At 59.9% G+C, this 60,948-nt stretch overlaps 1 protein-coding gene and 1 long non-coding RNA gene across 3 annotated transcripts; both read right to left on the reverse strand.

The window, feature by feature from the left end:
* Nucleotides 1-21,946: 21,946 nt before the first annotated feature.
* LOC114220217 (uncharacterized) lies at nt 21,947-29,156 on the reverse strand. The gene is made up of 3 exons (XR_003611532.2): nt 24,315-29,156; nt 23,302-23,523; nt 21,947-22,865 (listed from the first exon to the last, which is right to left on the reverse strand). It is a non-coding gene; the product is annotated as an uncharacterized LOC114220217 (long non-coding RNA).
* Nucleotides 29,157-31,200: 2,044 nt separating this feature from the next.
* Nucleotides 31,201-59,107, reverse strand: TPCN2 (two pore segment channel 2). 2 transcript variants are annotated; one of them, XM_028117913.2, is made up of 25 exons: nt 58,921-59,107; nt 54,816-54,880; nt 54,022-54,098; nt 53,467-53,644; nt 51,759-51,875; nt 47,925-48,031; nt 47,278-47,350; nt 45,972-46,071; nt 44,922-44,987; nt 44,039-44,103; nt 43,467-43,567; nt 42,757-42,838; nt 42,457-42,543; nt 41,533-41,652; nt 41,324-41,383; nt 39,578-39,706; nt 38,753-38,802; nt 37,309-37,408; nt 35,447-35,518; nt 34,070-34,143; nt 33,501-33,582; nt 33,329-33,411; nt 32,807-32,888; nt 32,360-32,454; nt 31,201-31,778 (listed from the first exon to the last, which is right to left on the reverse strand). In XM_028117913.2, exons 1-25 carry the CDS (start codon nt 59,030-59,032, stop codon nt 31,700-31,702), a joined length of 2,256 nt encoding a protein of 751 aa, XP_027973714.1. In that variant the 5' UTR covers nt 59,033-59,107; the 3' UTR covers nt 31,201-31,699. The 2 variants fall into 2 exon arrangements, with proteins under 2 accessions (XP_027973714.1, XP_027973713.1); XM_028117912.2 differs by having other exon boundaries at nt 45,972-46,074.
* Between the last annotated feature and the right edge of the window lie 1,841 nt (nt 59,108-60,948).

Raw genomic sequence — 60,948 nt, forward strand, 5'->3', positions numbered from 1 at the left:
ATGTAAAGTGGTTTTCTGTTTAACATAACTTTATTGCCGTGGCAGGACATGGAACCTTTAGGGTCTGACTTGAGATGTGCTTGTCAGTATATAAATAACACCACAGATTTCGGAGAATTAAGTCCATGCAAAAGAATGTAAAATATCTTGTTAATAATTTTGATCTGACTACATGCTGAAATAATATTTTGGATATCTGGAGTTAAATAAAATGTGATTAAAATCCATTTTACCTGTTTCTTTTTACTTTTCGAAGGTGGTTACTAAAAGCAACGTATATCCCCGCACAAGTTCGTATTATATTTGTAGGACCTGCAGCCCAGCAGGCTTTGCATACGAAGGCAGGGAGCTGATGGTCCTGGCACCCGCACCAGGCTCCAGCCACTCAGCCACTTTCCACCCTGGATTTTCAGGCCACCATCTGTACCTATCTCAGTTCCCCAAACCCATAGCAAACCCCAACCCAGCAGAGTCTCTTCGGGCCACTCTCCACGGAGCACAGGAGTCCCGCAGTGGGACAAAGGGGCCCCTGGGGTCCCTTGGGACGGGGAGAAAGCGAAGGGAGGGGTGGGTGATAGGGGAGCTGACTGCGGAAGTGAGCGGAGGGAGGGCAAGTGGCTGCAGAGGGAGCCAGGAGCTCGGCTCTACCACGGGAAAGGAGAGCGGGCAGGAGGACAATCAAGGACCCCACACGTGCTCCCTCACTCAGCAAAGGATTCTCAAGAGCCTTGCGCGCACCAGGTTCTGTGCTTGTGTGGGCAGCCTCATCCCCAGCCCCACAGAGCCGGCTTCCAGCAGAGGGCACAGGGGCCAAACCCTCAGGTCTCAGGTGGAACGCTTGCAGAGTCTGGGGCCCTGATGGCCAGGGTTCAAATCCCCACTGAGGCCCAACCTTGACATAGGGCTAGCTAGAGTGGGGTGCAGCAGATCCACACGGGAGATGACCCTGAAGATTATGCGGGCTCTGGGGGTGACTACCCACTGGTGGCAATCCAAGAGCCCCAGCAGGATGGGAGTTCAAACGCCAACTCTGGTGTCCAGCCCCTCCAAAGTCAACCAGAGCATCCCTCTTCCACCCACCTAGATGGGGGCCACACAGAAGAGGTCAGCAGCAACAGGGCTCTGTGGCCACTGTTTGTAAACCACTGGTTTCTCTCCCAGGGAGGTGGCTTGATTCGCCCCAGGTCCTGAGCCAATAGGAGCAGGTCAGGGGTGGGACCCAGGTGTTCTGGGTCCCTCTCTCCCACCCCACCGTGGGTCTGGATAAGAGTGAAGGAGAACTTCCACAGGAGACCCAGAGGCACACCCCACGGTGAGGTCACAGATATGGGAGCACACCGTCACCAGGGAGAGGCACATGGAGGATAGCGGGCGTTTCTTGGGGGACCCAAACACGTGCTCCTTGGAGCACAGAGCAGGGCTCTGCATTGCCAACACGGAGCGCCCTGCTGCAGGGTGAGGGTTCGGAGTGTTTGCAGGACACATAGCAGAGCTGTGAGTCAGCTAAGCAGAGAGGAGGCGGGCTCAGCTGTGCTGCAGGGTGGGGAGCGGGCGTGAGGTCAAACCCTCCATGCAGAACCGGGGTAAACAGCAGCCTGGAACCGGCCCTCAGGCACCATCGTCTAGAGCCCAGCCAGGTCCCGTCGGAGCAGTGCCCAGAGGAGGATGCGCACACGCCAGGAGGGGAAGGCACTCACAGGCCCAAGGTCACTCGGGGACTCAGGGTGGGACTCTGGGCTCCTCACACAGTGCTCTCCCTCAGCCACCTAGCACTGCCCAGGCATGGCCATCTTTGTATGTAAACTGAACTTTGTACATTAAACAGCATTTTTACTGCCCGGGAGGGCTGGGCTGGCTGCTATGAGGCAGTGTCTTGCCGTGGAACACCGCATGCCAGATGTGGGGGCAGATAAACCTGGTTCCAGGCCTGGCTCTGACTCAAACCGGCTGTGTGACCTGGGGCGGACAGGTGCCCAGGCCCACCGTGTCGGAGACCCTTCCGCCGCTGCCGGGCTCTGAAAGGCCTCCAGGATCACGAGTCTATCCAAACCCACCTCTGGGCTCCCTGGTGAACTCCTGCGTAATTCTCAAGGCCTCAAAGCCACCTCTTCCTGGGAGCCTTCCCTGATCTCCTGCTACCATCTCAAGCCCGGACAGAAGCAGGGCCTGCGTCCTCTGGTGTCCCGGGCATGTTGCACTTGACTGCAAATTCTCCCGCCACTCGGAATCATCCTCTTCCGTAACGATCCAAGGACTAGCCCAGCTGCCCTCAGAGCCCTCCCCAGGGTCTGCAGGGATGCGGTTGAGATGGATGGGTGGGGGGCTCACTTCCCACCAGCTACTTCTTGGCTCCTGCCATGGCCACGCCTCTCTCAGCCCACCTTGCCCCAACCTGGACAAAGGCCAAGAGCAGCAAAGGGCAAAGGGCAAGGGCAGAGGGCAGAGGGCAGACCACACCCAAGGACACAGAGAGAAGCTGTAGGGAACGGGGGGCTGGGAAAAACCAGGGCATGGGGACCCGAGACAAGGATGTCCCTAAATGTCTCCAAGAGGACAGAGATGTGACTGTGAGGTTCAGGCCGGTGGAGATGGGCCAAGTGCAGGAGGCCCCACCAGTTTGGAGGGCAGGCGAGGGCAGCAGACCTGGGGAGGGCCTGCTGGCGAGGACAAGGGGTGTCTAGGGCACGGAGGGCTCTGGGACCCAGGCCACGCCACAGGGCCATCTGCGGAGACAGGCAAGGGCCACATGACTCACCCAAGGGCCCTTTCTGCTTCTTCCCTTCAAGGACGATGAGGCCGCTGTCGGGGAGGACAACCACCCCTCCTCTGGGGAGAAGCCCAGGGGTGGCCACTCCTCGGGAGACACGCTGGGCCCAACCAAGATGGGCAGGACCCGGAGGCAGGGTAGGACTGCCACCAACTGCAGGGTAGGGTAGAGGGGATGGTGGACCGGCCACTGCACCTGTCCAGACCTGGGTCTCCCTGCCCGCTAAGCCATGGGAAGAGTGGGGCCCCTGCCACCCAGAGTGTCCTTTTGAGGGTCAAGATAATAAATGTAGCATAATCCTGCGCGGGGTCAAAGCCCACGCAATCACGTGGGTTCGGGTGACTCCAGGTACATCCTCGTCACTCGCCACTGTCAGCCACCTGAGGACAGGCCCCGTTCTCAGGCCTGTGTAGATCACCCCATCCACTCCTGGGAGGCTGCACTGTGACTCACCTGGCAGACAAGGAAACTGAGGCAAAGGGAGGTAGGTAACTTGTCATCCATACGTTCACACAGAGCCAGCAAGCGGCCGGTCAGGACTGGAGCCTGGAGTCTTGGCGGCTGAGGCCGCACCTGGACCTTGACGCACTCCCAGCCTGCGGGCGGGTCCTGCTCCGCTCAGCGCTCTGACCCCCGGGGGGTCCCCGGGCTTGTCCGGCGCACAGCAGGGGCTCACGGGATATCTGGTGAGGCAGCGAGCCGAGGGGAGAAGAGACAGGTGGCAGAGTTTGAGAGTCCCCCGCCACTAGCTTCAGTCTCTCTGCTTCCCCGAGCGGGACCCGTGTCCCCAGAGAGGGCTCGCACTCCCTCCCAAGTGGGTGGGGGCCTCCCACACCGTGTTGGGAGAGCAAGTGTCTCCCCGTCCACAGCCTGACACCTTCTCCCCGCCTAGGGCATGTTATGGGCTGAACTGTGTCTCCCCAAATATTCAATAAGCCCTTACCCCTCGTGCCTCTAATGAGACACAGTCTTTAGAAAGGAAGTTAAGTTACAGTGAGGTCACGGGGTGGGGGGGCCCTTAATCCTTATGACAAGAGATCAGGACACAGACACACACGGAGGGACGACCCCGTGAGGACCCAGGGAGAGCACGCCGTCCACACACAAGGAGCGAGGCCTCACGGGGACCCCGCCCCGCCCGCGCCTGCATCTCGGGCTTCGGCCTCCAGGACCCAGGGACCGGGCATCCTGTTGTGTGAGCCCCCGGGTCTGGGGAGGTTGTTACAGCCGCCCGAGCTGACTGCCACAGGGCACGTGAGGCAAGCGCCCCTCAGAGCTGCTAAGGCAGCCAGATGAGGACTCCTGGTGGCAGCCCCGTGCCCACAGCCCCACGCAGCGCCCACGAGGTATTGGCTGGAGAACGAGCTGCCGCAGGGGAGCGGCCCCAGCATGACATTCTGAACGTGGGACAGACAGCCATATCCTCTCACCAGCCCCCCGGTCGGGGCACCAGGGTCCCCGCTTTACAGATGAGACCCCGAGTCCGGAGCACGCTGGCTCGACATTATGCAACCAACAAGTTGCAGCCACTCGTGCACACGCTGCCCCTGGAAGGAAGACCCCCAGGCCTCGCCCAGCACGGCCTCTGGGCCGGGGTCACATCCCCAAGGGGCTGAGGTGGCTTGTGAGGGCCAGCGGCTGAGTGACGTGTCCCTGAGCCCACGAGCCTGGAGCAGCAAGCACAGGAAGTCTGCTCCACTCGGGCTGTCCCCGGCACTGGGGGCAGGGCCTGGCCCAGGGGAGACATCCAGAAAGTGTCGAATGAATGAGTGAGCGCGTGGGTGAGTAAATGAATGAAGGAGTGAATGACCAAGAGGTACAAATGACAGGCTGGTCCCCTGGCCCCAGATGCAACCCACACCGGGTCTGTACTTTTGAACTTGGCTCCGTGGCTGGATGGCCTGATTTGCACAGGCCTCGGCTCCTCCCGCCGTAGAGCAAGGACGTGGCAGAGCTGCCGCGTGGTGTTAGATGGGCAGGACCCGCGCTGCCGCAGGGCTGCTGGCTCCGCCTGCACCACTGGCTCTCCGGCCCTCAAAGCCCGTCCTCCCTCAGTCCTGCCCCTAGCACCGAAGCCCAGGGGCACCCCGACTGCTGGCCCCAAGAAGCCTGGGCCCCTTAGAGGCATGAAATGTGACCACATGTGACTTTGATGTAGGACAAGTGCAAGGTTAGGCAGTCCAAGGCTCGGAGGAGTTAGCCAGATCCCAGCCTCCTTTCAACTTGCTGACTCACCGGCCCTAGGGTGTGGCTCTCATCCTCAGTCCAAGATGGCTGCAGGAGCTCCAGCCCTCACATCCACATTCCAAGCAGCAGGATGGAAGAAGGGAGGAAAGGGAGATCCCTTTAACAACACATCCTGGAAGACCTACTCTGCTTAGACCTCCTTGGCCAAAACTGAGGCACACGCTCAGTGGTAGACCATGGCAATAGTGATTCCAAATTTGTTCATGCTTCCCTATACGCACGCCCCTGTATGCATATAACAATTTGACCTTGTCGTTCCACCCCGCAAGGGGTGAGGTCTATTTCTCCACCCCTGAATCTGGGCTCAGCCCTGTAACCCGCCTTGTGCTTTATCCGTGGACAGAAGGAGGGATGCAAGCAGAGGTTTGAAAAGAGCTTATTCATTCAGCCTTGCTCTCGGCGCTGGGACCCCTCTGCCGGCATGGGAACAAGCCCGGGCTCGTCTTCCAGGAGGTGAGAGCACAGGGAGAGACGCATCAGCCGGCTCCAGCATCCCAGCCATCCCCACTGAGGCCCCCGAAATGGGAGTGAGGCCATTCCGGATCACACAGCCCCAGCCAGGCCAGCTCAGATCCGAGCCACACAGAATCACAAGAAATCATAAATCCTTGCTGTGTTAAGGCACACAATTTGGGGCGCTTCGTTACACAGCCAAAGCAAGCTGATACACTCTCCCAGCTGAGGGAGGCTGGGAAATAGAGCTTATGAACTGGACCACAAAGTAACCTGTAAGGTTTCTGTGTCTAAAAGGAAGGAGAGAGTGAACGTGGGGAAGAGGAGAGACCACGAGCAGATGGTGCAGGGACCGCAGGGGTGAGGCCACCACCGGGAGCTGGAAGAGGCTGGAGGATCCCCCGCACCCACCCACCCAGAGCCTTCAGGGAGAGCACGGCCCTGCCAGCCCCTCGAGCTCTGGCCTGTGGCCTCCAGAACTGGGAGAGACGGATTTCTGTTGTTCTAAGCTGCCCCGTTTGTGGTCCTTTGTTACAGCCACCCCGGGACACTGATACCTGTCCCCACACATACATGCTGGCTCATTTCTTGTACGATTCCTAAAGGAACCAACGTGCACACATCGGTGGGGCCAGGACTCCAGACCACGGCGCCTAGGAAACCGTGTGATGCTGGGGCGTCATGCGATCCCCAAAGCCTCACGCTGCCCCTTCGCTAACATGGAGCTGGCGGGTGGCGGCGCCCCCTCTGCAGGGCAGCCTCAAGGCCGCTGGAGGCGACCCCGCCGTGGAAACTGTGAAGAGCCTCTCCCGGCTAAATGGTGGGAGTTACCAAAAGCCACTTGGGAGCCCATGTCTTGGATGTGCTGGAGCTCATGCATTCCCTCCTCACGCCGCCTCCCCCAGCTCCCGGGACCAGAAACGGCAAGTATGGGCCCAGAGGCCAGGCCCAGAAGGTTCAGCAGACTCGGGCACCCCTCGGGCTGCCCCGACCGTCACATGTCCAAGGTGCCAAGCTGGTGAAAGGCCCCCACCCCCGCCCCTGGCACCACCGCCCGCTGCAAACACCCAGCCTGAGTTCCTGCTAGCAGTTTTCAGGGCTGTCATGTGCCCGCGCGGCTGGCGGCCGGCCGGTCCAGGAGCCCTGCCCTCCCTCCCTGCTTGGCACACCTCTGATTCAGAGGAATGTGTGTGTGTATGTGCTTTTGATTCCTTCAAGGGGAAAAAGCTCTCTCTAGGCAGAATTCCTCCTGAGACCCCGGCTGCTGGCCGCCAGGGAGGGATCCTGGGACCTGGGGGCCCTCTGCAGGGACCCCTGTCTCCCCCCGGCCTTCCCCCAGCACTCCCTGAAACCACGAGCACCCTCGGAGGCATCTCCTGGCTGGGGCAGGTGTGAGGGTCAGGGGCACGGGCCGGCTGGAGAGTCAGCCCCAGCCGGCCTCAGACCCCACCCCTAGCCATCAGCTGCTGACCTGGGGCAAGCACTCTTCCTCTGAGCCTCAGACTGCTCATTCACAAAATGGGAATGTTCCAAAGGGCTCTGCCGAGGCTTGCACACAAGGAAACCATGTTCTTCCTCATCTAAATAGGGACACTCTGTTCACTTTTCAGGGGGACAGCTAACAGTGACACCAGGACGGTGGGTGTCGCTGGGACTTTCGGGCAGGCTCTACTTAGATAAGACTGTTCTTGGCTCGGGTCTCCAGGGATAAAGCCTCGATAAGCAAGCCCCAGCTCTCTGGTTTTCTCCGAACCATGGCTGTGTGCCCAGCGACCCCACGGCCCAGTCAAACTGAGCTGGTCACAGCCTCCGCCCGCGTCACATGGAGGTGGGCCCTCGCAGAGTCGGGGTCCGGGGAAGGAAGGGCAGCTTCGTTCATTCACCATGGAGCAATCCTGCCTTGGGGCCCTTTTGTTTCTAGCACTTTCTCTCCTACCCCGAGTCTGCTGCCAGTGGAAGGAAATCATGCTTCTTCAGAAGCCCCTCTTGGCACCAGGCCGAGGGGCTTCTGAAATGGGGCCAGCGTTCCAGGGGAGCTGGAGGTCACAAAGTGGCTGAGACCCCAGAAACCCCACCGTGTCACCACAGGCAGCTCTGAGGGAGCCCCCAAAGGAATGGAAGCAGTCCCCTATTTGAAAAGTGAGGATAGAGGCCCAGAGAGGCCAGTTTCTGGCTCCAAGTCACCCAGCAAGAGGGGGGCAGAGCTGAACGGGAATACAGTGCCTGACTCAGCCCCCCCCATCCTATGTGAGGGCTGAAGAGCAATGAAACAGCATCTCCCCACAACACCTCTCCTAGCGCCAGGTTTGTCTTTTTATTCCCAAGCTGGGTTCTGGGCCCCACCCGCCAACCCCCCACCACCACGTTGAAAACTTAGTCACTGAGCACTCGCTAGGTGGGGGCGGGCCAGCAGCTTGCCGGGCCCTCTGCAAATGCTATCGCGTCTCCTGTTTCCATGACTAGGAAGTCAGGTTCAGAGAGGTTAGGTAACTTGTTCAAGCTCACACAGCTGGTGGCACAGGCCCAGGCCCAGGTCTGGCTGCTCCCCTGGCCTTGCTCTCATGCCTCTGCCCAAGCACCCTTGGCTCCCGCTGCGGGCTGCCTTCGGATCCATCTTCCCGTGGGAGGTGGCACGTGTGAGCCTGAGTGGGAGTGTCTGCACACCGCCATGCACGCACCCTCCCGTTCGTCCTCAACTGCAGCGCCCAGAGCCACACACAAGTAGAAGGACACCCGGGAGTGCCCATACAACAGGGAAGACAGGTCCCTGGGAGGAGAGGGATGCGTGAGGACCCATCGTCGGAGCCGGCTTCCCGAAGAGGGGGTGTCCAGGCTGCGCCGGCCAGTAGGAACGGCAGGTGTGGACCAGGGATGGTGACGCCATGCCCGGGGGCTGTCCTCGGGGCCACCTCGACATGGAGGCAGGGAAAGGAGGGGGGCAGGCTGTGTAGGACCTTTGAGGATCAGACCAGGGATTGGAGCTTTTCTCTTGGATTTTCATCTTGAGGAGCTATAGAAAGTTCTAAGGCCCTGGTGAGGGATCAGATTTGCCATCTGGAAGTTTCCCCTGGAGACCACGGTGCCTGGGAAGGATCAGAGGTGGGGGGCGAGGGTGTCTGAGGCCGGGCAGGGAGGCAGAGTAGCCAGCTGAGTGAGGGGCCGTGGGCCGGAGAGGCGCTTGTCTTTCGGAGGTAGGGGTGGAGGACCGAGCCGGGAATATGGTCTGGGGAGCACGTTTTTTTAACACCTTGCAATTGCCTTTGGATTCTGCAGGAAAAGGACATTTCTGGAAGCTTGGTAGAAAATGCAGTGAATGCAAAAAATGAGCATCTCATTGCAAGTGTGGCCGCCCAAATCCCACCTCGGCCGAAGGGCCCGACGCTTCGTGTGCGAGTTGGGGAGACTTTCAACCCGGCCAAAAGCTGCACTTGGGCCGGAATCTTCCATAGGGAGAGAAAGCTAAAACCCTGGCTGCAGGGAAGGCCGCGGAGGAGAGGGGGCCCAGCCCGGGGGTTGCCCAGCTCGTGGCATGTGGGAGCGGGGATGGCCCGGACCTGTGCGCGCGGCCCTGGGAAGACCGTGGGGATGGGGACTCGAGGGGCACAGGGGCCACTGAGAGGATGGGTGAGCGTCCCCCGGGCCCCAGCCCCTGGCCTCAGGGGAGCACCCCGCCCACCGCAGGAAGCAGGCCCGCCCAGCCGTGGCCCAGTGGGTGGGCGGACTCGGCACACTGCACGGAGCTCTCTTGGGCCAGAATTCGGAATGCCACACGTAGCAAACAGTTAATGATCAACCGGCCACCCCTATCCAGAAGCCCGAGGACTAATAGCGCTATAAAATGTGTCAAATATCTGCCCCCGACCAGACCAGACATGACAGCCAGGGAGGGAACATTTCTGGGTTTCCCCTTTCGATAACCTTGTTCTACAAGGCAGGCCTGTGGGAGAAGTTTCCTTCAGCAAGCCATCTCTGGAAAAGATTCCCACATACTCGGTCACACCTCCTGCCTCACGGCCGAGCCCCCTCTCCCCTGGAGGCCATCGCTGAGGGGTCACGTACACCTTCCCCAGTTGCATATTCTGGGAGCGAGCCTAGAAGTTTTTAAACAGAGCTTGTCTTTGCCCCTTGAAGGAGAACAGGAGGAGCGGCCGATTCATTCTCACGCAACCCCCCCCCACACACACACACACCACCCGCTCCCTCCATCCTGCCCTGACACCCGGGGAAAGCGCCTTCTCCAGAGCTGCTGACTTTTGCCAATTTATATGCTAATTCCAGAAATGATTCTTCCTACATTAAATAAAAGCTGAGGAATGTTCCAAAGGTCCGAACAGATTGTACCATTAACAGACAGGGAAAAGCCGCGCAGATCCTGCCCACAGGAGCTCTAAGCGTGTGAACTCGCTTCCAGCACACACACTCGCCTAATTTTAGGCCCACGTGCTCCTTCAGCTGACTTGGTCAAAGTAAAACTGCTTCGGCATCTAAAGCTTCCAAGTGCCCATCTTGACCTTGAGGTCTCCTTTCAGAGTAACCTTCTGGAGAAAGCAAACTGTGCAGAAGAAAGTGGAGGGGTTCACACCGAGCCCCCGGAGTGATTGACTGACTCGGACGATGTCAGCATCATCAGAAGATCGTCCCCTGACCCAAGACCTAGGCTCCCGGACCCCTGGACAGCCTCCTCATGGCCCCCCACTGTCCCCACAAACACACCGGCTTTCTGGACGTTCCTCCCACCTCACCAAGACCTTCCTGCTTCAGAGGCCTATGCACATTCTGTTCCCTCTGCCAGGATCGCTCTTCTCCACTCCCTTGACCAGGTTACGCCAACTCATCTCAGCTGAGAGAAGCCCACCATGACCATCCGATGAGGCGAAACCACAGCTATCCACCCAGTGGGCACTGTGTTTTCCTTCTTGGTGCTCCTCACAATTCTAGTGGAATTAGCTGCATAATCATTTGTTCGGTGTCTGTGGCTACCATTCAATGGTGAGAACAGAAACCAGGTCTACCCTGTATCCCCAGTCTAAAAGAATGCTTGCCTCAGAATGCAGGGATGGAGCACACATGGAAGGAGAGAGGGATATTGGATGGATGGATGGATGGATGGATGGATGGATGGATGGAAGGATGGATGGATGGAAGGATGGATGGATGGATGGAAGGATGGATGGATGGATGGAAGGATGGATGGATGGATGGATGGATGGAAGGATGGATGGATGGATGGAAGGATGGATGGATGGATGGATGGATGGATGGATGGATGGATGGATGGAAGGATGGATGGATGGATGGATGGATGATGGAAGGATGGATGGATGGATGATGGATGGAAGGATGGATGGATGGATGGATGATGGAAGGATGGATGGATGGATGATGGAAGGATGGATGGATGGATGGATGGATGGATGGATGGATGGATGGAAGGATGGATGGATGGATGGATGGAAGGATGGATGGATGGATGGATGGAAGGATGGATGGATGGATGGATGATGGATGGATGGATGGATGGATGGATGGATGGAAGGATGGATGGATGGATGGATGATGGAAGGATGGATGGATGGATGATGGATGGAAGGATGGATGGATGGATGGATGATGGAAGGATGGATGGATGGATGATGGAAGGATGGATGGATGGATGATGGAAGGATGGATGGATGGATGATGGATGGATGGATGGATGGAAGATGGATGGAAGGATGGATGGATGGATGATGGATGGATGGATGGATGATGGATGGGAGAATGGATGGTAGATGATGGACAGAAGGGTGAATAGATGATGGATGAATGAATAGAAAGATGGATGGATGGATGGATAAGGGGCACCTGGGTGGCTCAGTCGGTGAAGCGTCTGCCTTCGGCTCAGGTCATGGTCCCAGGGTCCTAGGATCGAGCCCCACGTCAGGCTCCCTGCTCAGCGGGGCGCCTGCTTCTCCCTCTCCTCCCCACTCGTGCTCTCTCTCTCTCTCACTGTCTCTGTTGCTATTTCTGTCTCTCTCTCTCTCAGATAAATAAATAAAATCTTAAAAAAAAGAATGAATGGATGGATGATAGATGAGGTTGGAAGGATGGGTGGCGGGAGAGAGGGAGGGATGACAGAGGATGGACGGGTAAGTAGACGGATGTTTGGATGAAGAGAGAGGAAAGGGAAGGAGGGAAGGACAAAGGAAGGATGAGAGCTCGGGTGGGCGAGCGGGTGGATGGGCAGATGGATGGGTGACAGTCGTTCTCCGAGCGGGTGGATGGGCAGATGGATGGGTGACAGTCGTTCTCCTCCAAAAAGACAATTGTCTTGGTAGAATAATTTGCATTTTCTAGAGCCAAGCAAGTACCTCAGTTCAGCTGGCCCCGCTAGGCACTGCCTCCCTCTCCTCGCCTCGGGGCCTCCCAGCAGGCCACCCTCCTGGCATCCATTCTCCACCGCTGGGCACTGCTCACATAGCTCCCCCCTTAGAAGGCCTGTACCTCCATTTCCCACATCCAAACCCCACCTCCAGCTTAAAGCCCTCTTGCCCAGGGACCCTAATCTCCTCCCCCACCCCCAGAGCAGAGGCTGGGGTGCCCCGGCCTCTCATCCGTCCCTTCAGCGTCAGGTGCACTGAGTGGGGAGGAGGTGTGCGGAGACAGGCCACAGCTCTGTCCTTGGGCGCATGCAGGCCCAGGTTCCTGGCTCTGCCACTCCCCAGCACAGGGACCCAGAGGCAGAACTTTCCTGAGCCTGTTTCCTGATATCTCCCAGAAATTCCTGCAAACTCAGAAACATTTTGGAGCCCAAGGCCGGAGTGGCTCCTGGGAGTGCTCATTTCCAGACTGTCCAGCTCAAAGGCCACGGATGCCACAGCCATCAGGGCAAGCCTTAGTAATAGGCCTTAGTAATGGACATCTTCTTTCATCCTGCCTCTGCTCAAACCTGCAGGGGTTCGACTCATTCACACACAAGCGAAGTCCCTACACTGGTTTATGAGGCCCAGAGGGCCTGACCACGTGCCCCCCTGCCCCTAGCCCCTTGCTCCATGGTGCGGCCTCCTGTGCAAGCCTCAGCACCTGCACCAGGCTCTCCTTAGGGCCTTTGCACAAGCTTCTCGTTCTGCCCAGAAGGCATTTTGCCCAGATCGCCACATGGCTTCCCCATCCCTTCCTTCCTACAGGTCTCTGCTGAAATGGCCCTTCATCCAATATGCCTTCCCTGACCCACCAGAAATAGGGCAGCACCCCTGGCCCAACCCGAACCCCCCACTGCACACCACCACCTTCTTGCACAGCACACGCTCCCTGGTTATCACCACTTCCCCCAACTGGGCTCTGTTCTCTTGTTCTTGGCGCCCAGTTAGTGGTGATTGAGTGGATGGATGGATAAGATGGATGGATGATGGATGGATGGATGGATGGAAGATGGATGGATGGATGGATGGAAGATGGATGGATGGATGATGGATGGATGGAAGGATGGATGGATGGATGGATGGATGACGGATGGATGGATGGATGGAAGATGGATGGATGATGGATGGATGGATGGATGGACGGAAGGATGGATGGATGGATGGATGGATGATGGATGGATGGATGGATGGAAGATGGATGGATGGATGATGGATGGATGGATGGAAAATGGATGGATGGATGATGGATGGACGGAAGGATGGATGGATGGATGGATGGATGACGGATGGATGGATGGATGGAAGATGGATGGATGATGGATGGATGGATGGATGGACGGAAGGATGGATGGATGGATGGATGGATGATGGATGGATGGAAGGATGGATGGATGGATGGATGATGGATGGATGGATGGATGGATGGATGGATGACGGATGGATGGATGGATGATGGATGGATGGATGGATGGAAGATGGATGGATGGATGGATGATGGATGGATGGATGGATGGAAGACGGATGGATGGATGATGGATGGACAGAAGGATGGATGATGGATGGATGGATGATGGATGGACGGAAGGATGGATGGATGGATGGATGATGGATGGATGGATGGATGGATGATGGATGGATGGATGGATGGATGATGGATGGATGGAAGGATGGATGGATGGATGACGGATGGATGGATGGATGATGGATGGATGGATGGAAGATGGATGGATGGATGGATGATGGATGGATGGATGGATGGAAGATGGATGGATGGATGATGGATGGACAGAAGGATGGATGATGGATGGATGGATGACGGATGGATGGATGGATGATGGATGGATGATGGATGGATGGATGGAGGATGGATGGATGGATGGATGAGGAGGTATCCATTCACTTAATGGTAATAATAATAATTAACAGTAATCATAGTGACCAATAAGTGACTACGCATTGATCATTAATGGATCAATAAGTGCATGGTTGTGGGTGGCAGTGGAGCTCCTAAAGGGACAGGAGCAGGCACTCTGATGGGCATTAGGGGCTCCTCTGAGGAAGCTAAGCTGTCACCTGAAAGATGCAAGAGGGTGGGGAGTGTGCCAGGCAGAAAGAATGTGTGCAAACATCCTGGGGCAGCGGTAACAAAAGACCACAGGTTGGGCGACTCAGAACAACAGAAATGTAGTCTCTCCCAGTGTGGAGGCCAGAAGTCCGAAATCCAGGTGTGGGCAGGGCCACACTCCCTCTGGAGGCGCTGGGGGAGGGTCCTTCCTGCTCTTCCAGTCCCTGGGCGTCTGGACGCACCCCTCCAGCCCCCACCTCCATGGTCACGTGGCTCCTCCTCACTATATGTATCTTATAAGGACACTGGTCACTGGACTTAGGGCTCACACGGATCTTCGAAGATGGTCACAACTTGCGATCCTTTACCTTGATTACATCTGCAAAGACCCTCTTTCCTAAATAAGGTTACATTCACAGGGTCTGGGGTTTGGGACTTGGACAGATCTTTTTGGAGCCACGACAAATGTCCTGGGCAAAGCCCCGATGAGGAAGGTGGGTGTGTCCTGGTATAACCATCCCATGGCCCTGAGGAGTGGGCCATAGGTACCCCACCTCACAGATGTGGGCTGAGATGGAAGAGGCTGAGTGACCTGGGGCAGCATTCAGGCAGGGGCTGCACCCGCCATGCTCACCACATATCCCTGGGCCAGTGAGGTGCTCAGCAAACCCTGGTGCTCAGCAAACACAGTGGCATAAATGGTAGGGCCTTCCTCAGTGTTCCTCAGCACAAAAACAGTATCCCAGGCCCTGAGGTATACTCCGTGAGAGACCTGAGGACCCTCCCCAAATGGGCCCAGGGAGCCACTCCCTGTATAACCCAGGCTGCTCCTTGCCTTGATGGGTCTTAGCTTCCCCAAGACAAGGGGGTCCGATGTAAAAGCCTCCACAGGCCTTTCCTGTAGAAAGTTCTCCATTTCCAAAAACATGAGGGACTTCCCGTCCTAGAACATACCTGCTCGACGCCTGACCCACTTGTTCATTTGCTCACTGGGCAGCAGGTGCCCCGGGCCTGCCCACCCCTCCCCAGGCATCAGCCCACCACGCCCTCTCCACGTCACCACCCCAACCACACACACACCAGACCCCCCTTCTTCTTCTCTGCCTGGACATCCATGCTCCAGACCCCCTTTCTTCCACCCTAAGGTTGTGATCCCTGAAAACCCCAAAGCTGCCATTTGCTGTCCCTGTTCTATGGCCAGGTCCCCACCCTGACAACTCGGCAGAGGGCTGGCCCAAGGGCCGTGGCCTCCTAGTGTCCCCAAGCGGGAAGATGGTGAGAAGGAGGCCAGTCCCCACTGCGGGCAGGAAGCTATGACAGACTCAGAGAATCGCCCAGAGGCACCTTCCCACAAACGCCTCCCTAGGCAGACAGGCCCGGGAGGCAGGGCCAGCAGGCCTCAGGGGAACTGGGCAGTTGGTTTTGCATCATGGATCTGGATGAACTGGAAATGCAAAGGCCTGCACTGGGCGTACCGAGCTGGGCAAACTGGAAGTGCTTCAAAGAGCCGGGCACACGGCCGGGCTGCCCTTTCACACGGCCGTGGCCAAGCCCAGCATGGTCGCCCACGCCACCCACCCCCCACAAGGGCCGGGCACCCGCCCCGCCACCAGCCGCAGGCCCCCAGGCCCCCAGACCCCGCACGCAGAGCAGGGCCTCTGACCGCCGGGCCCTCGGCAGCGGGAAGCCCCCGCCAGCCAAGCACAGGCCTCTTGCTACGTCAGATATTAATCAAACGCATCCTGATAATGATCAATGGAGGCGGCTTGGCAGCGCGGGCCTGGCGGGCCTCCAGGCCCACCTCCAACTACAGGAAAGACGAGGATGGCAAAAGTGATCCTTGGCAAGGGACAGCACATTGTCCCACAGCTGTGGGAAAGTGCTCAGTGCGCAAACATTTCCTTAAAACGAGCTTACAAGGAAATGTTCGCGGTGGCCTTATTAAAGACCATCGGCCTGGCTGAGCAGGACGAAGATAACTTCAGGCCCCAGCCGCAGCCCCGACTCCGAGAGCCGCGTCAGAGGCCGGTGGAGCGTCAGGTCCGGGGGGGCCCCGGGGCACTTTGCGCGGCCGTGACTGCTTGCACACGCCTCCAAGTGTAGGAGCCCTCCCACCCCCTCCCACCGCAAGTGCACCGGGCTGGCAGAGATGGGGAGTGGGCTGTGGCTGCGGGGGGCCTCCGGGCCGCCACGCAGGAATGTCGGGGCCTGGCTCACGTTCTGAACCTGCCATATGGCCCTGCGTCCTGGGACCCAGGCTGGTAGCCAAGGAGGAGCCCTGTGGCTGGGTCCCCGGCACTCCAGGCCGCCGCGTGAAGCCATTTGTCAAAGGTGTTTCCCAAAAGCTTCTCTGGAAGGAGCTGCCCTTCGCGAAGCTGGCTTGGGCTTGAGCCAGGCAGGGACATCTGGGGGCTCTTGGCAAAAGTGCCAGCGCTCCCGAGATCAAAAGTCCCTCTCCTGGTTACCCTTGCTTCTGTGAGCCAGGTGAGCGCACCGCGGGGGCCCCCGGCGGCTGGGTGAGGCAGGGGCTGCTCACCCAGACGACGGCCCAGCAGTGGGGGGCCGACCACAGGCATGCCCCCGCTGAGCCCCTCATCACAAAGGATCCGTGGCAGGGCCCCTTCCAACAGGAGCTCCCCCAGGACACTGATGTTTGTTCAGGGATCATTAGCTGTTTGACAGAGAGGCCAGAGCGAGGACGCGTAGAGCCAGAGGGACCGGAGGCCCTGTCAGCTGACATGGCGTCGGCATCTAGAAGGAAATCTGGCCCGTGCGGGTACAAGGGGTTCCCATGGAAAAATGAAGTTACAAGCGAAAAGACAAGAAGTTAATACCCCTCCCTGGGACCCGCTTTCTGGAACGAGGAGCACTGTCCCAAGTAAGTGGGTGCTTTTCGCTGTGCGGTGCAGGCAGGATAGCCCGGCTGTCACACTGCAGACAAGTCTGCTGGTGGCTCTGTGGCCGTGGATGTCGCGTGGCCCAGCATCCAAGAGGAAGGCTCCGGGATGTTGCCTGTGCCGCGGAGTCCAGCCTCCAGACTAAGCCACAGCCCGTCTATGGCCAATCTCATCTCCAGATGTGGCTGATAATCAGAATCGTCCCCCAGGTTTGTCTTGATGGCACTGGCCACGAACAATGCCAACAAAACCTGTGTTGGGGACGAAGTCGGCAGGTGAACAGAGGGAACAGAATCTGCAAGACTCTCCTTGAGCATCTCCAAGGGGGGCCCAGGGCCACACACCAGGCGGGGCTGAGCTGGGCGGACGGTTAGCCCCGCGTGCACCTCTCACCTTTACTCACCGCATGCCGGCCAGGTAGGGACGACCCCCTTCTGCAGAGAGAGCAACCAAGGTTTTATGCCGGGTTTATGCAGCCAGTGGGCGGCAGCTGTTCCCAAAGACCCTGCTCCCGGTCTCACGCAAAGGATCTCATCTCTGTCCTTCCCATTTGCTTCAGAGAATCGGCAAGTGACACCAGTCCGGTGGGGAGGAGCAACAGACCCATTTCACAGACGCAGACCCCGAGGCCCAAGTGGGTTCAGTAACTCACCTGAGGCCAAACAGCTACCAACTGGCAAGACCAGGATTAGAACCCAAACGGGACACCATAGCGCACCCCTGCTGCCGTCCCCTGGTTCCCGCACCCCTTCTGCTCTCTGTCCTCCTAATGTCCGGGACAGGGCCACTGGAGACATGCCTGGCTTGAGGCACCCACCATGAGAAGTCAGGAAAAGAGCTGCTGCTGGTGCATGCTCATCCGAGAAAAAAAACCCCTCTGCGGGGTTGAATTGTGTCCCCCCCACATTCACATCCACCTGGAACCTGAGTGTGAGCTTCTGTGGAAGTAGGGTCTTCACACTGGAGGAGGGTGGGCCCTTAATCCAATAACCGGTGTTCTTATAAGAAGAAGAAAGACACGCGCAGGGGAGGGGGCCACGTGGCCACGTGGCCACGGGGGTGGGGGTTGCCGGGACAGGGCCCTCCGAGGCTGGAAGAGGCAGGAAGAACCCTCCCCTAGAGCCTCCAGAGGGAGGCGGCCCTACTGACACCGAGATCTCGGATTTCTCTCTGGCCTCCAGACCAGGGGAGACCAAATTTCTGTTGTTTGAAGTCGCCCCATCGGTGGCACCTTGTCACGGCCGCCCCAGGAAGTTAGTACGACACCCCAGGCCCCTGTGTCTGGGGGAGGGGCCATGCCGGTCACTCCCCTGCCCCAACACGTGTACATCCTGTTCCTGCCACGTTATCTATAAACTGGGGATGTGGCTGAATTTTGTTCTGGGGGAAAAAAGAGAAAAATGGGTGCCAGAAGGCTCCACCGAGGAGCGCAGATCCCAGAGCCTTGAAGGAGGGCCGCTCTGGGGCATGCTCCCTGCTCGCAGCCAGCCGAGCGTGGCCCTCCCGCCAGGAGGGACCCTTCTCTCCTCCCGCACCCCCGCCCCCCGTGTCCGGCCTGGAGTTCCCCTCCCCTGTGTGTTGTCCGCCGCCGCCAGGCCGGAGCAGAGAGCCAGCGCGTCCTGCATACCTTCACTGCCATGTGGTCAAGCAGAGTCACTGCCTTTTAGTTATGCGGCAAAACTATGTGCCCGGTGGAAAGCAAGACCATCGGGTCCCCAGACACATTCTTTGCATCTCAAAAAAATGCCAAAGCCATCTGATCAGAGTAAGATTGTTTCCCAGAGCAGGGGCCTGCAAGGCCTTCCTCGAGCCCGAGAGCTGGCCTCATGTCGGGCCGGTCCCCTGCCTGTGGCCAGCCCGCCTGGGGCTCTGGAGTGAGAATCCGCCCGTTTTCCACAAGCCCATCGCCACACACCGCCTTCGGACACTCCGATGGCGACAAGATGCCCCTGGTTCTGAGCTAATACTGGTCTCCCTGTCCTCACTGGGGTGGCTCTTAGCCCCGGGCAGACCCTGAAATAACCGTAATTCCTTTGGTCCTTTACGGCGGCCAGCACTTGGGTTTCTGGAAGCAGGCAGCCCAGACATGCATGGGGGCCGGGGCAGGAGGGGGCTATTCCAGAATGTTCTGAGCCTCAGTTGCCCCCTGTGAAGCAGAGATGAGAATGCATGGGCGTGCATGGCCCACTGCCCCACAGAGGGAGCGGAAGCCAGGGGTCCCTCAGGGTCTGCTCTGAGGCTGACCCAGCACCCAGAGGCTTACTTGGTCATTTTTTCCAAGGATGTGGCTCTAGGCCCCCTCCACTCCCCTCCTTGTCATTGTCCCCGCAGCACCTGGCCGCAGGAGGGGCCGGCTGTGGACGGAAAAGAGAGGGGATCTGTCCCCTTGTTTCCTCAGGGCCTGTTGTCCTAGCTATGTCTTAGGTACCCCTGAGCCGACTCCTCCAGGGCCTGGGTGCGCCCCTTCCCACCCACAGGAGCTGAGCCAGCCGGACTGTCGTCGGGCCCCCCCAGGGTCTCCTGGACCGCCTGTTGTCCGGCACCCCGGGGACCGGAGTAGCCACACTCACCGCTCAGCCCCGTCCCTCTGCTAACCAGGCATGATGGTGCCTGAGCCCCAGGCCCAGCTGACAACAAGCCGGGGGGCCCTCCATGCCGGAGCCCAGAGTTCAGCAAATGTCTGTGCGGACTCAGCAGGCCCAGGACACTGGCGGCACACAGGTCACTTAAAATAGTGATGAGAGCACCCTGCGGAGGCAGCCGAGGCTGGGGCAGCCAGAGGACGTCCCCAGCACGGGCCTGGGGCGTCGAGGAGGTCTGTGGCAGGAGGACACACCTTTGCAGAGAAGGGAGGGAGGTTCGAGACGGGGTAAGTGCCCCCGTGCCCCCCCCCCCCCCCCCCCCCCCCCGGCCTGGGTTGGAGTTAGGGAGGGAGGGTCGGTCCAGGCCGGGCCTGAGGGGACACCGGCTGCTGGAGCTCTGGTGCCCCCTGCTGGCCAGCTCCGGTACTGCGTGTGCACCCGGCGGCCTCCCTCCAGGTGTGTGCGTCCTACCTGGCCCTGCCTTTGGGCACCCAGGGCCTCGGTCCTGGGCCCTCACCTGTATGCAAATCACCTCTGGGGCCCCCAGCCCACTGCCAGCAGGGGCAGCATGAAGAACCCGCATTTCCTGTCACTGAAGCTGGCTCGCAGGTGTCCGGGGTACTGACAGCCAGGACCACAGGAAGCCCTTCCCCAGCTGGGGCATCGAAGCCCATCCTCGGGTGATGGGTCTGCAGGCAGGTGCTGCCTCTCTGTGCACATCTCCTCCAGGGGGGTGGGGGGTGCTGCTTGGTCCCATCTAGAGGCTTCCCTCCTTCTCCTTCCCTGACCTCTCTGAGTCCCACAGCCCCTCGAGGCTACTTCCACCCCAGGTCAGGGGCCACCACAGAGTGGGTTTCCGCAGAGCTGGGGCCAAGCCCTGTGACCTCCAAGCCCGCTGCCCACCTACGACAGCAGTTCTCTGCTGTCGATCAGAACACCTGTCAGTGTGGAGCAACCCCCCCCCCCTCAGGACACTTTGGCTTACGGGTAGCCACTCCGAGATGGCTGGTGGCCCCTTGGGTGGCTGGATCACTCCCCACCATGTGGCCGCATGCCTCCCCACGGACCCCCGCCTTGGGCTGTTAGGATCGTGCCATGGCCCCGAGGAAAGTCACCAGAGCACAGCCCCCGCCCAGCTGGCCTCCCCAGCCAGGCCTCGCTTGGAGCCTCCACTTCCAAACAAGCCCAAGGAGATGCCCTCTCTGGCAGTCCCTGGACCGAAGCCCTAACGAGAGCCCTGGACCCGGGCAGTGCGGCCCTAGGTGTGTTCTCGAAGTTGCTCTGGGTCTCCTCCTGGAGAAGAGCGGGAAGCCGGAGCAGGACATCGCTCACGTTGCTTCTTCCCTTGAGCACTGGTCCCCTTAGACAGGTCTGGAGCTCGTCACCTGAGGCCTCGTGGAGCTCAGCAAAAACAAGAAACTTCACTAATTAGCACTCGTCAGGGGCTGTGCGAGTGTCCTGGGGCTGCTGTGACAAATGACTGCAAACAACAAATGGATTCCCCCCCACTTCTGGCCAGAAGTCAGAAATCAAAGTGTGGGCAGGGCGCTGTCTCTGGAGGCTCTGGGGCAGGGTCCCTCCTGCCCCAGCATCTGGAGCCTCCAGGTGTCCCTGGACTTGTGGCCCCATCCCACCCACCACTGCGTCCGTGGTCACGTGGGCCCTCCCACATCTGTGCTCTCTCCTTACATGGACACCTGTCATTCTATCTAGAGCCCACTCCAAAGACAGCAGGATCTCATCTCAAGATCTTTAGCATAATTACACCTGCCAAACCCTCTTTCCATGTAAGCTCACATTCACAGGCACGGGGGTTGGACTTGGACTTTGGGGGGCTTCCACTGATCCCCACGGTACAGGGGGAGGGGCACCCCCAATGAGAGCCTACCCCTAGCCAGCAGTGTGAGCATCACCTGGGAACAGGCTACAAATGCACGTTCCCAGGCTGGCCTCCCCAGGCTTGCTGTATCAGACCCTCCAGTGGAGCCCAGCGATCTGGGTTCCACAGGCCTCCTGGGGGTTCTGATGCAGCCCACGTTTGGGAGCCACTGAAATGAAACCACAAAACGTCCCTTCTTGACTCACAGATCCATTTGCGCTACAGTCTCAGTTTGGGTTTCATGTCCGTTGGGGTTTGTTTCATTTGTTGGGATGGACGAGGCTTGAGACCCTCAAGGACCCTGGGTGCTCACAGGCCCCCAGCCACTTGTGACATGGGTGGGATCAGTGCTGGAACAGACAGAAAACATGGCGGGAGTTGGAGGCGGTTCCTTCTGGTGGGGGCGCCAGGGAGGCCTCCTGGCCGCGGGGAGGGGCCGCCAGCCCCAGCCTTGGCCGAAACCAGAACTAAGTTACTTGTGCCCCCATAACTCAGGGCAGGTGGGAGTGGGGGAGTCCCAGCAGGAAATCAACAGGGACCTCCGTGGTTCTGGGGGCCTGGGCACTTGGGCGGGAAAACCAAACCACAGCACGGACCAGGCCACGAACCGGGCATCGAGGAGACCTCCTGCCCTTCCTGAGCAGAAATCACAGCTGCCTTCCTATCACGTGGCCACCTGTGCCCACATCTCAAAATGTTGCTTTAAACTGGGGGCAGGTTGTGGATCTCCTCTGTCCCACATTTGGATTTATTAATATTGTGTTAGCAGTTTTTCAGTATAATTATTCTCCTTGTATTTCCACATGTTTTAGGTTACAGCTCGAAGACCTTTCTCTAAGAAGGGGCCACAGATTCGGCAGCTGCCCGAGGACCCCTGGCATCACAAGGGTGACAAATGTCAACCGTCTGTCCAATCAAGAACTTTCCGGGTTATTTTAAAGCAGCTCGTGCCAACTTTTCCCACAATCCACTTCCTGCCAGGGCATGGGGGCACATGGTAGACGTCCTGTTCTTCCCTTAAACACCTTTCTCAGTGTAGAAGTCATTGCAGGAGAGTCTGAAATACCGCAACGCAGTCAAAGGGACAAACCACCCACGCTGGCGCCATCGAGAGGAAAGATCAACAGGTTCGAGCAAACACACGGCAGCGGGATGCTACCAGCGACCTTCCGCCTGAACACAAGAGGCGTGACATCCCAAGACGGAGCCCTTCCGACGTGAAGAGAAGTGACCAAGGAAATGGATAAAAACCAGCCCCCCACGCGGAAGCCCTCTCGCTCCCAGGAGACGGAAAGTGCCCAGAGGGGGAAGGGGTAGGGCTTTCACCACCGTGGTGCACCGCCCCCCAGCTGCCAGCATGACGTGCCGTGCCGGGCTCGGGGTCACCTCGAGGGCTGCTGGGGACAGTGACCGAGGCCAGCCCAGCAGGGCAGCAACCCCAGCTTCCAGTCCATGGGGCAAGGGCCGCCGGAGGCTTCCTGGGACCGGAGGCGGGTCACGCCGGGGGCGAGAGGACACTGTGATGGAGCCGTGTGGAGACGGGTCTGAAGGGTCTCCAGCAGCAAGGGTCATACCTGCAGACAGGCACAGCCCCTGTCACTGGAGGTGCTGGGCCAGTGGGGGGGACCCAGCAGACGAGCGGCCAAGAAACCCAGAGAGAACCCGGAGCCGGCTCTGAACATGGTCCCCTCCTGGGAAACTGCGCCTTTTGCCCCAGATCTCCTCTCCCCAGGGTCCCGCTGTGGGGGCCGAGCCTCGGTGGGCCAGACGGGAAGCAAGAGGCCCGGGGGCGGGGGGAAGCGTGACTGCAACCCCGAGCCGCCCCCAGGACCCCGCAGGGCGCCATCCTTTGCTGGGACCGCCCTCTTCTTCCCACCCCGCTCAGTTCTGCACACCATCGGGGGACACCACCCGCCACCTCGACCCGAAGGCCCTTGGGCTGCCCTCACACATCTTCCTTCCTTCCCCGCACGGGAGTGGTGGGACACGGGGGAGGACTTCCAGACTGACCAGCAGAGTACGCTGTGCTTCCATGTTCCGAACTGGGGCAGCCGTGAAAGCCGGGGAGCCGGACTGGACCGCGCGTGCTGTGTGCTGAGCAAGGTGCGCGTCGGCCCTGTCAGATAAAAACCAAGGTTCTGTCGAGCCTGGCACAACAGAAGGGCTGAGGGAACCTGCTTTCATGACAGCTTTGGGTGCACACTCCGCCTTGCCGCCTGTCGGCACGGGCTCCTAAAAGAAAAAAGAAATAAAAAAAAAAAAAATCATCTTGTGCCTCAGTTTCCCCACCTACAAGGAGCTCTGAGATGGAACCACAGGTCTGAAGTTTGAAAAGGCACCAGGGTCAGCACATCAGCTCCCTCGGGGCCAGCAGCCCCCCACCTCCTTTGCCATCGAGGGAGCTGGTGCTTGGGAAGGCTAACCGCACGTCAAGGTCACGGCGTGTGGCAGGTGGAGCCCAGAACGGGTGCCCAGAGCCTCTTTGGGTAGTGGTTAAGTGGGGAGAAAGCCACGAGGAGCCCAGCCCGCCCCCCGAAGCAGCCTGGTCATGCCTGTCACTTCCCACGTCCCGTGGGGACTGTCCCACTCCCCGTGTGCAGGGAAGGACCATCTGACACTGCGGTGGTGACTACAAATATTACAGACATTTGTCTCAGGCACGCGGCACTCACGTCCCCCACTGATGGGCCAGGCGGGGGGGTGCAGGAGACACAGAGAAGAGGTCGGGCCACGGGGAGGCAATGCCATGAGCAGCCAGGTGGCCTCAGCCTCTCTGTGCCTCGGTTTCCCCATCTGTCAGTGCCGCCCTAGCCCGTGACTCCATGGGATGAAACAAGCCAACACCCTGCCTCGTAAAGTGCTCAGAAAAGCACGTGGGGAGCCAGCACTCAAATGGTGGCTCTTCGTCATCTTAATTACCACTGCTGCTTTGGCCTCTCGAGAATGCTTTACATGTTTGCTGCTTTCACAAAAGTGGGGAAAGAAAAAACCTGATTGTCTTGTGCCTCAGTTTCCCCACCTACAAGGAGCTCCGAGATGGAACCACAGGTCTGAGGGTCAAAAAGGCACTGGGGTCAGCACATCAGCTCCCTCGGGGCCAGCAGCCGCCCACCTCCTTTCCAATCGTGGGGCCCCCACAACGAGACCTGGAAACAAGATGACAACAGCGAGGCTGTGGGTCCCAGCCCCACCCAGCCGGGCCCCCCACCAACCAGCGGCCCGGGGCCTCCTCTGGCCGAAACCTGTTCCCTTTGTCCTAAAGGCTGCCGGGGAGCCCCGTGCTGGCCGGCAGCAGGAATGGGTCCTCCCTGGGCATACGTGCAGCCTCTCCCTCCTGCTCCTGGCCCCAGCCTTCTCTGTTTTCATCTCACTTTACATCCGTGCCTGGCAGAGGAAGGAACGAAAACACCCACTGCCCCACCAGGCGAGGAAACAGCAAGGAGAGCGAGTGTAGGGTCATGTTGCTAGGGGAGGGTGGTGGGACCCCCACGGAGGCAGGACCAGGGCCCTTGTTGGCGTCCCTGCCCGCCGCACCCGCTCCCCCGAGCCTGCGCGGGGCTCTCATCTGGCTTGGGGTCCAGCCAGGTTCTCCATGTCCAGTTGTGCAGTTTGCGCACAGACCCAGAACCCATGCAACAGAAAAGGGGGTGGGACGGCAGGGAGGACAACTGCTGCCTGGAGTCTGCCTGCCTGGAGAGAAGCCAGCAACTTTCCTGACTCCTCTGCCCAGAAGGGACCGCTCAGAAAGGGGTCCTTTCTATAACTGCCCCCACCAAGTAGTGTGCAATTCACCAACAGCAACCATGGGGAAAGCAAGCAAACAGGAGGGAGAAAAGCTAACTCTGCCTGAGCCGTCTGTTCTCCAGCCCTGGTCTCTGGACCCACAGCAGCATCCCCTAGGAACGTGTCAGAACGGCAGGGTCGTAGCCCCCCCGCCACCCCAAGTCACCCAAATCAGATCGCCTGGGCTGTGTCCCACGCTATTAGAACAAGCCTCCTCCAGGGGATTCTGAGAGCTGCTGGCCCCATGCCTCCAGCTACGGGATGGTCTCTTCCGCCACCGAGCCCAGGGCTAGTGGGCCCCCGTCCACCTGCCCATTAGCTGAGAGGGAAAAGGAAAGGCCAGGGAGGCAGGTAAGGCGGGTCTGGCTCACCTGGCGACAGGTGTTGCCGGGGCCCAGATGCGGATTAGCCAACTGCTGTCAAACCCAGAGCAACAGCCAAGCTGCCCAGGTCCCTGAAAGGTGTGGGCCTGCCGCCCTGGTGCGGCTCCAATTGTGTTACCAGAATGGCTGGGGCCCCCGGTGTGATCAGCGGGCTGGGGTTGGGCTGCCCGCACCCTGCCCGTGGCGTCTGCTTGCCACTTTGATGTGAGGGGCATTGTGGAGCCCCACGCCCCCTTCTTCAATTTTTAAGAGCAGTGCGGTGTGCCTGCCTTCCACTTTTTTTTTTTTTTTTAGAAAAACAATGAATTGTTCTAACCTTTTAGTAGTAAGAACCACCAATTATCTCTGAGGCAGAAAACCAAACCCGGCTATTTAGGTGAAAGACAAGATTCCTCCCTGCTGTGCTAAGCGGACGAGACCACATGAAAGGCCCCAAACCGCTCGCTGAGACCCCACTCCCAGGTCCCGGCGACAGACCCGGCCCAGGTCCTGGACCCCATCCAGCTGCCAGCTCGGCCACGGCCACCACGGCTCTGCACCTGCCGGGCGCCCGGCAGAGAGTCCACGCGGACGCTGACCGAGGCCCCTCTGGCCCCCAGGGGTGCACGGGGCCTCCCAGCTGCCCCAGCCCCTCGCTGCTGGCATTTCTGCGCTCTTCATTCCATCCCTCCATTGGCCCCTGCACCGGGGTCAGGCCGTCCTGGTCACCGTAGCTTCACCGTGAGTCCAGAACGCCGGCAGAACGCAGTCCTCAACCATAGTGTCCTATAGAAGTGACACGGCTATCTTTGCATGTAAGCTTCATGTAAATTCTTCAATCAGCTGATCAAACTTTGTCGAAGAAATCAGCATTATGTTAGAATTTTAACAGATCTATGGACTAATTGGGAGAAGACGGACATGTTTACACTATAAACTTTCTGGCCATGACCCAGCACAACCGTGGTAGGCAGAATTCTGAGATGACCCCCAGTGACCCTCACCCTTGTATACACTCCTCCCACCGGGTGTGGGTGGACCCATGACTATGATGCCACAGTCACTCCTGGGGTTGGGTGCCAATCGACGACACAGCTGACTTCAAGAAAGGGTGAGTGTCCTGGTGGGCCTGACCTAACCAGGTGAGTGTAAGCGGTCAGGGCTCGTCCTGGGGATCTGCAGCAGGTCCTCCGTTGCTGACTGAGGATTGGGGGCCGCGTGGCAGGGAACACAGGCAGCCTCCAGTTCCTAAGAGCCGCCCTCCGTGGACAGTCCACAAGGACATGGGGTCACGTCAAGTGCTATTACCTACAGCCTCAGCCCTTTCGCCTCGGAAATAGAATTCGGCTGATGACGTGAATAAGCATAGGCGAGGGCTCTTCCCAGAGAACCCAGGTGGAGCAAGCCCCAGCCCTGCCGTGAAGAGGGCCCAGCGAAGCCAGGCCTACAGAGCCACGAGCGGGTAAGCACAGAGTGTCCGAGGCCACCATGCGGTAACTGGATACCCAGCATGCTCCCCTCAAGTCCACAATCCTGGACTTGAATGACATTTTAGTTTTCTGTATATTGGCCTTGAACATCTCTTGCTCAATGTATCTTTAAGGACCTTGAAGATTTTACTCTCATGCAAATAGTACTTTTTTTGGTATCTTTTAAAAGAAACTTATCAGACTTTGCTGCTCATGTTTAGAAAAGCGATTGATTTCAGTGTATTAATCTTATAGCAAGCCATTTTGCTGAATTCTTACTGTTTAATAATTTTAGCCTTTCTATATGGACAATCATGTTATTTGTGAATAAAGAGAAACATTTCTTCTAATGTTTACTTTTTTTAACTTATTTGGTTGTAATGAGCTGGCCAGGTTCCAATTTTGCTATTCCTAATTTTAAAGGGCTGACAGTACCATCTCTCCACCTAGAAAGCTCTTTCCTGGAGGTTTGCAGTTGGAAGGCATCCAAAGGGCGCCCTTGCGGGGTAAGAAGGGCATCTCTGTCGGGAGGGGGTGGCAACGGCGATGGGAGAGGAGTATTTACAAGAAAACTAATCAAGTGAGAGCACAGACGAAGGAGAATGGGAACCATTCAGAAAAAAAGGGCTTACAACCACACAGAGAGAAAACCAGATGTGCCCTGTGGTGTTGGTTTGAAAACAGAGGTAGGACTGTGATCTCATAGTTGTCAACAGATTGGATGGGTGGATGGACAGGCCAATGGACAGATGGACAGATGGACAGACTTATGAATGGATGGATGGACAGATCAATGGACAGATGAACAGCTGGATGAATGGACAGATGGATGGAAGGATGGACAGACAGAACAAAGGAGAGAGGAATGGATGGACAAATGGGGTGATGGATGGATGATGATGGATGGATGGGCAGACGGATGGATGAATGGACCAACAGACGGATGGACAGATGGACAGATCAAGAGACAAATGAACGGACTGATGGACAGATGGATGGACAGACCAATAGATAGATGGACAGATGGATGATGGATGGATGGACCAACAGAGGGATGGACTTCCTAGGTGCTATTCTTGCTTAAAGGAGCAGGGGCCCTTGGAGCAACGGCTGCTTCCAGGGCTGGGGCAGAGAAGGTGCAACATGAGCCCAGAACATCTCTGCATGCCAGAAAGCAGGGAAGCATTCAGAAGATGGCAGGTACCTACCTAGCAAATGGACACCAAAGCTAGATGAAGTGGTTCCCACTAGCCAAGGGAGAATTTGAGCATGAAATAAAATACAGCAACAGCCGACACATAACCCACCGAACAGAAGGAAGCATGGTGTGTGCAGATGAACACAGGAGGGAGAAGAAGCTGAAGGAAGTTTGGTGAGCTGGGTGCTCACATAGCTTCAAAGCACCGCCTTCATCGCAAAGGGAGAAGGAGCAACTTTACGCTGGGCAGCCCGGCAGCCACCGCCAACCAAGCGACAGCGGGCACCAGCGAAACTTCACACCACCCACCAGGATGCACTTCTGGGCTGTTGCTACAAAAACCGCAGAATCAAGCTCATGAGGACACCTCACATAAACCTAACCCAGGGACCTTCCCAGTCACAGGCTGACCTTCAAGAGTGCCAAGGTCACCTGGCCCGAGGGACCAAACCGGAGGCTCAGAACGGCCGTGAACGTGGTGCGCGCCAGCCAGCAGGAACCCGTGCTGACCCCATCCTAGCGTGCTGTCTATTGCAGGCCCTCCCTAAAGCATGGAGGGCAAAGGGCCCCGGAACCACAACTTCCCCTCCACTGATTACGGAAGAATCTTGCAACTCTTCCCAAAGTCCGCAGCTGCTTCGGTGCTGTTGTTAAACATGAGCCAACTCCTGCCCTCCCCGCCCCCCAGCCCCAGAAATGGCAACTGTGTCCTTCCAGGGGCTCCCCAGTGGGGGTAGGGGGCTCCACGGGGAAGCTCAATGGGAGAGGAGGTGGCCCCCGCCCATTCACCTCCCCTCCTGGTCAGTGAAGGACCTGGGAGGAGCTCACCTTCAGACGCCCGGGGCAGCTGATGGCCCTGAGCTGGGCAGGGGGCAAGTGAGACCCTCCCCCCCAACGTGGAGGCTGCTAGTGCTAGCTGGGCAGGACTCGGGCCTCCCAGGCAGGCTGGGGCTTGGGTGCCCACCCAGGTCCCTGCCTCGCCCACACTCCAGGGCCATCGAAGACTAGGAGCCAAGGCCCTGCTATTTGGCGTGTGCAGCTCAGAACCCACAGACATCCACACCACCCTCCCCACCCTCAGCCCCTCCCCAGTGGGCACCCCACTTCCTTCTCCCCCTGGGCCTGCCCCCCTCCACCAAACCAGCTGCCTCCATTCAGCTTCTTGCTGACACCCAGGCCAGGGCTCCCCGGCCTGTGGATGCACAGGGCCCTCCTCGGAGCCTGACCCAAGTCACAGGGCTCCCCTGAGCCAAGTCGCCTCCTCCCACCTCCCCGGGGGCAGTAATACCACTCCAGGTGTCCCAGACTCCTGCACAGCCCTGGGGGACTACAGGGTCCAGCAGGGCTGAGCCCCCTGCACCCCTTGCTCAGCCAGAGTACAGAGGGGTGACCAGAGAGCCCCCACAGCCACAGAAAACATGAGCCCCACCAGAGCTGCAAGGTTTATCTGAGAGACGTGAGCACGTGTTCTTTGTCAAATGGGTCTAACCCAGTGCAGGACCCGGCTGGGGTGGGAACAGGAAGCGGGGCACCGGGAGCACCCGCAGACCCGAAGACCCCCAGCAGCCCTGTTCCCCTTAACCAAAACCTGAGCCCCAACTCAACCGTGAATTCAGCCTGTTTCTCACAGAGACAAAGGCTTGGAGACCAATACCATTTGAAACTGAAAGAGGGGACAGTCCGTGCCCCTCAAGGCATCCAAGAGACATCAGCTTGTGGTTGGAAGACACCAGCTCGATGACCCCCAGCTTTGGTTACCCCATCCTGAGGGCAGAACCAGCCTCTGAAGTCTCTCAGAGTCCAACGTGGGTCATCCAGAACTCTGTGCCATGTGACAGTAATAATCAGAGGGGGCTTCTCTGCACACAAGCCAGGAAACGGGAAGGCAGAAGACCCTCAGGGACGTACACAAGGCAGGGCAGAGAACCTGACATCCTACCTGGCAAGTGCCCACTGGAACGAGGCTCACTGCAGGTGGCCGAGTCTGCGGCCCAGTGAGGCCAGGCTCCCCACCTCCAGCTGGCCTGGGAAAAGCAGTGAGCTCCTCCTGAGGGTCATGGGATCCAGCTTGCATTACACGTGAATCCGATCCTGCCATCAGATGGCGCTCAGACCTTGGAGGCAGGGGCTGAAGGGGTGGCAGGATAGCAGGGGCACCCAGCGGCTGACCAGGGCGGCCTCACCCTTGTCCCCAGGGTGAGCAGAGCTCTGCCAAGGCAAGCTGGGTGCAGACTTCTAACCCACTGCTCCACGAGGTGCTCCCCACTCAAAACCAGCCTCCCTGGAAGGCAGCGTGCAGAGGGGACAGGTCTGGAAGTGTCCTCTCTATGCCCAAAGATCCCCCAAATCTGAGGGGTAAGCATGTCAAGGCCCAGGATCTCAGACGAACTCCAAGATCAGAAACTACAATGTACGTGGATACGTTAAACATAACCCGGAGCACTGGGGTTTCCTGACATTTTAGAAGTTCCTTTTTCTAGTTACTTTCCTCTAATGCCACCTCCCAGACAAGCTGGGAAGACGGAGGCGGTCACTTCCCACAGTGCAGTCCGCACCTATTCTCTCTTTACCCTCCACCCCCTTCCAGTCAGTACCCACAGCAGACATCACTAATCAATCCCAGCATTACTGTCCATGAGGATTCCAGTCCTCAACAGAGACCTCCAGGAGCTCCCACCCACCACCCGAGTTGGCCCTTGAAATGAGAAAACCATGTGAATCTGGACCCATGGTGGCTCAAGCGGCAATGTGGCCGGCACACATTATTCACGTTCCCTCCTCCCTGACCTACTAGACTCCTCTGCCACACATCCCATGAACACATAAAGGAGAGCCACCACCGGCTCATACGGGCCTTTATGCAAATTAGAAAAAGATAGCCCTCACCTTGGGGACACATCCCAGTGGCTGGACACACCCATGCAGCCAGGTTTGTAGTGCACAACCTGAACAACCTTACCTGGTCACCCTATTCCAGAGAAGCAGGAATTGTGTCTCAATAAGAATGACGACCTCATTCTTTGCAAGACTTCAGGATGAAAAATCATTGGCATTCTGACCCATAAAGAAATACACGCAATCACACGCACACAAGCCATAAAATAAAAAAACAGTTAAGATTCTCCTCATGTAAAACCACCAGGATCCCAAACTTAATGCCCTGGAAAGCTGCTGCTTGGCCTGTGCAAGCCCCGGGTGGGCCTCTGGTCCCTGAAGGCCGCCAGCAGTGAAGGCACCACGGAAATCACAGAGCCTGAAAGGCAGGCCGCAGCTTCCTGCTTCTCCGACGGTCTTGCAGGTCCCTTTGGAGTCGCGCTCTTCCAGTATTCAGAGAGGCCTCCCCGAAGCAGCTTAGAGAGAGACTGGTGTGGCGCAGATGCCACGCAGAGCACAGGCGGCCCCCCGCCGCAAAGAAAAGCTGGTGGTAGTTAGTGGTTCGGCTCGGCGGCGAGCCAGGGCCTCCGCTCTCTGCCCCAGCCTCAGGCGGGTGGAGTAGGTCCATCCGTCCAAGGGAAAGTCACTCCTTCCGGGCTGCAGCCGCCTCCTCCCACAACGGGCGTGGGTCCTGAGGCCACACGGGACGGTGCACCTGGATGTCACCTGCACAGCTGCAGGTGCGGGTGATGGCTCAGCTTCTCCATCAGCTCCTCCTCCGCCGGCTCCTCCAGGACATCCCTGTGGAATCAGGGAGAAGATGTGCAGGGAGCTCCAGAGAGAGAGGGACTTGGACGCCTCCGGGAGCGTGTGCAGCCTTGCTCCCCATTTAGGAATCATCAGACACATGCACAAGTGAGCACAGGGACTCAGGCCCATCTCTGGGATGTGTGCACGGCGTTCTTAAAAGCCCGGGGCGGGGGCGCCCCTCCACGCTGGCTGGTGGAGCGGGGCAGAGAGGGGCTGGGACAACATGGCGCACGGAGGGAAGGGGCAGCTGCTGCTCTCTGGGCGACCACCACCGTCCTGCACCAGCAGAGCAAGGACTTGCAAAGTCACCGTGGCGAAGCCGGGGCCGCTGCCTCCCTCCACCAACGGAATCCCCTGGAGACTAACTGGACCTGAGAACAGGGTCTTAAACATGCCCATCGGGAGGCAGGACAGCGCTCACAGCCCCGGGAGCAGGAAGCCCAGACCCTGATCCCGACTCAGAGCTGGTGGGAGGGGGTGTCGCTGTCACAGAGGACGCCCACCCACCCCTCCCCACCTCGCCTGCCCTTCCTCCTCCCCCCAGAGCAGAAGCCCCTTCCTCGTCCACATACCTAAACAAGAGCTCCACGCTCCTCTGACAGGTGGTGTCCGGGTCCCCAGCAAGGGACTGCAGGTGACTGCGGCGGTCCCACTTGTGAAGAAAATTCTGGCAAGCAGGAGGAGAAAGCATGGCCAGCAGGTGTGAGCCCCACACGAACCAGCCTTTTTCCCTCCGGTGTCAGCAAGGCAACCCACTGCAGGGAGCCGAGCCCCTCCCAGACGCTGGGATCCAGGGCCCTGCAAGGCCGCTGACTCCTGCAGGAGCCAGATGCCTGATGGGCCTCCCCCAGCCCCGCCCAGGGGCTGAGAACCCCCACAGGTCAAATGTCAAGGGCATTCTAAGAGGCCCCCAGCAGCCAGGGCAAGCAGCACTAAGCCGGAACCCCAGCACAGCCGGTCCAGGTCCTCCGCAAGTTAAATACCACCCCTGAGGCAGCCCAGGCAGGGGTCTCGGATACCTCCAGAATCAGAGCCAGAAACAGGCTGACCGAGATGACAGACGACACCAGCCACCACAACACGAAGTAGATCTTCGACCACCTGTGGAGGCAGGAAAGCCAGCCGTGGCCCGCCGTAAGCGGTGCGAGATGGGACACCACAATGACACATGCAGCAGGAGCGTTCCGCGAGTCCGCCCGGCAACTCTGTGACGCCCCCACTCCCGTTTTTGAGGCGACCGACCAAGGCTTTCAGAAGCGATCAGTGAGTGGCTAAGGTAGCACAGCCAGTGAGAGGTGCAGCTGGGATTCGAACCCAGGACCATCCGCTCTCCAAGCTCTAGGCTCTCCTTCCCTCAGCCCGCCTCCAGGGCTCCCAGCACCAGGGAATCCTCCAGAAGCCACACCCCCAGCAATCACCAGAAGGGGTAAACCCAGAGTCAGCGGCAAGGGCGTAGTACATGCACCCGCACGGCCGTCTGGGCTCACACTGCACCGTGATGGGGTGAGTGCAGGGGGGACCTGCCGGCCGGGGTCACTCACGGGCCCGAGTAGCGCCGATAGGCATCCAGGAACACCTGCCAGTTGTTCACCACCATCACGTTCCACAGGGTGATGAGGGCGGCCTGCAGGGCGGCAGACACAGGGTCCAGCAGGGCCGGGGCAGTGCGACGGGAGGGCGGGAGTCCCGAGGAGCAGGGGGTGCAGGGCTCACCGCAAAGTCATCAAAGTTGTTGGCCCAGTATTCCAACTGCTCGAAGCTTCCGCAGGGTGCAGAGCTGTTGTGAGGGGCCAGGCTGCGGGGACACGGCGAGCTGGGTCAGGGGTGGGAACCGGGATGCAGACACCAGGACGCCCCAGCACTGCCTCAGGCCCCTGCGCAGCTGGACCCCGCTGGGCCCCGAGAAGTCAGAGGAAGAAAGAAGGGCCCCCGATCTCCGGAGGTGCTGTGAGAGCAGCCAGGAGCCAAGAGCTCCAGACACACACGGGAAACGGAGCTTCCAGACCGCGGGACCCAGGTCTGGCTCCGGGCACCCGCCACCAGCGTCGTGGCCAGGCCTGAAGATCCCAAACAGGGTGTGGGGGTGGGGGCTGCAGCGCCGAGGAGGCTTCAGAAACACTCTCGGTACAGACTCTAGGTGAGGGCATCTGGCAGGGCGGGGAGGGAGGGGAGACAAAGGAGAGCCCCCCACCCCGAGGAGCCCGCCCCCCACCACCACCCAGCCTCACACTCCTCCGCACCCCCGGAGGCACTCCCTTTGGCACGTTCGGGCCCCACCTCACCTGCCGTTTCCAGGAGCCATGATGACACCACGGAAGAGGTTGATGCCCATGATGGCAAAGACATAGTAGACCACCTAGGGAGGCGGGGCCAGGCCTGCTCAGCGCCACCGGCAGACGGACCCACAGAGCGGCACACTCCCAGCCCTCAACGCTGCCCCCCAGCCACGGGCACCGCTGGCCTCCCCCAGGGAACGCTGGGGCTTCTCCTCCGGAGTACCGTGTCCTGGCGGCCAACCTGCCCCAGAGGGAAGGAGGGAGCCACCACCACCAGGGGAGCCAGAGAGAAGCTGGGAGCCGAGGGGAAAGACCCGGGGGCCAAGGAAGTGAGGCTAGTGGCCCCTTCTCCGGGACAGGGGTGGCATGAAGAGCGGTGAGAAGGACCCCTACTTTGGGCGGTCCGAGGTGAAGAGGGTCCCAGGGGAAGGGGGTCCCAGGGGAGGGGCAGGTAGGAACCGGCCAGGCTTCTCCAGGGGGTGACGTGCAAGGAGCACCACCCAGCGGTCTCATGCCACAGACAGAAGAGGCTACGTGGCCCTCCACCTGTCCCCACCTCTCCCCAACATGCCAGGGGGAAAAGGAAGGGGCACAGGCCCCGGGCTAACCCAGTCCCTTCTGGGCCTCCATCTCCTCTGCAGGGCTTCACGCCTAGAGCAGCACCAGGGGTCCCCCTGGGCTGGGCGACAGGGCAGAGCCAACAGCACCTCAGTGGCAAGGCTGGGTCTGGAGCTGGGGGATGCCATGATTCTCGCTCGGCCAACACGGCTGGGAGTTCCTGAGGATCCCTCTGCACAAGGAGGGTTGACCAAAACTCCCATCTGGGGTCTACATGGGTTTCCGGGATCCGTCTTGAAAATCAGTGTCTCAGGGCGCCTGGGTGGCTCACTTGGTTAAGTGTCTGCCTTTGGCTCAGGTCATGATCTCAGGGTCCTGGGATCGAGCCCCGCGTCGGGCTCCCTGCTCAGGGGGAAGTCTGCTTCTCCCTCTCCCTCTGTCTCCCAGCTCTCACTCTCTATCTCAAATAAATAAATAAATAATCTTTAAAAATAAATAAATAAATAAAATAAGATCAGTGTATCAGTATGACCCGCGATCCAAAATATGTGAAGCAATAAAAAGTGACCGACGGACCTCTGGCACGGAAAGGGAGCACAGTCGGGCAGCGCTTCCCGCAGACCAGCCCTGGGGCCCGCGCCCGGGAATGGCAGGGGGGCACACTGGCCCCTGGGGCCTACACAGCCCGAGAGTCACCCCTAACACAGGACCCTCCTTCCTCCAGAGCAGCCAGCCAGCCTCGGGCTCTGACTCACCGGAACCCACAGCGAGCTCCACTCGCATGCCCGCCCCCCCCGACGGCCAGAGCCCACCGGCCAGACTCACCACCAGGATCCCGCCAAAAGCCCGCATGTTTCTGATCAGGTCCAGGACAGTACTAGCCACCACAGCCATCAGCTGAGGACAGAAAGAAAGCAGGGCCCTATTCTTCCTGGTCCCACTGAGGTCACACCAACCCTGCCCACTGCCCGGACCCTGACCTGGAAAGGCTCGACAGGACCGGTGAACTACCAACCCACACACCCGTACACGCACCCATGGCCGCCTGCCCGTAGGCACCCGAACGCGCACCACACAGGCACTCGTAGACACACGCAGACACACACCATATACACTCACATATACCCCACACACAGACGCCGCCATCCACCCAGAGGCAGACGTGACTCGATTCCAAGTCCCTTCAGTGAAGCCACCGCAGGCAGGAGCTCCGGTCACACTGCCCAGTGCCCAGTAGGGCTGGGTTAGCTCCCCTCGGGTCTGGAGGCTCCGGAGAAGCGCAGACCTGAGGTATCCAGCTCAGCCCTAGTGATCAGGTCTGAGAAAGGGGCTCAGACACCCACCCAGGCACCCCAGCTACAGAGGGCTGCCCCCCTGACATGCAAACCTGAGCCCCAGAGAAAAGCTCTCCAATTAGCCCGTTTACCCCACCTGAGACGTTAGATCGGAGCCCTAGATGCTAACAAGTAGAAACCACCGTGCACACGTGTGCACCATTATGTGCAAGTGTACAGCATGCTCGTGTATGTACGCGTCACTGCATGGGGGCAGTTACGTGCGTGCGTGTGCATACAGCACGTGTGTGTGCAGGGTAGTGCACGTGTACAGTTACGTGTCGTGTGCACACGTGTGAGACTGTGCACGTGGTTCAGGCATATGCGTTCGGTGTATGCGTGTGACTTGAGTCTGTGACGGCGTGCCCCCAGTGTGTGATCACATACGTGTGGTTACACGTGCACACGACCGCATGAATGTGATTGGGCATGCATGTTTATGTGTGGTTACGTGTGATCACGTGCCTGCCCCCAGCGCCCTCAGGCCACCTCCCGATGGGCAAGTCCGCTAGCTAACAGGGACCCCCGGACGGCACAGGGGCGCAGCTAGCTAACGGACCCCCCCCCGGACGGCGCAGGGGCGCGGCTTCGCAGACAGGACAGACAAGCACAGGGGAAGGACTTGGCCACGCAGAGAGGGCTCTGATGTCCTTGGTTTCTTCCCTCCTGAAGAGTTCTTAGGAAAATGGACAGGAGAAGCGAACTCTACCTCTGTGCTGGGTGAGCGCGGGGCCTAAATGCCCTGCTGCCCCGGCTCCCCTCCCCTAAGGCTGGTGTCACTCCCTGTGGGTACCTGAAGAGAAAATGAGGCCTGTGGATGGTCACATGCCACCGGGACTGGGAGTCCTGCGGACTGGCACCCCAGCCAACCACATGCCCCACTCCTGTACTGGGGGGCCTGAGGTGAGTGCCTTGGCCAATCGTGCTTTTGCCCCTCATTACTACTAGAAGCCACCAAGGGCCTACATCAATGGCCTTTTGGAAACCTCAGGACGCCTGGGAACACGCTGGTTCCAAGGGCTCCGGCCCCTGCCCCTCACAAACACCAAGGGCCCCAAAGAGCACAAAGCCACCCCTGCGGCCGGCCCAGGTGGCTCACCCCTGTCCACCTGCGCTGGCCCTCCCGCTCCTCATCCATAAAAGCTGGGCTGGGCTGCTCTCAAGCTCCCAACTGCCCTCCAGCATCACCCAGCTGCAGTGGAGCGCTGGGGACACAGCCCAAGGGGACCAAGGTGGCCAGGGGGACAGTCCCGGTCTGAGTCCCTCCCTGCCCAGGCTCGGCCAGTCTCTAGAGCAATGAGGCAGTGGGAGTGGGACGGAGGGAGGACAGCCGGGGGTCAGACGCCCACGCACCTTCACGCTGGGGATGGTGCGCAGGAACCGGAACACGACGAGCATGTTCACCAGCCGGGCCATGTCCCACAGCGACAGCAGGCCCAGCATCTCTGGCTTCCTGGAGAGACACACAGGAGACGGGTTGGCAGAGCCTCGAGATGCTGGCAACCAGAAGACAAGGCGATGGCGTGTTCAGACGAGATGCAGAGAGCAAGTGGGGGGGGCGCGGGGAGGGGGCTCTGTCACGGGTACAGGACAGAGCGTGGACGGCCACACTTGCCAGCCCAGGACAGCACTGGCTATCGTAACCCGCATCTTACACGGAAGACCGACCACTCAGGTTCCAGACGCTGCAACACCCAGCTCAGGTCCCAGCAGAAGCAGAAGAGGCCTGGTCCCCGAGCCAGTCCCCCGTCCCCCGCCCCCTAAGCACGATCCTATTTCACCCGTCTCTGGCCTCATCTCCTATGCCTATCACCTGACCCTGGCTCCTGGCCCCAGCCCCTGCTGTGACCCCAGCCTGTGTCCCGGCCTCTCGGTGTCCCTCGGGGGCTTACTCTGCTCTCGTTTCTACTTAAGTAGAAACTCACTCTCACGCACAATGCTCGTCTGTGATTCTCAGACAGAAGTGCACGCTGGGTCTTCAGGGCACTTTAGAAACAAGGGAAGTTGGGCCTGCAGCCGCCAGGCCCCGACACACCATCGAGGACAGCACCAGCCCGACCCGTCTGCCCCACACAAACCCTTCCTGGCTGGCTCTGGGGTAGCTGACCCCAAAGCAAGTCTTTCAGCCCCACTCCCCACCTCCAGCACCTTCCCGGCTGCACCACTAGAACAGAAGACACCCAGACACCAGGGCGGCCAAGATGCCCGGGGCCAGCACGCACACTGGCTGGGCAGCTGTGTCCTGGGCAACGCCACCTGACAGCCACCACAAGCCACACTTCAAGGCGCTCTGGGACCCCCTGCCCAGACATCTATACTGCTCTACAGCCAGAAGCGAGGGTGGGGGAGCTCCAACAGCAGCCCCGGCCCCTGCCATCTTACAGGGTGGTAAACCGACGCCCGGAGTGCGAGGTGACAAGCCAACGTCACACGGCTTCCAGCCCTATTCCAGTGCTCAGGGGGCACCCCAGCCCTAAGCTGGGCGTCTCCACGCCCCAGGACACCGGGGGCCGCCTGCCCCATCCTGGTACCAGTGCTGAGCCCCCTGCCCTCTAGAGGCTTGTCCCCACTCTGGGAACACTACGGTTCTGACGGCAAGTTAGGACATGCTGCCCAAGAGCGAGGAGAGGGGTCTGCTCCCCCGCCCGCAGCCGGCCGTGCTCCGAGCCGCCTGTTCTCCTAACCCTCGGGCGCTTCGCCCTGGAGCCGAGCAGCCCGAGCCGGCGGGCCACCCAGCCCTGAGGCCTAGTGGGGCGCTGGTTGCCGTAGCCTCCCCCGGCTCTCTGCAGTCACATACCAGCCTGGGTGTGGGAATCGGTACACAGCCAGAGTTGAGATCTCCAAAACCTTTAATTACAAAAGAAAAGAAGGCATCGCTACAGCAACGCCAATCCAGGCGGCTTTCGAACGAGTTCTAAAGCTCGTGCGTGACACGCTGCCCCCGAGGGGGCTTGCGGGAGAAGTCAGAGCTCCGTCCTTGTTCCTAGGGGTTGGTTCCAAACCTGGGGCTTCCTGCGGCCGAGAAAGACGCTGAGGTCTCGGGCGCCAGCGGCCCGCACGTGTGGGGGGGGACGCCTGCCAGGCTGGCGGAGGCCCGGGGTGAGGACAGACCAAAGGCCCTTCTCTCAGACTGTCTTTGCTCCTGTCCCAAGGGGCCCACAGCTCCCAGCAAACACGAATACACGGGGCACCAGCGTGGCTGCCGTGACCCACACCACGCGTGACCCTCCACTCCCACGGGTTCTGGGGAAAGGGTGCCCGAGACCCCCTGCCCTCCCCCCACCCGCGGCAAGGTCCCACTGTCCTGAGGCCTGTGGCCAGTGCTGGTGAGCCGGCGAGGACTGTGGCCTCCTCCCGGGCCCCCCTCAGGGGCGGGAGGGGCAGCCTGCCCCCGCGACGCTCCGATGCCGTGGAAACCCAGCCTCCTATCGGCCCCCACTGGCCGCCCACCAAGCCGCTCATGCGGGGGAAAGCCAGCCCTCTGTCACTGGAGGCAGGAGCCCAAGTTCCTGGGCCCTCCGCTGCTGAGGGACAGCCTGAGACGGAACAGAGCGCGGAGCCGGACGCAGGGAGCACACCACCCACCCGGAGAGAGCAGCGGCCCGGGCGCCTCGGACTTTACCAGCAGCACGGCGGTGAGGAGCCCATCAAACACGTTGCGGGAGTAGGCCAGGTACCCCGGCAGCCCCAGAGCGAACACCTTCAGCAGCAACTCCAGCAGGTAGTACAGGATGAAGACACAGTTGAGAATCTGAGAGAGGAAAACAGGTACCAGCGTTCAGCCCCGTGTCACCCGCCCTCCCCTCACCTGCCCCTCGGGGCTCTCGGGGCTGCTCTTCCCGTGCCCACGCCCCTCACACATGGGGCGTATCCAGCACCCCACCTTCCTGCTCCATACCCTCCCCTCAGGTGACCGGGTACCCCACGCTGGCTTTGGGGAAAACCGGCACGGCGGCACCCCAGCCCACACTCACCTGGCCCTCCATCTCCCAACCCCACGTCCCTTCTAGGCCTGCAGGACCCTGTTCTGCCACATCTCTCCCTCCCATGGCTGCCGCCCAAGCCCACGCCCCCAGTTCTCTGCCCCGACCCCTCCAGTCCATTCTCCATGGGAACATCGGGCCGACCTCTAACAACGCCCGTGGGCAGTGGCCTCCCCAGTGGGCACCCCCGGGGGGTGTCGGAGGAGGTCTTAGCATTGAAGGTCACCACAGACTACTGGGTCACTGTCTTTTTTGAAGCCAGTCGGTAAAATACAGAGGGGCTCTCCCCTTAATGGGGGCCTCACGGCAGCCTCCCCCAGCGTGCACAGGGCCGCGGGAGGGGCACGTGGGGTCAGATGACCACTGCGGTCACCCCACCTCAGTGTCCAGTCTAAGTTCCACCTTCTTAGTCAGTGCTGCCTCATTCACACACGTGAAGAGGTCACCGTTAAGGCAGGAAGAACAGTTCAGACCCTGCATCATGAGCAATTACCAAGGGGCAGAAAAGGATGGGGCTCTGCAAGAACCCCAAAACCCCCATGCAGCATTCATGTGACCAGAAGTCTCTCAGAGACCATCACGCCGACCCTCATGCTTAACAACTACTGTTAAAAAAGATAAAATATAGCTCAACTGTATCCAACTTGACTTCATCGGAAATTAAAAACCAGCCGCCTCTACAGTGCGTTACTCACGAGGAGGAGACTGAAGCTTTCTGGTGTCATCCGGGAAAAAAGTACAATGGAAATAAGAAATCTGAGAATGGGACTTTTCTTGAAGGATAATACAAAGGAATTTCAAGCATCAGGTCAGGAAAACCATTTTTTCCATTTTGATGCTACAATAAATCTACTCTATGTTTAATATGCACGACACACTGCGTCAGCTTTAAATCAGACAAGTCAAGCTTTTTCCTATGTAGTTAAAGAATATTTATTCACTTTCATCCATTTTAATATTGTTCACAAAATCTTTCATTAAAATAAACTTTAAAATACCTGCTTTGTTAGAGTTCCAGCATTGAGTAATGTGGAGGTATTGATGTTATTTGCTTAAAATCCAAGATGAAAAATTGTTTTTAAATTCCTAAGGAGTTTAACAAGACCTTGTAATGTTAAGAAGGGAGTTCACAGTTCCAGAAAGGGCTGAGAACCGGCGGAGAAGCAGTCAGGAAGGGAAAGCTCCAATCCCAGGGCCACACAAGCCCAGAAGACGCCGACAGCCCCACCTGCACCGCACCAGCCTCCCCGGGGCCGGCACCCTGTCCTCTGGGGGCACCCCACGATGTGAGGAGCGGCTCTGCACCAGAAGGGCCCCAGGGAGGAGAGGGTGTGCCCTCTCACTCCCGCTGCCTCCCGGGTCACCCGCGCGGCCCCAGAGCTCACCCCTAGGATGAAGTCGTCACGGTCCTCGGGCAGCACGTCTGCATCTACCACCAGGAACACCTGCAGAGCCAGAGCGGAAGGCAGCTCGCCCGCCCAGCCCAGTGCCCGGGTGCCAAGGCCATGGTCGGGGAGCTGGGAGGAGAGGAGGGGGCCAGGGGGCGGGCAATGAGGCACCTCCCATGTCCACACGAGGGCGAGCCCGCACTCACAGAAATGGACAGGAGGTTCCCAAGGGCAATGAGGTTCCCCAGGTAGTCAAAGTAACGGTGGCTGAAAACGAACTGGGCACTCTTCAGGAAGGGAGACAGGTACTCGGGCCGTGGTGGGGGCTGGGAAGGGAACACATGCGGGCTCAAAAACCTGAGCCTGCAGGAGGCTGTGGCTGTTGGGAGCCCACCAGTGCCCGGACCCCCTTACTCTGGGATTCAACTTTTTCCGACCTCTTCTCTTATCCCAGTCTGTCCGGCCTAACAAAATAATCCCAAATATGGAAATAGTCGCACACACTAAGATGTTCATCACGGTCATCTTTTAACACCAAAGAGAGCTAGAGAGAACATAAATGGCCACGGACTGTTCAGGTAAACTGCGATGGAATACGAGGCGGCCATCTGAATATACGCAAAGTGTTTACCACGAGACAAAGAGTGTTCTGTGAAAAAATACGTGAGAGTTACGCACTAGTAACTGAAAGCTTAACACAGAACAGGGCTCTTTGTGGACACAGTGCTGAGCTAGATGCCAAGGCCCATCTGGTGACTTTACAAATCGGTGTCAAGGACAAAAAACAAAGGCTTTGGACAAACTCAGGGCCCTCCTGGGGAAGGACACACGGAAGTAGGTAAGAGTTTGTCGGAAATAGATAAGAGTCTGTTGTGGAGACAGGAAAAACCCTTTGGAAAGTTCCTCTGGGTCAGACTTGGCCCAGGCCAGTCCCTGTGGTCTGTGAATTTCACAAGGTGGACAAAACCACCCCAGCTTCCAAGAGCCAAGCCATCTCTTTTCCCATTTACCAGCATAGGGGCCAGAATCCCTGGGAAGGCGAGTCCTGGCACTGATCATTAAGTCACGATCAACGCCGACAGGTACAGTTAACGTTCCCAGCTCACCCCAGGTGGCCTGGCCCCAGTTACCTCTTTAATCACCCTTTTGTCAAACTCATTGAAGAGTTTCTGAAACTCGTCAGCTGGTAACAGGTCGCCACCGTAGGAATGCACCTTCTGCAAAGGAGGGAAACACAGGTCAGCCGGGGTCAGAGGAGGAAGGCTCCAGGACAGGAGGGTGCACCGTCCCCAACCCCACCCGGCCTGGGCCAGCCCTGGCTGATCTGAAATGACACCCCTGCTGGACAGGGGCTGGTGCCGAGGTGACTTTCAGGCAGAGCCCAGAAGCATAGGCTGGGGAGGGGGCAAGGGGAGAGGGGACCCTAATACCTCCACGATGGCCTGTTTGTGGGAGCTGTCCAGCTGGACTTTCTGAAGCACCTGCAGGAAGTCCTGGGGCCTCACCCCGACTCTGGGGAAAAGACACCCACACCCCAGTGAGCCCAGCTAGCTCAGCGCACCGGGGCGCCCGCACCTCGGGCCGGAGCTGTGCCGCATGCGGCTGAGTGGCTCTGGGCAATGACGAGGGCCTCCGTGAAGGAGCCAGCCGTGGGCACTTCAGTCATCCCGTCACCTAAAATCCCCAGAGACCCTGCTGTTCCGCCTTCAGGAGGAGCATGCGGGCACTCAGAGGGGGCGCACGGTACGACAGAGACACCACAGGGAGGCTCACGAGCCACCGCGTGGGCACCTTCCACAGACACCATCTCCAGCCCAGGTCCCCCTGGTTCCCACACCCAAGCCCAGGGGCGCGGGAAGGGCGCAGGCCGAGGGAGAGGGCCAAAGCCACTTGGCCCTCACCAGCCCACGGTCTGCAGGGGTCATGAGGACAAACGAGTCAACTCAAGAGCACGACGGAACCCTGCAGCACCAGGGATGGGGCGCGTCCTCGTGATTCCGAGGCAGCGCTAAAATCAGGCGCCAGCCCACGGGGAGCTCAGCGGAGCGCAGAGTCGCTGCTCAGGAAACACTCTATGGAGCATCCGAGGGGTTCCCTCCCCCCTCAGGGAGAAGGGGGTCCCGGGAGCCCTGGCACTCACTCTTGACGGTGGGCTTCTCCCTCTGCTGTCATGGAGGAGAGGACCTCGTAGGCGGCCCGGGCTCCCAGCCGCCTCCGGAACAGGGAGGTCTGGAAAGACTTCTGCAAGGAAGATGGCTCTGAGTGCTGGGGTTGGGCCTCTCCGGGCCGCACATCCCCCCACCTCGTGCCCAGTGCCTCTGGGGGGCGGCCTGCCCACCCACAGCTGGGGAGCGGGCCTCACTCTTCATGGCCCATGGAATTCGCTAAGATGGGTGCGTCTGCTCTGCACATCTGGGGTCCCCCGTTCTCCCACACGGTGGGGTGGGCTCGGGGCCACCTGCCCTGGAGCCGCGACCTCATGGCCTCCCTCTAGAGGACATGAACCCGGGGGGCTGTGGCGACAGTGCCCGCGTGGGGAGGGAGGATGTGGTGCAGGAGGGAGCCAGAGGGCAGTGCAGAGACCATGGGAGACCCCACCACCCACCCCCACCCCGGCCACCCCCCACTGCTGCGGCCACCCGGCCGGTCGTGCCCCGCTTGGCCCCCCAGGGCAGCTCCTCACAGACAGGCAGAAACAGCAGGCTGGCTCACCATCAGGTAGCCCCGGAACTGATTGTAGATGATGGCCGTCAGCAGGTTCATCAGGAACAAGCTTCCTTCAAGTGGAGAAAGCCAGAGTCAGTGGGGACCACCACAGACAGAGGGCAGTCTGGAAGGAGAAAGCAGCATCGGGGGCCCAGGGCAGGGAGCGGCACCCAGGGGCCCAGAGGGCCCACATGGGCACAGCAAACCCACAGGTGCTGGTGAGAAGGGCCTGGACAATCGCAGAGCAGGGAGAGCCCATCGTTCCTGCCGCGTGCCTGGGGCACGCCAGTCAACACACAGGCCCCCCCGTCCTCATCTAATGAATATGCTGCCACCAGGCCTGCCCAGCCACGGACACTGAGCACGGAGGCCATCGGTGGTCAGAGACCGAAAACCACGAGATGGGGCCACACTGAGGAGAAGTCCCAAGATCAGAGAGCACATGAGGCCATGGGGTCGGGAGGGCACGCTGAGGTGAGGCCACGGGGTCGGGCGGACACGCTGAGGTGAGGCCACGGGGTCGGGGGGACACGCTGAGGTGAGGCCACGGGGTCGGGGGGACACGCTGAGGTGAGGCCACGGGGTCGGGGGGACACGCTGAGGTGAGGCCACGGGGTCGGGGGGGACACGCTGAGGTGAGGCCACGGGGTCGGGGGGCCACGCTGAGGTGAGGCCACGGGGTCGGGGGGCCACGCTGAGGTGAGGCCACGGGGTCGGGGGGCCACGCTGAGGTGAGGCCACGGGGTCGGGGGGCCACGCTGAGGTGAGGCCACGGGGCTGGGAGGACGCACAGAGGTTGGGAGGGCACACTCACATCTGAGCATTTGTGATCTTGCCATTGGGGCAGGCTCTTGTCCCAAGGGAGCCCTACAGATCTGTTGGAACTCACCTATCAGGGTGAAGACTATGAAAAAGATGGCATAGGCCCGGTTCTTGGAATACGCAGGAGTCATAACTGAGAGAAAGAAATTGGAGAAAGCGAAACACGCTCACAACCTCAGGCTCTGATCTAATCCCCACCGCGGCCCCGCCCCGTCTGCCCTCTCAACAGAAAGAAGGGCTCTGGCTGGGAGACCTGGGGGGCCTCCCTGCCGAACGCCAATCCTCACACCTCTGCCCCCACACCCTTGCAGTGGGGGACTCCTCCCTTACACTAAGCTGAAACCTGCCTCCCTGTGAACTCTCCACACACTGAAAGCTCAGCTCTCCCTCAGGACAGAGATGCAGGAGTCCCTACGACTCACAGGACATGTGGGGACAATGCTCAGGGTCCCACTGCACAGCTCTCCCTGGGTGTGGAAGCTGGGGGCTGCCCTCCCGGGAAGGTCTCTATCATGGGGGGGTCATCCCTGAGCCCAAGATGAAAGCCACGAGCCAGGGTGGCCAGGCCACAGCCAGGCCCTAGAGGCCCGCAGCACCCCACCCTGGCCACCACCCTGGCCCACGCAGAGAGGCCCCAGCAGCAACCCCAAACGTGAGCACCACAGCCACCTAAGACCCAGGGCCTGTCACCTCAGGGCTGAGCCACACCCCACAGCCGGGCCTAGGTGCTGACAGGGAAAGTGGCTGGGCCTCAAAGAGGAAGCCACCAGGGAACCCGCCAACCACGCCACCATTGGTCACCCTGCTCATTCTCAGCTTCTCGGAGTCAGGAGATGGGAAAAGACCCGGCGAAGGGAACAGAGGAAAAAGGGAGGGAGTGAGCATAGGAGATGGGAGGAAAATGGAAGAAAGAGGAAAGAGAAGGGAAAGAAACGGGAAAGAAAAACAAGGAAGGAGAGAGGGAGAGAACCCAACGTCCTCCTTTTCATGCTCCACCCAGAGATAAAAAAGCCTTACACACTCCTGCCTCCCACAGCCTCCTGCCTCCCGGAGCCAGGTGCCAAGGCTCCGCGTTAACCACACCCGTGCCCAGGCCCTGTGCCCGCTCCTCACACACCGTCGGGGTTGTTGGCGGTGGTCAGCAGCACCAGGAGGGAGGTCAGAGCCTCCGGCAGGTTGCGAAAGTACATCAGCCTCTCCCGGTCCTGCCCGTCGCCCTGCTGAGAGTAAACGTGGCAGCTATGAGGGGCCGTCGGGCCTCTGCCACCCCCCACCCAGCTAAGGCCTGAAGCTGGCAGAGCTCCATCCGCCGCGGGGTCAGCATCCCCTAACCTGCACCTGCCCATCATTTCCCAGCAGACTCTGCACTCATGGCCAGACGGGACCTAACTCAGGGCCTCTGTGCCCAAGAGCCAGCGTCCAGGGAGGCTGCACACCCACGGGGACGCTGGCCTCTGAAGCGGGTCTGCTCAGAACCATGGGGAAAAGCCTTCAGCCGCCCTGGCTGAGAAACACAGAAAGAGACACGGCACATGCAATTAATTACACAACCACATAGACAAACACACACGGGCATACACAGACACACAAAGACAACGCACACCCAGCGCACACAATTACACAGACACCCACTCAAAAGAGAATTACAGACACAGGGGAGCTCCGGCTCTCCCAGAATCAGAAGGGACAGTCTCCAGTTCTCCCTCATGGACAGGACAGCCTGAACCCCCCAGTACTGCCGCAAACTCAATGGAAATCGGCCTTGGCTGACGCCCCGGCCACATTTCCAAGACAGAGATGCAGGACAGCTCCAACCCTGAGGACGACAGTGACCCCAGCCAGGACGTGAGGAAAGACACACTGGACCACAGATGCTTGGCAGGGGGGAAGGACGGGGACCGGGGTGAGGGGTGGCCAACACCCCCACAGAGCAACAAGCCGCTAGGGGCCAAGAAGCAGGGAGGCGCGGGAAGGGGACCCAGGGGGAGGGCAAAAGCTCCCAGATGGAGAAGACGTGGGGGCAGGCACTGTGGGGCGGACGGTGGTGCGGTTCACCCGATGGCCCCATATGCCAGTCTGAGGGCGCCTCCATCTAACAGGGCGGCAGAGAAAGCTGGGTTAGTGACAGGGCAGGAAGGGGAGAAGAGAGGAGGGAGGGAAGGAGGGAAGGAGGGAGAGCGGGAGGGGCCGCCAGGCTGACTAGCCCTGAGCCCGGGAGGCCCCAGGGACAGGCACACGAAGACTGGCCGCTCGCAGAGACACCTGGGCTCTAGGTGGGCCCCCACTGACCCTGGTTACAAGGCTAGAGCAGGCAGCCCAGCCGGTCCTCCACCGCTGCAGGCCCAACAACTACCTGGAGGACTGGGCCGACCTGCCCATCAAGGCCCCGGGCGCCAGGCTGGGGACCGAGCAGAGCACCGTACCTCCTTGCCTGTGAAGAGCAGCATCCCAAACATGGTGAAGACGCACAGGTGGACCCCCAACAGCAGCAGGACACTGGGGAGACGGATGTGGGTACTCAGCACAGGACACACGCCCCACGCACCAATGCGATGGGGGTCTAGGGACAGCCGGCCCGAGCACTCGGGGAGCCCCCTGCCCCAGAGCCTGACCTGCACTCAGCTACCGGTCCTCCCTCCTAGGGAGCCCTCTTTCCTTGGCAGGGACAATCAGTTCCCCAGGGGCATTTTCTGGGGCCCAAAGGACCCCTGGACTCTCAGGGGGGAAAGGCCACATCCATCCATCTGGCTGGACGGTGAGGGGCCAACCATGTGAGCCACTGGAGGAAGGGGACTGGAGGCAGAGGGAGGCCAGGGGACAGAGAACTGGGGCGGGGTGGGGGGCTGGAAGGAGAGAGGGGGAGGTGGTCAAGGCCACAGCGGGAACGGAAGGGCAGCATCCACAGGGCTCTGCAGCTGTCGAGCAGAGGGTACAAGGCCACTAAGTGGCTGCCAGGAGGCCCCCGAACACCCACCCACTGGCTTCCCCAGGCCGGGGGCCCGCCATGCCCCAGGTCACAGTCCCGGCGCCCCCGATGGCAGAGCAGTGAGCCCTGGCACCGAGAGCGCACCTGGCCATTTCCGGCAGCGAAGACCTGATACACTTGAGCGTCTTCTTCATCATGGATGAGTTCTGCATCAAGAAGAAGGGGCGCAAAAGCCTACGAATCCGCAGGGGCTGAAAGACAGCAGGAAAGGGCTCTCCAGTTCCACCCAGGCCCAAGACCGGAGGTGCCCAAGAGCCCCCAAGCCCCGCTCTGACCCCTCCCGGCCACCCGCTCACAGCCCCAACCTCCTTGTCCCCACGCTCGCCCACTCCGGCTCTGCATCCTCCCCCCACCCCTGCCAACGGGCCACCCTCTCCCGTCAGCCCTGCAGCCACAGCGCCATGGGGGGGGGGGGAGTCCACACCTCCCTACGAAGCTCCTCCCCTGCCCCCACCCCTCCCAGCTGCGGCCCCACCCCTCACGCACACACAGCCGCTGGGCCGCACTCTGCACCTTGCAGCGCCCGCCTGCAAACACACTCATACACACCCTCCATGTGCATGCCCTACACGTGCACACCCTCTGCACACATGCACACACAGGCCCTTGTTTCCTCCTTCCCCTCTTTCTTCCTGTCAGAACCAGAGCGGCCCTCCCGCCCCCACTGTCTGCAGGACCACCTAGCCTTAAGCGCTTCCCACTTGCCCCTCCACCTGCCCCCCACGTCCTTGCCCCTGACCCAGCCAGTCCTCCTGTCTGGGGTGCTAACCCCAGCCTCAGTGACCTCCGGGCCTGAGTGCCCAGCACCTTGGGCCATCTCCCCCGTACCTGACCCCCGAGTGCTGACGCCCAGAGCCCCTTCCTCTCCTGTGTGGCCTCTCGCCTTGGAGAACTTGTCAAGCCACACGGTTTGTTTTTTTTTGTTTTTTTTTCTTTTTTTTGGTGGTTCATATCTTTTATACAAAAACAGAGCTACCTGCTCTCTTGCAATCACCCCATCTCCTGGGCCGCGTGGTTTTAAGTGTCATGTTTATGCTCCATGGCCCATCCCAGCTCTCGACTCAACTCCCGCCCCACTGGGCATCTTGTCTTAGAAGGCCAGCTGACCACGTCCCCTCCCTACCCGAGGCCTAAGGACTGCCTGGAGGCCCACTCTGGCCCGTCCAGGGGCTGCCACCCGCCATCCTGCTGGCTACAGCCCTCAGCCCACCCCTCTGGCTCAGCAGGCAGGCTGTCCCTGTCCCTCCCATGCCAGTGTAAATGCCACCTCCTCTAGCATGGCACCCGTGGCACTATGGGATGCCACGACGTATCTGAGGTTTCTGCACACAAGAGGGCTCTCTCACAACAGAACAAGGTCCCACCAGCACTGGCACACAGCAGACCCTCCGGGTTGTCCACACGATACGGGATCCCAAGGCCCGAGTCAACCTCCCTGGGCTACATACATTCTCAGAAGGGGGCCCAGCTCCCAGCACAGGACCAGAAAGCCCAAGGGAACAGCAATAAAAGGGACACTCAGGGCTCTGCGCACCCGCCCCCCTGCCCCCGTGGGCTGAGGGACCAGCGTCCCCAGCTCACCCATAATCCGCTCACTGCCCTTGGATGGAACCTTGTCTCAGTGCCCAGATACCGAGTCTCTTAGCCATCCCTCTAGGCCAAGCAGCGGCTGAAGGTCCTACTAGCCACACCCAGGGTCTTGGACCCTCACCTGTAATCAGACATGGAGCAGGGTGCAGCTCATACCTCCTGCCAAGAGCCTTCCCCATGCTGGGGCCACATCTGGGTCATGGACACAGGGACGTGCAGCCTTTATGAAGGATGGGGAGAGGAACCGCCACAGGATCAACACCCATGAGCAGCCCCTGGTGAGGCCCGCACAGAATCACAGCCCACCAACTAACCTGCAGATACCTTGTCTCCCAGGAGAGAGAGCCCCAGCAGAGTCGTGACCATGGCCTACCCAGCGACCGGTAGACCATGTATGATGGGACCCTCTGGGCCACAAGGTAGAAACAGACAGAGGGACTAGGCTGGAGTAGGGGGAGGCCCCTGGTCCTCCCCGCCCGCCCTCCCTCCCCTAGGGCCCGTGTGAGTTCTTTATGACTGGCCAGCTGGCCACAGAACCTCAGGCCTGGTTTGGAGACGGTTCTGCCCAGAAGTGGACCACGTGCGGCACTGCGGCCTCCATCAGGAACCGCCCCGCCCCCCCAACCCGAGATGATGCTGAAAGGAAAGCATTTTGGCGGCCAGGGTCCACCCTGTCTGTACCGAGAAAGGTAAAACTTCCTGCGCGGCGATCAGGGCATAGAAAGAACAGGCCAGACAAGTGGGGACAAGGTCCAAGAAGCACGCGCGTGGACGGGCAGAAGGAACGCTGAGACAGATCATGTCCAGTAATGTCCAAGCCTTGGCCCCCAAGGCCACCACAGATGGGCTGCCCTCTAGAAGCAAAGCTCAGCTCCGCTCACCCACCCAGATGTGGCCCCCTGGCAGCTAGGGGTGACTGCAATGGGCCCCGTCCCCCGGCAGGGCGCTGATCTGTCCTCACTGGACAGGCAAGCGTGTGCACCAGAGGCTCTGAGCACCAGGACAGAACCGAACGGCAACTCCTCCTCTCCCCAGCCCACAGTTCAGTGTCCTGCCGCTCTGGAAATGTCCACCCTGGGGTGGGTGTTGCACCGGGGACACACCGGAAGATTCATGAAAAGCAGGGTGGGGTGCCGGTGGGCGCGCACCGCTCCGACTGCCAAGGACCACCTGGGGTGCGGCTGCGCAGAGGGGCAGGGAGGTCCAGGTCGGGGATCCTGAGGCTCATCCAGAGCCTAACAGAAAACAGAAAAGACTAACAGAAAACTCCGGGAATCACAAAAGGCAGGAGCACCGAGGACGTGGACTGGCCGAGAATGAAGGTCTGGGTCCCCGTTCAAGGTGAAGAAGCCAGAGGAGCCGGGGAGCCAGCTGAGCCCAAGGGTACAGGGACCCTGAGCAGGAGGAACTTATAAAGATCAGTCAGGGCCGCAACCAATAACAACGCAAGTCTGAGGAGCCGTGCGCGGCTTTCCTGGCGCACTGCACAGACGCGGGTTTGTACCCGTCCACGAAGCTCTTTCCTGCGCGGAAGTGGGAGGCGGGCACTGTGCCGTCCATCCTCCCCGCCGGCTCCCCTTCAGCAGCTGCTTACTCCTGCCAGGGACGGCAGCGGGGAGAGGCCGGGAGGCCGGAGGGGGAGACGCGACTGCTCCCCGCCGACCCCTTGCCGGCCCCAGGGCGGTACCCACGCCGGGGGCTGCCAGCCTCCTCTTCCTTCAGCACTGCCAGAACCAAGCAGTCTCTGGAGGGGCCCGGGGGGATCTGCACCCCTCCAGGGCCCGGAGGGCGGGGCGCCGGCTCTGGGGCCCCCGCCCCGGAGCTTCCTGCAGCTTCCTGCCCCACCGCCCCTGCCCTGCCCCTGTTCTGTTTGGCGGTTACTCAACACCTATTTAAGCTTCTGTGTGAATTCTCTTGGCTAAAGCGCCCAATGGGCTTGTGTCCCTGACTGGCCTCGGTGGACAAACTTTCTTTCCCCGCTTCTGTCCTATCCAGTCACAGGGCAGTGCGTCTGGGTGGGGGGCAGGACAGGACACCGGGCTGACACGGGCTTTTTCCCACTGCAGCCCACCCAGGGCTCCGGCCACGTGGCCAGGGCAAGGCCCCAGGGCAGCAGGGGACCCAGCCGGTCGAGGAGCTGAGCTAGAAAGTGGCGAGGCAGGGATCAGGAGTCCTTGTGCCCTCCCCAGGCCTCAGTGTCTCCTTCTGCAAGATGGGACAAGGCCCCATGGCCAATGGCTGACTGAAATGCTAGGAGGATGGGCAGGGGGCAGGGGGCAGGCCACCCAGAGATTCCTGCTCCCACCTCCAAGCTGCCGCACTACCTACCTCCTGGCAAACCAGACTCAGCGACACGATCCAGTCCATAAGAGACACGACCAGCACTGCAAGGTAGGCCAGCAGCCAGAGGTTCATCCGGAACTGGGCCCACCCAACCAGGTAGCTCTGCAAGAGAGGTGGCGGGTGAGGGAGCGAGCGGGTGAGCGGGCAGCCCCACAGACACCAGCCCCACAGCCAGCCCGAGGTCATCAACACGCCTGGGTGAGGCTGGGGCAGCCAGAGCAGAGAGCGCTTTGGCGAGCGGTGTGGTCTCCACGTGACTTGGGGAGCAAGAAGCTGAGCTCCCCGCCCAGCCTGCTGGTGACCTCGGACAGCCAGTGATCTCAGGCTCAGCACTTAACCACTCCAGCCCGCTTCCACCTCGGTAACAGGGTCTGAGCCGCCCCGCCCATCCCAACCACCAGTTTAGTTTATGCCCAGGAACCATTCTAGAAAAAGCCATTCTGGAAAAGGGGCTTTGCCAATTGAAGCTCTAACACCCCACATGGTCCGCTTCTGGTTAGGGCTGGCCCACACCCAGAACCGTCTATATACCAGGCCCGAGGGACGCCTGGGTGGCTCAGTCAGTTAAGCGTCTGCCTTTGGCTCAGGTCGTGATCCCAGGGTCCTGAGATGGAGCCCTGCATCGGGCTCCCTGCTCGGGGGGAGTCTGCTTCTCCCTCTGCCCCCTCCCCCCCCCGCTTGTGTGCACTCTCTCTCTCTCAAATAAATAAAATCTTAAGAAAAAAAATCAACCAGGTCCGAGGTCTTCCTCTGTGGCCACGAGCCCCACAGACAGCAGGGGAATCCAGAGGTCATTGCGTGCAGATAAAAATGTACACTCGCTCTAACTTGTGAGACTTCCCAACGCACCAACCGTTCAAAAAATACTAATGAGAACTTCTCAGCAGTTTCAGTTCCAGTTTAAAAACCCCCAAACCTCCTAAACGCATCCCGGGCTAAAGAAGAAAAAATGCAAAGCTGCCCAGGGCCCTCGCCCACAGCCCTCAGCGTCAGCAGGACAGCCCAGCAGGGGCCGGGCAAAGGCACCCCTGACTCTGGGGACAGCCCGCCTCAACGGTGGCCAGCCGTGTCCCAAGGGCCCAGCACTGGAACGCTGGAATCGCTCCTGTCTGACAAAAGGAACCATGCGTGACCCACAGCCAGGCCCGGCCTCTTAGCCCCTCAGCGTCTCACTGGGAAGCCATTAAGGCTCTGAACCTCCGACACGGCCCAGAAGCTCAAATGAGCAAGGCAGGGCCCACCTCCAGCTTCTAGAAGGACTCGGGTCAGAAAGAATCTAGAGTCAGACACACAGCACGTGGCAACAGGCCCCTTTCCGCCCCACGCCCAACTCCTCCTGTGTTCCTCTTCTCGTGGGGGCGGGAGGCTGGGCCGTGAGAGAGACCACTGGTCCTGCCTTATTCTACTGGGGTCTCTCCTCACAGGGGCACCGCCAGACCCTTGGCCCCCCGCAGAGATCCCACAAGGCCGTGCACCTGGCAAGGCCGAACCCAGACGCAGTTTGGTCTGGAGAGGGCGGAGAGCTGACAGAGCCTCTGCTTCACCAACCAAGGCCTCTGCTCGGAGGGTCAGAGGGCACAGTCAGGGAAAAAGGAAGCTAGCTCCAGGAGAATAAAAATTAATCAGGAAAGCAGCGGACAGGCTGGGAGGGCACTGGCCCGTGGGCTTGGGCACCTGACGGCGCCCACCTGACCTTCACAGAGACGTCAGCCACAAAGACCAGCAGGCAGAGCACCTCGACGCTCTCGGTCAGGCCACAGGGTGGATCCCAGGGGGCCGAGCGGTAGCGGACGTCTGCGGTGCTAGTGAGCGAGGAAGGGGTCTCAATAAAAGCCAAAAACAGGATCAAGAAAATGGTGAAGCTCAATATCCTGAAAAAAAGAACAAAAACTAATGAAAATGCACGAACCAGCAGGGCTCTGGGCCCAAAACTAGATCTGCAGGCAGGGGAATGCCTGGGATGACAGCAGAACAGACTCCATGGTTTCAAAAGGACCCCACGCCTCCTGCTTCGTGCCCGCTCTCGAGTGGTCAGATAGCAGTACTCAGGTCAAAGCTCGATGGCCATGGCTGAACCTCATCACCGGAAGAGCCCCTCTTTCCTCGGGCTGGGCTCCTTTCCAGGAAGGAGGGGAAAGCGGCTCCTTCTCCACCTTGGGGAGGGGAAACCTGCCTGGACCCTGAGGCCGGCCTCCCCCAACCCAGCCAGGCCGCAGGAACCCCCCACTGCACGCCTGGGCCTTCTCACCACTGGCACGTGTTTGAGTAATACAAGCGGTAAAGCCACACCGATCTGGCGTCCATGCGGTGGTTAATGGAGCGATACTGAAAGTGAACATCACACAGGGGAGCGTGAGTGGGGGTCCCCTCGGAGCCACACAGCATGGCCAGCCACAGGCCGGGCACCCACTGACCCCACGACAGGCCCCAGGCAGGGAGACGGGCCGTGGACCAGAGTCCACTTCCACGGCACACGTGGACAAAGGGCTCTCGCGTGACCCTGTGGGGCACCCGAAGCCTCCACGGCCCTGCATGGACACCCACTTCCAAACGTACAGCTGTGCCCACTGCCTGCCTGTGAGGCACCCCCTGCTATACAAGGCCCCCACCACTCTCACTCTCCAGGCCGCCCCCCAGCCTAGCCCCCCACATGGTTCCATTGCTCCCTTCCATATTCTATTTCCCGAATTGAGCCTGAGTGTTGTTTTCCAGCAGGGGACAGTCTGACCATCTTTGGGCATCTCTCAGAGAACCTGGGACAGGCAGGCACACGACAGGCCCTCAGCAGGTGTAACTCAACAAAACCAGTGACTGATTCTAGGACTCAAGGGAAGAGCACCCAGCGCCCACCGGCTTTAGGGAGGACTCCAGGCGAGCCGTGCCCACAGGCCCCATTATCACTTTATGATGACCACACGGGCCAGCCACCGAGGCGCCGGCCCCAGGACAGCAAGGAGGGGACCAGCAGGGCAGCCATCACCCAGCCCCCACAAAACGTGAAGAGGAGCCCAGGCCCAGCCACTGGGAGTAGGTGCTGCCCACCTGGATCGCATCTTCGATGAAGACAGCAGCCTGGTCAAAGCAGAGATCCCGCCTGGACCGAGCGCCTGCAGGCAGAGAGAGCACGTCAGGAGACAAGGCGGATCACATGGCACTCACCGGCTACAGGACCACTGAGATCAAGGAAAGAACCTGGAGGCATTCTTCTCCAAGGCTCTGCAGTGAGACGCCTTTCGCCCCGCAGCAAGTCCGCACAGGAGAGGGCCGCCCAGGAGAGCGCCGCAGGCCTGGCTCGGCACACGGAGCGTGCTCCATAAGCGGGCAGCTGCGGCCCCCTCCTACCGCCTTCACACACCAGCACCCGGGGGTGTCAGGGCACGGGAGGACGGATAGGGCCCCTGGTGGGCCCCGGCAGGCTCCCGACTACGCGGGGCCTTCAGGACACGTCAGGCGGCTGGAAGCCTCATCCCAGCACCCCCGCCCCCTGCCCACGGAGGAGTCAGTCCCTGCAGCCTTGGGTTCCGGCCACTGCTTGACACGAAGGGAGAAGAAAGGCATGAGGAGGGCGCCTGGGTGGCTCAGTCGTTAAGCGTCTGCCTTCGGCTCAGGTCATGATCCCAGGGTCCTGGGATCGAGTCCCGCATCAGGCTCCCCGCTCCTTGGGAGCCTGCTTCTCCCTCTGCCTCTCTCTCTCTCTCTCTCTCTCTGTCTCTCATGAATAAATAAATAAAATCTTTAAAAAAAAAAAAAAGGCATGAGGAAACGTGGCTCGCAGCAACAGAGGAACCCCATGGCCCGAGGTCCATGCGGGAGGGTGCAGCCCAGGCAGCCCGGGCCCCAGGCGGGGAGCAGAGCGGCACGCAGCCCCCAGCACCCCCCAGCCCAGGGCTTAGAAACGAGGGGGCAGCTGTTTCTGCTGAAGATTCTACTTTCAGCTCTGGTCCTTTCGTGCCAGCAGCAGTTCAACTCGTACAGAGAGAACACTGCTACGTGCATGCCTCCAGAGCAGAGGTATGGAAGCCCAAGGCAGTGCGGGCGGGCGGTGGGCGACTGCCTACTCTGCCCACCACCCCCAGGGAAGCAGCTGCCCCTGTCCTCAGGGCTCCTACCACAGGGTCCCGGGGGCCAATCAGGGACGTGGGGGACCCTGGACAGAGGTAGGAGGCAAGACTCCAGCCTGGCTCTGCCATCACATCGCTGTGTCGCCCAGGGCAAGCGCCCATCTCTATCTAGGCCTCAGCTTCCCGCCATGTACAACCTCCATGCTTGCCCTGAGGAGCCCTAAAAGTTCTCCCAGGGAGTCTGTGAGGATGGTGACTGCCTGCTTCCCCTGACGGCATCCTGGGAACTGTGATCAGACAATATACTCTGGTCTACTCCCTGCTGTACCCACAGAGCCCAGGACCGTGCAGGGCTCGGCACACAGTGTCCTCAAAGCTTCTTTATGGAGTGAGTGAACAGCCCTGACGGGAGGCTGCGGGGCAGGGTGGTCTGAGGGCCCACAAGGGACCCCATGTTACCCAATCCCGGGATAAGAGATGAGATCGCCACCTGGAGAGATCTAAGGATACAAGCTTCTGAGACAAGAAGAGCCTGTGGGCTCATTCTAGGCCCAGATGCGGGGTGCAGCTCATGCCCAGGCAAGCCATCACAGGCCAGGGGCGTCAGGCACCCTGGGAATTGTCCAGCACACACCAGACCTCTGGCCGGGGCCGCAGGGCACCAAACCTCAGAAAGGCCACCCCACCTGCTTTGCAGCCCCTGACACCAGCAGCCAGGGGCACCCTGTCACAAACCCTTGGTCGTGAACATGTCTCAGCTTCCCGCGAGCCCCCAGTGCTCCTGGACAAAGTTCACACTGTCCCCACCTGGCACTACAGTGCCCACCTCACCCACTCACCCACCCGTCCTGCTTCCCCCTCCCTACGCCCTCCACGCTGCTCATCCTGAACTTGGCAGAGCCAAGTTCTCCCAAGACTCCAAGCCCTTACCCAGGCTGTTGTCCCTAACAGGAGTACTGTCGCCCAACGTGGTAGTGCCCCACCCCGGGTGGCAATCAGCGGGCACACCAGGTCGGAGCATCGGGGTAGAACGTCTGCCACAGAGAGCAGAGGACAACAGGGGCACAAACACCGCGTCCCACACCAGCCTCCTCTCCTTCCTGTTCCAGGCTCCATCCTGCACGACCCGCCTAGGGCCCCGACCAGCTCCCTGATGACCCTGGGCAGGTCCCTTCACCTCTGTGCCTCAGTGCCCCTCCTGGGTCATACACGACGGGACAGATGTGCAGACTGAATGGGCTGCTGTAGCTACCTGCTGCTTTTATTCTAGAAGCCCCTTCCATGGTATGGTGCTCCCTCGTCCTCTGACTTTTCCATAACCAGAAAGAGTATGACTCCCTAACCAGGAACAAGAAGAGGAACAAGAAGAGAAAATACCCTCGCTCTATGGCTGATGAGGTGAGGCTGGGTCAGAAGGACCTGACTGCAGGGTCTGCGAGGCACCCAGCAACACAGTCCCCCCACCCATCAGTAAGAGGAAACGACTGCAGGACACACAAACTGGGTGCACAGAGCCCCACCTGGGAGCCCCCACAGGAGCTTGAGGGCAGACCAGCCATTCTCAGTCCCCACCACCCCCGGGGGCCAAGCAGCCTAGCCAGGGAGACTCAGAACAGAGGGTGTCCCCTCATGTTCTCAGGAACCCTCATGGAGGACATGGCATCCAGACAAGGAGCCCTTGCTCACCGCCCACACTGCCTGGCCCTGGCTCCTACCTTACACTGCAGGTCTCATGTGCCCACCGTCCACTTGGCCAGGACCGAGACCTGTGACAATCACGGTGCGCTGCCCAGAACGGCCCTCAGCACCAACTGCACCAGCTCTGCCACCCGGCCAGGTCCTGCGCCGAGGCATTCCCAGCGTTCTCTCCGAATCCTCACAACACCCCTCAAGTCAGCCCCTCTGACTACCTGCCTTTTATTAAAGCTCAGAAAGGTCAGGCAACCTGCCAAGGTCACACAGCCAGAAGGGGCAGCACCAGAAAGGCACTCTCACCTCCAGACTCAAAGTCTGCATGCCCTATGTCCCTTGCCCAGGGACCCGTGGAGCCTGGCACGGGTTGGATGGAGAACTTTCTTGGGGACAGCCCCTGAGATGCACAGGCAGGTGGCTGCCCCCCCCTCTAGTTATCCCGTCTCCTGTCAGGAGCCCGCCACCCCCCAGAGTCCACGGATGGGCACACGCTATGGGCCCCTCCCAGACAGAGGAAGAAAGCAAGTCCAGAAAGCGAAAGTGCTCCCGGAAGGAACACCCAGCATGACACCAGCCGCAGCTGCACCAGATCCCAGGGCTGACCCTGGACAGGTCCTGGAGACTCTGTGGGCCTCGGTTTTCTCCTCTGTAAAATGAGGCTGAAGCCCTTCCATCCCTAACCCAGTACTCAACCCCCTTGCCGTCTGCCGGAGACAGATGGACTCCACCCTCCGGCCCTCCTCGGGATTCAGCAACTTCTCCGCTGGTAAACAGGAAGGGCAGGAGGGAGCTGCAGAGGGCAAAGGGAGGAAGCTGCCCTGGTCTGGGGAGGCCTGCCCCAACCCCAAACTGAAGGGGGACCAGCCTCTGGGGAGACTCCAGCACCGAGACTGAGAGAGTAGACTGAAAGAACTCCTAAGTCTACTCCCAGCTGGGCTTGAACCCCACCGCAGCCACTTCCTGGCTGTGGTGACCTTGGGTAGGGGAACGCCCCTCTCTGTGCCTCAGTTTCCCCCATCATAACCGGGAGGAAAACGGAAGTGCTGCCTCCTAGGGTAGGGGCCACCAAGGCGATCCGCGAGCCCTGGGTCCACCCGAGGCCCATCGAGGGGGCTGCACGGGACTGCGGGGCGCGGGCGGCCGGCTAGGCGACGCCTCTCAGGCGGCTGGTCAGAGGCAGGGCGCGACCCTGCAGCGCGTGGCCGACCCTGGCGCCCGCTACCCCGCAGGATGCAGCCCCCCGCCCTCCGCAGGGCGGCTCCCCTCGCTCCCCGCGCCCGCTCAGACCCCGGCCCGTGGGACGCGCCCGCAGCGGCGACAGCGAACGGCGCGGAGCCGGCAGGACCCCACGCACCACCCCCGCGGCCCGCTCCCCTCCCTGGGCCGCCGCTCACCAGGGCCGCCGCGGACGCTGCGGCAAGCGGCTGAGCCCTCCAGGCAGTCTCGGCCGCTGCCGCCCCGGGCCCGACTCAAGAGGGGCTCCGACTCGGCCCGGGAGTCCGCCATGGAGCCGCCGCGGGGCAGCCAGGACCCTACCAGGAGCGCAGGACGCCGAGCGCGAGCTCTATCGCGCAGGCGTGGCGTCCCCGCCCCTGGAGGTCGGGAGGAGGAGGTGACGGCACTGTGACGTTAGGGTATGCCCCTTCGCTACCAGCCAATAAGAATGGAGGGTTCGCGTGGAGGCGGGGCTTTCCAGGGCCCTGCCTCTCGGGGGGTGGGGCTCAGCTTCCTACCCGCAGGGAGGGGCTCTAGGGACCCTTTAGGGCTGGGAGGAATGCCTTCCCAAAGAGCGGTGTCAGCAGCTCCTGGGCACGGGTTTGAAAGGCAGATTCCTGGGCCCTCCCCGAACTGCTGAATCCGAAACTCCGGGCAGGGCCCAGGAATCCGGGTTTTGCTTGTGAGTGTTGGGTACGTGGGGGTCACGACCAAAGGACATCCCCCGAAAATGGAACTTGAGTTTACCCTCTGGTAATGAAATTAGTAAGATTGAATGTAATTAAGAGTAAGGTTTAAAAAGGGCGCCTGGGTGGCTCAGATGGTTAAGCATCTGCCTTCGGCTCAGGTCATGATCCCAGAGTCCTGGGATCGAGTCCCGCATCGGGCTCCCTGCTCCTTGGGAGCCTGCTTCTCCCTCTGCTTCTCTCTCTCTCTCTCCCTCTGTCTCTCATGAATAAATAAATAAATAAAATCTTAAAAAAAAAAAAGAGTAAGGTTTAAAAAGACAACTGACACACTTGAAAAAAATATTTACAACATATACATGAAGTGTTTCCAACATTAACCCATAAATAGCTGTTTTCCATTGCTGCTGTGACACATTACCGCCAATTTACCAAAAACCTCTGCCATTTATCATCTCTCAGTCCCGGAGGTCCGAAGTCCAGGGCCTGGGCTGGGTCCTCGTGTCGGTGATGAGGGAACAGAAGGCAAACGGAGGACAAAGCCGAAGCTGGACCCTACAACTCCCCCCTCCCCCCACTTTGGGATATATGTGACTTTCCTCAGGCACTCCTGGCTGCCCTAAAGGACAAACAAATGGTTAACTGATAGAGATCACAGTCCTGCAGGACAGGAGTCTCCCTCACTTTACAAATGTCCTAGTGATTTACAAGGAAGAAGCTTTCTTATCAATAGCCTAACTCCCAGAGACCCATAACTCAGTTTCCTGAGGCCCTAACATCACCCTCCCCTACATGAAATTGAGGGAGACTGAGGCAGAAGGAAATGTAAATAAAACTGATTTGCTTTTGAACCTGAAGCCCACTGACAAGGACGCGTGATAGGAGGAATGTAACATTCTTCCAGGAAACTCCCAATTGTCTTCATGTTAGTGCCTCATTAGAGAGAAAAACAACCTTGGCTTGACAATAACCAGGCCTCCAGTATCCTGAGAGTCTTTAGCATACGACAGTCCTTCCCGACACCCCCTTTGTCCTCACCTCCCCAACTCCTGACTATATAATCACCACTCCTCAAGACCACAGGGCGGCAGCTCTTTCTGCCCCCGGGTCATGTCCCCGTGCTTTAATAAGCCACCATTTTGCACCAAAGACGCCTCAAGAATTCTTTTTGGTCATCGGCTCCGGACTCCACCCCACTGAACCTCACCTATATTCCAAAACCGCATCATCGGAGCCTCACAAGGCCAAGGTCAAGGTGTCAGGGCCAGGCTCACTCACCGGGCTGGCTAGGACTGCTGTCCCTGTTTCTTGCTGGATGTCGACCAGGGGTCATTCTCAGCTCCTAGAGACCACCACATTCCTTCCCTCAAGGCCCCTTCCATTATCAAAGCCGGCAAGAGTGCACTGAATCTCTCTCATGCTTCGAATGAGATGCTTCAAATTGCAGCAAGATGCTTCCCGTCTCTCCGACTTCCTCCCTCTGCCACATCTCTTTCCTTTTAAGGGCTCCTATGAGTACAC

Source organism: Eumetopias jubatus, unplaced genomic scaffold (genome assembly GCF_037043125.1).
Source record: "Eumetopias jubatus isolate StellerSeaLion01/CBP00866 unplaced genomic scaffold, mEumJub1_p1.0 scaffold_13, whole genome shotgun sequence".
NCBI lineage: Eukaryota > Metazoa > Chordata > Mammalia > Carnivora > Otariidae > Eumetopias > Eumetopias jubatus.

Bases quoted from the DNA above. Each gene is read 5' to 3' on its own strand.
- TPCN2 (XM_028117912.2), bottom strand. From the start codon at position 59,032: ATGGCGGACTCCCGGGCCGAGTCGGAGCCCCTCTTGAGTCGGGCCCGG. The intron at 51,876-53,466 runs GTCAGGTGGGCG...CCTCTCTTGCAG, and splicing joins TGGCTGACGTCTCTGTGAAG to AGCTACCTGGTTGGGTGGGC. The intron at 41,653-42,456 runs GTAACTGGGGCC...TTCCCTTCCCAG, and splicing joins ACAAAAGGGTGATTAAAGAG to CCCCCACCACGGCCCGAGTA.